The sequence below is a fragment of the Puma concolor genome, chromosome A1 (assembly GCF_028749965.1).
Source record: "Puma concolor isolate L17-30 chromosome A1, mPumCon1.1.hap2, whole genome shotgun sequence".
Taxonomy (NCBI): domain Eukaryota; kingdom Metazoa; phylum Chordata; class Mammalia; order Carnivora; family Felidae; genus Puma; species Puma concolor.
In genome coordinates, this window is record NC_141667.1 from 83190103 (window position 1) to 83262191 (window position 72089).

General features: G+C 38.5%; 1 long non-coding RNA gene across 1 annotated transcript; it reads right to left on the reverse strand.

Annotated features, from left to right (window-relative positions):
- Positions 1 to 719: 719 nt before the first annotated feature.
- On the reverse strand, positions 720 to 30718 carry LOC147584266 (uncharacterized). The gene is made up of 3 exons (XR_015255289.1): positions 30675 to 30718; positions 9133 to 9309; positions 720 to 1645 (listed from the first exon to the last, which is right to left on the reverse strand). It is a non-coding gene; the product is annotated as an uncharacterized LOC147584266 (long non-coding RNA).
- Positions 30719 to 72089: the final 41371 nt, after the last annotated feature.

Consider the following 72089-nt stretch of genomic DNA (forward strand, 5'->3'; position numbering starts at 1 on the left):
TGTTTTTATATTTTAAAAAGTAAGGTAAATCTTTTCTTGTGCAATTGTGGGTTTTTTCCCTCCTAGATTTCCTTACCAATGTCAGTTTTTGGATAAAATTTCAGCTATAATTTCATTTTCTAATGGCATGAACCAATTTTAAGGTTTGCTTAAGAAGTCACCCTAGAAATCACTGGAGCTTCCTAGCTGCAGACTGCTTTGAAGAGAGCAGGCTGAAAGTGGCTCTCCTTCCGAAATGCTTCCACAGACTGCACTTGACAGAGATGGATATGGGGTTTACAGTCAAGAATTCTCGTTGGGTTCCCGACTTGCCCAGTTTTCTGCATCTCTTAGAAAGTAGCAACAACAAAAGTTCTTGTCTGATCTATTATTGATTTGTGGAGAAGCAGGCAGGGAAGCACTTTCGGAGCAGAATGTTCAGCTGCAGGCTGAGAAAGCACTTTTCACTCCAAATCTCAGACTCTATTTCCATCAGTCAATAATCTCTTCTAGATTGTAGTTTGTTTTTATTTTTTAAGATGGACGAGAAAGTTATTTGATGTGACATAAAACTGGAAATTTTTTGAAGGGAGTTCACTAGGAGACTTTTAAAATTTTGCAAGAATTGAGGTCTCTGTAATTTTTTTTTTTGTATTTTAAATTCAACTTCCACATATGTACATACATATGTATAATTTTACATAAGTACATGAATGATATGTATTTTACGTGGTCTTTTTTCTTTCCATTTTTGCTTCCTCCCTCTTCCAGTCTTCTCGCCAATGTGAGCTACCTACCATGTAGCCTTAGTACTACCTTTATAACTTCAGGATATATCAAGTAAGCTAAAACATTCCTTTCCCACTCAGATTTTTGGGTGAATGTTACACTTCAAATGTTAGCCATGTTTGAAAGTACTATGGCAATGTCTTCTCATTAGTAGTTAGTTCATGCTAAAACTATACTGAGGGAAGTGTTATCTGATTTTATGTTAAGGATTTAAGATCTAAATGTTTTTTTCTGGCAAGTGAACAGATTCTTCTTTATGCTACTCCAATTTTAAAAATGTTCAAATAAATGTTCTATGGCTTAAAAAATAAAAAAAATATTTCCTGTGGCCATTTCTGGGGAAGGGCACAAGGGAACTTTCTGGAGTGATAGAAATGTTCTATAATCTTGACTGTGGTTGTGATTACAGAGGTGTGTAGCATTTGTCAAACTCTATTGAACTATATGTTTAAAATATGTCTGTTATGGGTAAACTCCACATAAATAAAGTTTATTAGACAAAAGCATTTCTATTCACTGAAGCTGTGGTTTTAGAACTTGCTTTGAAGACATCGTCATTTATCGCTACAGGCCTCCTCCCTCCCCCATCTGTGATGACATGTGAGTTTCAGATGATTAATTCTCTGTGGCCATTTTAGGACTGGGGCGTGATCGAGAAGCAGAAGTGGCTTTTCAGGTGACAGGGCACCACTCAAGGAAATGTCATCAGAGCTGTTTGCATCACAACCTCAGTCTGCCACAGAAACTGCTCTGCTCTGTCTTCTGCCAACAGAGTCTCCCAGGTGGTGGCGAAAGATGGAGAAGGAGGCAGTTCTTGATTTGGTGTCATGGAGACAGAGTCCAACTCTCTGTGTCAGTACTTCTTTCTCTTTCATTACTGCATCAAACACAGTTCAGGAAGAGTGATAGGTACAAGTTAATAAGACAAACAGTATTATTTCTGAGCCAAGCATCTCTCCAACTGCTTGTTGGAGTATCTCTTAAGGCAGTTTGGGGCTGAACTTAATTATACTTTTTATTCTATTGTTTACTTTAATCATGGTGATGACTAAACTCGACTATAAGAAATGGCTAAAATACCCTTGGTTAGAAAGAGTAAAATTTAGATTATGAAATGGGCAAAGCAGATTATTTCCTTACCACCACCACCCCCCCAGCAACATTTGGCCTTATAATGGACACTGTTCTTGAAGTTGTCTGTTGCTGGGGAGACCCAGCCTTCCATCTGCATCTTGCTTCATATTATACGCTACAGAGCTGGTGTTCATGTGCACTCTTCATTTGTATTACTAAATCCCACAGAGGGTCTATTCATTCTGGCTTCACCCTCAGCTGAGGCGGGCGCAGAGTAGTGTTCACTGGGGAGATCATATGGGGCTGGAAAAGGCAGAAGGTAGTGGAAGTGTGGCAGTGAGAGGGTCTGATGGGGAGCCAGCTGGGTAAGTCAGTGGGACGGAAGTGTCTGGGTGAACCTGTGACCTGTATGCGAAAGCACGCTCTCTACCAAAATGTCTCCAGTCACCTCTGTCTCTACCTTTAAACTGTGTTTCGTACTTACTTTTTGTATTCGCAAATTCAGTTTAAAAATGCAACTTTTAAGAAACAATGCAAATGTAATCTAATATTAGGTTTCTGACATTGAATAAGTGAACTTATGCAAATAACACTGAGTATAACTGGACTAAATTCAAATTTATTGTTTAGAATCTGGGATATCTTATGAGGGTTGAAGTTTTTGATAACTTTTTTTAGTAAACTCTTTTTAAAAAGCTCAAGAGTCTAAATGCTAATGGTATAAATAAAGTTGAAGAGGGAAACTGAAGATACTTATGAGGGAGAACCTCACTACTTTGAAGAAAGTCAGAAGAATGGATTTACGTAAGTATGTCTGGTATGTATGTATGTATGTACATGTATTTATTTGCTTATTTATTTTAAAATCTCTTCAAAAAGTCCTTGGGAATTCTACTGGATAATTCTTTGTTAGCCTAGTTTGTTTAAGTAATAAATAAATAATACATAAATACAAGTGTATTGAATTACGAATAAACCTACAAATTCAATAAGGTAGTTTGAATGTATTCGAATTGAAAGAAGGAGAACAAAAGATGTTCACATTATAACATTAACACGTGTAATAATGGAGTGCCTGGGTGGCTCGGGTGGTTAAGCATCCAACTCTTGGTTTTGGTCAGGATCCTCTGGTCAGGATCTCATGGTTGGTGAGTTAGAGCTCTGTGTCAGGCTCTGTGCTGACAGCATGAAGCCCCCTTGGGATTCAATCTCTCTCTTTCTCTCTCTCTCTCTGCCCCTCCCCCACTTGTGTGTGCACGCGCACTCTCTTTCAAAATATAAATAAATAAATAAATAAATAAATAAATGTGTAATAATGGAACTGAATAAATGATGAAAACTGCAGAAAGTCATCCAAATACCCAATAGGAGTTTGTCCTTAACATCTCTCGAGGTGGCACACGCAAGTGGAAGGACCTGGAGTCTGATCCCACACTTGGTGGGAGGAATAGGGGACAATATGGCCCCAGACTATGTTTCAGTCCCTGCACGGGCCCTTCCCCTATTAGCTGAGTGTGGTGAGTATGCCTCTAGGTAGAGCAAACCAGTTTTAAAGGGAAATGCCTCCATCATCTCCTGGGGAGCATGCCTACCAGTGCCCTGGCTTTGGACAGGAGAGGAAAAGCCAGTGAGGACTGGTTTGCTCCTGAGGGAGGAGAATCGCTGGGACGTGTGGGAGATTGAGAGAGTATCCAGGTGTGGACTATTTTGGGATTGGGGTGACCTCTCCTTTGTCTGCAAATCTTTAGCCCTTTCTGATTCTTTAAATGCTGGGTGAGAATGGTGTTTTTGGTTGTTTGTTTTTGGAAGCCAGTGATCAGTCAGGGATTTGTGACTGGTTTACACTAGTGTAACAGAAATCCAAGCACTAACACTGGAGCTGGAAGTGAGAAATAAGGCCTGCAGATTTCACTTGATCCAATTTGTGACAAAAAACAACCTTTGTTGGGGGTAATGAATCCAGTCTTATGATGAAGCAAAACCATGAAAAGTAGGGCAGACAATGAAAACATTAGATCCTGGATGACTTCACAGAGTGCTGTCAAGCCTCTTTTGAAAACTTCCCTATTTTAAACTTTCAAGTTTTTTGAAACAATACAATCCCTTTATTTTATAAATCAGCTGGAATAGGGTTTTCTGTTACTTAAAGTAGATACATCCTAACTAATATAAGTAATAAAAAGAGTATTACTACCTTATGTGTAGATCATACTCTTTAGGTCTTAGGTCAGGAAGCTGTGACTCAGCCAAATAGTTCTAGAAGGAACTGTATCAGACCAGAAGAATTTATCAACCCCACTGGTCACAAATAACAACTAGGTAGAAAGAACATAAGTATTCCTTTAATGAACTTGCCATCCATCCCAGGGGCCATTTGATTGTGCTGACTTTATGCCCAGACTCAAGGGAGATAAAGTCTCCAGGTGATTCCCCTTATTAGAATGACTTACTAATAAGTCATATTATTAGTAAGGAAATAATAAAGTAGGACATTCTGTGACCAAGACTTGAAGGACAAAAGGATAGAAAGAGGAGGCTCTGGGAACTGCTGGGAGGTGCTAAAAGGGAGGAGGGGGAGAGGAGAGGAGCCAGACTCCTCACTGGGTCTTTATCCTGGCTTCAGCTGCTTACTAGCTTCCTAGAGACAAGAGTGGGAATCACTAGAGAGGAGGTTCTGCTACCCTGACTCTGTGCTCCTATCAGGAAGGACTGCTGTCAAAGGTGCTTTAAGAACAGAGTAACCAATCCCAATTTGTCCAGGATTTTCCCAGCTTTTATCCTGAAAGTCCCGAATTTTGGAAAACCCCTCAGTGGTTGGTCACCCTAGAATCCTGTGGAATTTGAGGTGGGGCTAGAGGTTAGGGACCTTGCAGGAAGTGGTGCTCTCTTGGACTCAATATTAGTACCAGGGCAGGATAAAGTCAGAGCAGTGGAAGCCAGTTTGGAAAGTATGTTTCATATAAGAGATTTACTTTTTTCTCATTTCGATTTGGATTCCAGGATTCCTTGATCCAGAGAAAGGACAGAGCTGTTACTACTAAGGTTCCCAATCACACTTAGATATCAGGAGGCCAACAGACCTGAATTCTTGTTCAGGGAACAGGGATAAAGGGATTAGAAATATGAGGTGCAGGGGGTTGGCAATAGAGGAGTAGGTTTCTTCTACCCCCCACCTCTGCCACAGTAGGAAGCTGGCTGTTTACTTTCTTCTGACAGGAAGCAAAGCACATTCCTTATTTCCTGATGGAAGAAGCCATCACTTTTTGAAAACAAATATGGGAGAGGCAATTGAATTATGTTTACAAAAATTCCACTGATTTCAATTCAAAATATGTGTACACGAGGGAAAGACACCAGGGGAAAAGTCTAAAGAGATAAAGTAGTGCCATGGCACATGTTAGGAACAGCTACCTGTCCCTTTGCAGGAATTAGAAAATAAGGCAATTACACGCTTTCATGACAGAAAAGCCTTTCCAACACATGGGGTAAATATAGGCTGATGTAAATTCATAAAGAACAGAGCTGAAAGGGTAGAAGTATCTACAGAATTGTCAGTAAAACTGTGGAGGTAATGTTAGGACATAAAAGAAGAGACAATTGACCTTTGATGCTGCCTTGGTGGCTTCAAATTCTTCACTGGGACATTTAATAGTTTGGTTTTTTTTTGTTTTTTTGTTTTTTTTGTTTGTTTGTTTGTTTTTGTTTTTTTGTTTGTTTTTTTTTTTAGGAAGAGTTCATGGTCAGATAAGCTTTGGGAACCACCATTTGCCTCTCTACCCCTTCCCTTCTTCAGCAGGTAATTTAGCATGTTGAACGGCTCACCTTTGCTTAACCATTTCCAAAAGCTGTATAATTAATTAGGTAATCTTGTTTTATTTTAAACTGAGAAACAGTTATTATCATCCTAGGGTAATTGTGAATCACAGAACACACTTTCAGAAATACTGCGTCAGAAAGTTTGTTTTTGAGACTAGTCCCCATAAAAAGCTCAGGAAGGAATTTCCTTGAAATTCTTTTAGAGGTGAATGGTATCTTCCTTGGTAGACTTCCATAGTGGAGTCCCCTCCCCCAACAATGGTACAGAGTCAGTGTCACTACCAACTGCTCAGGAGATGGGTTCTTCCACTAAAACTCAAGGTCAGCATTGGAATACCTGGCCTTTCAGAAAAGAAGTTTTGTTTTATTTCATTTGGAGCTCTGCATGATTAAATCTCTGTGAATCTTCTCTTTGAACAGACATTTAAAATCCAAAAAAGACCAGACCTTTAGAAATGCTGCCAAAGAGTTAAAAAGGAAAGTGTGAAAATGTAAGTGGCCACTTGAAGATCAGAATATTTCAATTAAAAAATTTATCACTCGGGGCGCCTGGGTGGCGCAGTCGGTTAAGCGTCCGACTTCAGCCAGGTCACGATCTCGCGGTCCGTGAGTTCGAGCCCCGCGTCAGGCTCTGGGCTGATGGCTCAGAGCCTGGAGCCTGTTTCCGATTCTGTGTCTCCCTCTCTCTCTGACCCTCCCCCGTTCATGCTCTGTCTCTCTCTGTCCCCAAAAAAATAAATAAACGTTGAAAAAAAAAATTAAAAAAAAAAATTTATCACTCAACACAGGTGTTGAAATTCTTTCTAAAATTTAGATAGAATTAAAAATAAAGACTATGACTATGTTGAGTAAGGACCCAATTGGGAAAAGATTGTTATTTGTTTGGGAAAATTGTTGAACTGGTAAGATATGAATGTAGTTCCTACCCAAACATTATGCTTATAATCTCAAACCTGTTGAAAGGGCAAAACATAGGAAAATTACTTTATAAATATTTTATAACTAGAGAACATTTTAGCTGAGCAACCTAAACATAGCCTTTTAGGTTAGAAGCAATATACTCTCACTTTCATATGATATAAATAGGTCATCCATCATTATTAGAGAACATTGTTTTTGCACTGAGTTTAAAAAAAAAGACAGAATTTTATTCTGATGGGAGGAAACAACAGGCATTGATTAAGAAAGAAAAAGGGTGTATTATATTAGCTTTCAAGAATTCTTCTGAAGATTTGTTTTGATGAATTGTCCTTTCTATGATAAATGAAACACTGAAGAGGTTTATTATTACTTGACTGAAGTCTTTCTAGAAAAGTAACTTCTAAGAGTTATGGGACACAGAGAAGCAAGTGGATGTGTTAGCCTTGGGTGAACCTTTGTGCACTTTCTGGGGTTGCCACATCTGTACACGTACCATGTTTGGGAACATTGTGACTGGTCATTTTTACTTGGGGATTTCCACATTTCCTGAAATATTCCTCCTCCCCATCTTAGTATCTCCATAGGGGCCTGGTCTTTCAATTCTCCAGCTTGCAAGCGTCCCTTTGGTACGAATTGTGGCCTGCTTATGTAATGCACCTTTCCTGCATGTTACTGACATTTCATATCTTACTCTCTTTCCTATTCCTAGAGCAAAATGTTGGAAACAATGTAAATGTAAAAAATAAGAAAATGTAAAAAATAGATTCTAATGAGATACAAATCAATCATTAAAATGGTTTGTTTCCCTCTCTCTCTTTTTCACCCCCAATCCCTTATGTTCATCTGTTTTGTTTCTTAAATTCCATACATCCGTGACATCATACAATATTTGTCTTTCTCTGCCTGACCTACTTTGCTTAGCATAATACACTCTATCTCCATCCATGTCATTGCAAATGGCAAGATTTCATTCCTTTTGATGGCTGAGTAATATTACACACACACACACACACACACACACACACACACACACACACACACCACATCACACACCACATCTTTATCCATTCATCAGTTAATGGACACTTGGGGTCTTTCCATAGTTAGGCTATTGTTGATAATACTGCTATAAACATCAGGTACATGTACCCCTTTGAATCTGTACTTTTGTATCCTTTGGGTAAATACCTATTAGTGTAATTGTGGGGTTGTAGGGTAGATCTATTTTCAATTTTTTGAGGAACCTCCATAGTGTTCTCCAGAGTGGCTGCACCAGTTTGCATTCCCACCAACAGTGCAAGAAGGTTTCCCTTTCTCCTCATTCTCACCAACATCTGTTGTTTCTTGTGTTAATTTTACCCATTCTGACAGGTGTGAGGTGGTATCTTATCATGGCTTTGGTTTGTATTTCCCTGCTGATGAGTGATGTTAAGCATCTTTTCATGTGTCTGTTACCCATTTGTATTGTATGTTTTCTTTGAAAAAAATGTCTATTCATGTCTTCTGCCCATTTCTTAACAGGATTATTTGTTTTTTGGGTGTTGAGTTTGATAAGTTCTTTATAGATTTTGGATACTAACCCTTTGTTGGATATGTCATTTGCAAATATCTTCTCCCTTTCTGTAAGTTGCTTTTTAGTTGTGTTGATTGTTTCCTTTGCTGTGCAGAAGCTTTTTATCTTGATGAAGTCCCAATAGTTCATTTTTGCTTGTTTCCCTTGTCCCCCTTACCTTTTTTATTTCCCTTCCCTTTCATTGAAAACAATGAAAACATTATTCTGCTATATCTGTCTATCTATCTATCTATCTATCTATATACACACACATAATATATATATATAGTTGAGTATATGTATATATGTATATGTATATGTACATATATATGTGTATACAAAAACATTATTCTGCTATTTATACATATATATGTATTGGAATATATGTATATGTATATGTATATATATGCAGTGGAATATATGTATATATTATTCTACAAAATATTTTTGTGCACATATTTGCACATGTATGTGCACACACTAAAGCTTAAAAACACTTTTCTTGGTATTTTTTGTCTTTTTAGGAGTTTTATTAATTCCAGTTTCCCTACATGAATGTGTATTAGTTTCCCAATACAAAAAAACCTGCTTAGAAACAACTATTTTCACTATAGTCCATGTTTTTGAATCCCTGTTTTTCGCTAGAGGAACTGAATTTATTTGTGTAGTTGGTTAGTATTTGTTGCCCAGATCTTGAATTTGTATTAAGAAGTCTAAAGACTAGATCTTGCCCTCCACTGATCAGCTCTGTGATCTTGGACAAGTTCCTTGGCCTTTCTGAGCCTCAGTGTTTTCATCAACAAAAGAAGGGGTTTGGAGGAGAAAGATGCCTCAGGTACCTCTGGTGAGTTTGTGGCTGTGACTTCCCCAAGTAAGATATGATCACTTTAAGGGGTTTGTGCATTAATCGCAAGAAATACATTTTAATGATAAACACTTTTATAACATAACTGGCAGTCTTGTATAGGAATATTTGTGGGGTTTTCCAGGCCCTTACTTACTACTTTAGAACCACGGTTCTCAAACTTGAGCCTGCATCAGAATCACCTGGAGCCTTGTTAGAATATAGGCGGCTGGGCCCCAGCATGAGTTTCCGATTGGGTGCGTCTGGGCTGGGGCTGGAGAAATTGCATTTCTAATAAGTTGCAGGTGCTGCTGGTCATCTGGAAGAAACCTACCTAAAGAAAATATCCCAGTTAGGAGAAGGCATTTCCAATACCTGTAAGTGTTTTGAATTACTTTTTTCCCCCCTTTCCAAAATTCTTAGAAAAGTGTCCTGAAGGTCACTTGAAGGATACCTTCAAGTCACTTTTAATTTTAAAATACATTTATTTAAAAACAATGAAAACATTATTCCACCAGATGCTCTAAGTAGGAACAAATGAGGAGATTAATGGGAGGCTTGGGTCTAAGGGAAGGGAAAAGAAAGGGAAGAGAAAGTGTATTATTTCGGTTGACCAGAGTCTACTGCACGTAGCAACACGCATTTTCATTCATAAATTAGACAAGGTAGTGAGGTGGCTTCTCTGTGGAGTACATTTAACTTAAATACCAAGGTGATCTCAGGATGTCTGTTACTGGCTTGGTACGTGGGTAAGCCCTCACAGACATTTTCCCTTTCTTGTTACTTAGCTTATCAAATCCGTGGGAGCCAGTAGGTGTGTACATCAGACTGCAGCAAACCAGACAGAGGCACTGACCGGGCAGGCTGCCCTGCCTGTGGAACTAGTCTGCATTCCAGAAATAAATCCTGTATTGTCACTTCTTGTATCTTTTGCACACACCACTCTCTATGCCTAGAGTGCTTTAGACTAAGCTACTTCTTAGGGGGGGTTTTGTTGTTCCAATGGCCCTCTGGAAGTGACTCCACTCTCGGATTTACCACATCGTACTGTCATCGTGCATTAATGCTGCTTTCTCCGTGGAACTGGAAATATCTTGGGTACACAGTTGGCCTTGGGTTCGTCTCTGTATCTCCAGCACCGATCAGATCATTTGCCAAATGTTTCCTGTTGAAAACAGATCCATGGATATTCCCAGATAAATTTTTATCTTTAATATAAGTAAAAGGATCAATAAAATAAGATTGAACTTAAAAGAAGGCAAACAAAGTGTGAAAGATCAAATACCTTTGAATTTTCTTCATGTTCAACATAACAAACCAGCACACTTCCTTTGCTCTCCACGCACTCTCAGCTCCCAGCCTGTCATAGCCTCTGTCTGCTCCAGGAATCCACCTTGGATTCCACATTTACCTCCTGCTTTCTCCCTGGCAATCTCTGAAGGGGGTTTCTGTTTTGGTTTGTTTTTTCTCCCTTCTTAGCGATAAAACAGAGCCCCAGTATTTTCACAAACAAATAAAATGGAAGATAAAATACTCGGTGCTTTGAAAAAAAATGTGGAGGCATTTGATGCTATGTTAGATGTTATGCTTCCTTTTAAAAGAAAAGGTCTTACTCTCCATTTACCTATCTAGCTATTTAAGCTAGCAAGCTATCCTTATATTTCTATATATGTATGGAAAACTATTTTAAAAAGTATTTACATGGTATTTACGTGTTGTTAATCACCGATAGTTTAGATAGAAGATCTAGTCATTACTAAATCTTTTTTTTTGGGGGGGAGAGGGTACATTATTTACTGAAATTCAGTTTAGTTACATACCGTGTAGTATTGGTTTCAGGAGTAGAACCCAGTGATTCATCACTTACATATAACACCCAGTGCTCGTCCCAGTAAGTGCCCTCCCTAATGCCCATTACCCATTTAGCCCATACCCCCACCCACCACCCCTCCAGCAACCCTCAGTTTGTTTTCTGTATTTAAGAGTCTCTCAGGGTTTACCTCCCTCTCTGCTTTTATCTTATTTTTCTTTCCCTTCCCCTATGTTCTTGTGTTTTGTTTCTTAAATTCCACATGTGAATGAAATCACATGATATTTGTTTTTCTCTGATGGTCAGTACTGATTCTTAAAACAATGAGGATGTGTTGGGGCACCTGGGTGGCTCAGTTGGTTGGGTGACCGACTTCAGCTCAGGTCATGATGTCACAGTTCGTGAGTTCGAGCCCCATGTCAGGCTCTGTGCTAACAGCTAAGGGCCTGGAACCTGCTTCAGATTCTGTGTCTTCCTCTCTTTCTCTACCCCTTCCCTGCTCATGCTCTGTGTCTCTGTGTCTCTCAATAATAAATACACATTAAAAAATAAAGAAAAAACCAAAAAAACTATGAGGATGTATTATTTTTACAATCGCTATCCCAAAAAGTTCTGCCTCTCTAAGTATTGAGAAGATCCTATGCCTCTTCTAATGTCAACCATGGATTTATCTGTCTTGTTACTTAGAAGACACAATTGTAAAGGTTCGTTGACTCAAGTTATCACACCCCAGAGTAGATCGGTGATTTGTATTTATTTATAGCAGTTTTGACTCTTGAAATCTTGCTGAGCTGAATTGTGTGTCTTTTCAGTCTGCAGTACACCGAACACTCTTCAGGGAATGAATCGGACACTGTTACAGGTAGATCAAGGAGGGTGTTATTTCAGGCAGTCGAGGTGGTTCTGCCTTTGCTATAAGTTAAAGCAACACTGTTTGCCAAGTTTTCCTAAAAATGGCATGGAACCTCAGAGATGAGAAATAGAGCACAAGGTGGTCGTCATCCAATTGTTCTCCACGTAAGACATGATGAAGAGTAGGTGTTCTAAATATTCTCAGCAAAGAATCTTTTCATTTTTTATCCGGATGATTTTACGAGGTTTTCTAAAGGTGCTGTAGGCCAGCTAGAGCAGTCCTTGCCAAAACAGGAGATTAAAAGGGAAGTTTTGGAGGAACCCTCAGGTGATAGATAACAATATGATCTGTGAGACAGATTTCCAAGTTAAGTGTCTGAAATGTAGTTACACATACATCAGTTACAGGATTCTATACCTCATCCACCTCTAGGATAAAAAAGAGTTTTTTGGGGATCAAGGAAAATGTGTGAGAATATCCTTAGAGACCTACCCCCCAAGGGGAGAAAAGTTATATGTGCTTAGGTTCAAAAGAAAGGGGCTTCGGGGCACCTGGGTGGCTCAGTCAGTTAAGCTTCTGCCTTCGGCTCAGGTCATGATCTCAACATTGGTGGGTTCGAGCCCCGCATCAGGCTCTCTGCTATCATTGCAGAGCCTGCTTTGGATCCTCTGTCCCCTTCTCTCTCTGCCCCTCCCCCTCTTGCACTCTCTGTCTCTCTGAAAAAATAAACATGAAAAAAACTTAATAAACTAGACTGCTTCACTCTTAAAAAAAAGAGGGAGAAAGGGGTTTCACTTGGAGAATTTGCTATGTGTCCCCTTAAGTGAGAAGCACACAGTGGACAGGTGTGTGACTCCTACCTGGGAAATGTTCAGAGTGAGAGATGGGCTGACTATGTGCTGTGGTCCTACTGAGCCTATGGGATGGGATAAAAGGCACAGGCCAGGATGAGAGGCAGTGAAGATGACCGGAGGTACAGCTCTGCGAGCTCCCTTTGGATTAGTGGCCGAATGCACATACCTCAGGAAGTGAAATGCCAGAGAAAACATTTCGAGGCTCAAGGACAACAGTTACCCCAGTATTAGGATTTAGTCTAAGCGGTGGCCTGCTCCAAACCGGGAATGATGGGCCAAAGGCAGGATCAGAGAGCAGGTTAGTCAGGTCACTAGTTTTTAAGGCATGTTAAGATACAGTTGGGATAAGTCAGAATTATGGCACCAGTTACTTCGGGTTTCCATATGCAACGTCTTACCTACTGACAGACACATTAATTAGTCCCATTCCTGCTGCAGAAAGCAATGACCTCAAGTGGAAATTAAAACAGCAGCATTCATAACATGGAACCAAACAACAAATAAACAAAAACTGCCTGCTGCCAGATCACACATCATTAAATGTTGAACAAACGTAAGGAGTGTCAATTAGGAGGGGGGCCAGATGATTGGTTTGGCCTGTCACACCCACATCTACCTGTGGTGGCGTAGCCTTATTCCTGAGACCTGTTGACTCACATGGTTTGTTCCTAAGTGTATTCCTTCACCCTTGTGGAGTCTTGTCCCTAAAACTTTATCAAAGTCTACTAGCATCTACTTGCTTCATGGGGAAACACAAGATTGGGGCATTTCAAGTACAGACCTGTAAAATTAGATGATTATAATTCCTTACTTAAATCAGTTTTGGTTAAAAAGTATAACCGAATGTTATGGATTTCTAGTTCCAACTAGAAATTGTTTATAAAGAGCTGGGAAAGAAGGGAGTCTGTTGACCCATGAGATCTGAGATGACCAGACTTGAATCATCCATTCATTACATGGTAAATGGATAAGGTGAAGGTGACAAATATTTTCAAAACAGTGACTGTAAAATGTAAGTTACATATAAATTTATTCCATATCTTACCATAAAATTGTATATTTGTCTCTGTTTGCTATCAAGGACATTCAGCTTTACTAAAATATTGTAATGCTGATTTGAGTAGTTAAGGATTGTTAACTCGTAAATTCCAGACTAGACTACTAATGTACATAGAAACCCAATTTATTGTAATGTTTGTTGCAGAAAACTATGGGTTTTTTTTCCACTTAAAGTTGTAAACTAAGTTTTTATCAGAGATTGATTCACCATAGGAGGTTAAGTGTTGCTAAAAATTAACTGATGCTATAATTAATCTCGCTCAGTTTAACTCAATTAGCAAAAAAAGTTTAGATTTTCTTAAAATTAGGGACCTAGTTAAAGACACCAATTCTTCTTTTTGACATTTGTTTTCAAATAAAAGGAAAAGTCTAACATAGTTACTTTGAAACACTGAAAATCTCAATTTCTTTTCTATAGCTTAGGGTAACCTTTACTGCTTTTGACTCAACCAGGTCTCCCCCAAGAGTAGGGGCAGTAACAGATCTGACAGTGCAACCTAGACAATGTCATTGACTCATTTGGGCTTTGCCACTTGTCTGTTATTCAGAATTCTTTTTGTTGTAATTTCTAGATAATTCAACTCAAAATGACTCAAGCATTAAGAGTTCATTGGTTCCCACCACTGTGGTCTATGTAATATGTGAGGTAAGATCCAGTGTTCACAGAATGCCATTAGGATTGGTTCTCTTCCTTCTGGAAAGCCTTCCACGTTGGCTTCCTTCTCAGGCAGCTTCTCCCCTCAGTATAGCAGCAAGCCTTAGCAGATCTAGACTCACATCTTGGCAGTTTAGCATTCTCAGTGGAAAAAGAGCTTCTTTCCCAACAGTTCCAGTAAAAGTTCTGTATCTAAAGGATTTTGGGTTTAGATTGGTCCAGTTTGGGTTCCTCAAAGCAATCACTTTTTCAGAGGGTTTCACGGCTACAGCTGGTAAGTCCTGGGTCACATCTCCCTTCCCCACCAACAGATAGACCTAAAGTGCAAATGGGCAGATTTGGGGGTGGAGGGCGTGTTTGGAGTACAGACAAGCCCTCCTTCACATGTGGACAGCCTTCTCAGGTCTTTCCCTCTTTTATTCCTTTCTTCCTGGGTGAGGTTTGTCAGTGTGCACACATTGTGCCTTCACACTGTATGCTTAGCCCCTATCTTCTCCATTCCTTTCTCATCGAAACCCTCTAGCTTCACAATCGTAGCCCCACATTGGAAGTTACATGGAGCACTTTAACTTTAAAAAGTACTGGTGCCCAAGCCCCACCCCCAGAGATTTTGATCCACTTTGTCTAAAGTAGAACCCTTTCAATCATGTTTTGTAAAAGCTTCCTAGGTGATTTTAATGTGCAGGCAGGGTTGAAGGCTACTGCTCCAAACTAAACTTGATGCTGGGAAGAAACTGTCCATCCTCCACACAGAAGAAGAAGAAGTTTGAATGCTAACCTGCCCCAAGGGTGTTGCACTTTAGCCACATCCAGCTGTTATATTGAAAGAATGAAGCACTAATGGTGACATGTCAGTCATTTACCAGTACAAAGAAAGCATTTGGAGAAACATCAGCCCTTCTCATGACTCCTGATACAGTATTAGCTCTCTAGTTCCTCATTTTGCCCTGACATATGGTTTCATGGTCATGGTCATGGTGCCATGACATATACCCAGTTTATAATTAACCTGGATGAGATGAGCTACCAAATAGATGTCGGTCACTGATTTTTAGAATGAGAGATGTTTTAAAGTGCAGGCTCGTGTGTGTGTGTTGTGCGTGTGTTTCCTTCACCAAAAAATGATTCACTTAAAGAGGAAGAAATTGCCTTTACCATTGGGTTTTTATACTTATTGCTTTTGCATTTTCTCTGCCATAGGATTGAATTGTCATTGCTTGGCTCTCAAGAACAAAGTTGTATATTTTCTGCTACATGATTCATTATAAACAACAGCTTTGGGAAGGCACTCGAGGGCCAGTAATTATACTGATGAAACAGAAAGACTGTATTCCAAGTGAGGTTAATTTTAGCAGAAGTCAGATAAAAATGTTGTCAACTAACAGCAAACATGCTGACAATGGAGCCAGATTCATTGGTGGCAGTGACTGGTTGTCTGGTCTGAGTGGTTTCCAGGGTCACCACGGAAAGCAGACTAGACCTCTCGGCAGTCCCAGGTTGTTTAAATTTTGAAGTAGATATATGAAGCTAGTTATGTAATAAACCTTATAAATCACAAGTGGAAAGTAATCTTGACTTAGAAATGTTTCTAAGAATATGGAAGGCTGGAAATTTACAGTCGTGTGTGTGTGTGTGTGTGTGTGTGTGTTGGAGTGGGGAGAGGCGCATAGATCTGTGTAGCTGATAATTGATCCAAACTTAATACATTTATTTCTCCATGGAGTGAGCTAGTCTATGAAGAAGATCCCTACATGGCGAAAAATAGTATTGCATCTTATGATGAAAGCAATTTTAATGTTTCTACAAAAAAAAAAACACCCCACCAAAAAACCATACTTAAATGTTGTTTAGAATTGTGTTTTCTAAAAAGAATACATCTCTTTTAGGAAATGACTTAGGGCTCCTTATAGCCAGTATCTCCACTCATGCAGAAATGAGTGTTAGTGGATAATTAAACAAATGAGTCCTTCTGCAAAGAAAATTAAAGCTAAAAAAACAAAGGTAATTGGTAAAGAAGTCTGCTACTGAGGAGAACTTTAGCATAGGAGGAAAGTTGCTATTATATTTCCATTGGAAAGATGCTGTGTGTATCCTTTTCTTTTCCTTTCTTTCTCATGTGGAGAAAAGCAGCAGAAATTCTAACCACGAAAAGCTTGAATACAAAATAAGGTCTTCCCTATGATTAGTTTGATCTTTTAAGCCAGAGTAATATACTGACCAGGGGTTTTTGACCTAGAATTTAGAGATCAGTTTATAGATAAGCAATTAAATGAGCAAGGGGGAAAAAAAAACATTCAAACTTGCTTAACCAATAAGAGAATGAATTGAACCATGGTACTGAGATGTTTGTGGGTGGAGACACTATTTCAGAATCTACTTGGTAAGGGAAGTTGAAGGACATTTCTAGGGGTGTGGCCTTCCCCAGTCTCTCCCCTGCACCTGTCCATTCCTTGCTTCTGATTGTTCCAGACTGACTGGAGTCTGCTTTAATCTCTTTCCGTGTGTCAGGCAAGATGGACATTCACAGCAGTTTTGATAAACAACAGTGGTAGGGAGAGATGAATTTCTCAACATCCACATATCAACCTTTGAAAATTCTCTCATTGTCTCTGATTGGGCTGTGAGCTCATTCTTCAAAAATCTCTGTGGCCTAAGTATTCAAACTGACCCAAACTGACCCAATGTGGCAGGCTGAATTCCTGGAATTTATGAATGTGTTACCATATTAAGCAAAAGGGACTTTGCAGATGTGATTAAGGATTTTGAGCTGGGGAAATTACCCTGTGTTATTTTGATAGGCTCAGTGTAGTCACAGGGTTCCTTATAAAGGGGAGGTAAGAGGGGCAGAATCATAGAGAAGGAAATGGCAGAGTGGAATCCAAGGTCAGAGAGAGCCTGATTGGAAGAGGCTATGCTTCTGGCTTTGAAGGTGGAGGATGTGGCCATGGGGCAACGAGTTCAGGCTGCCTCTAGAAGTTAGAAAAAGCAGGGAAATGGATTTTTCCCCCGAAGCCTCTAGAAGGAATGCAGCCTGGTGACACCTTGACTTTAGAACTTTTGCTCTCTAGAACTGTAAGAGAATAAATGTGTATTGTTTGAGCCAGTAAATTTGTAATCATTTGTTATAGCAGCAATAGGAAACTAATATACCCAGTGTGTGCCCAACCCACTAGGGTTACAGGAACACAATGATTGATAGCCCAACTAGGAGCACATGAAGGGTGGGGGAGAGGTGACTTTTCCAGAGGGATACTGGAGGGCAAAAACAACATGTATATCACATTAATCAAGCGAAATTTGATGCTGAGCAATCTGGAAGTTGGAGAAAGACTTCCAGAAGTATAGTTGGTAGAAGAAAAAGGAACTGGGACCTTTTCAAATAAAATTAATAGAAAGCATTTCTAAAGCTCCTGCAGAGCTTGTTCTGTCTAGTCTTTGTCCATATTTTTCTCCTGTCTTCCTCTGGGAGGGAGGATCTTCTGGAATGGTTTGCATTATTTTAGTGGACTTCTTGGAGGAATCAGTAATACATACCCTTGCAAGAAAGTATCAGTTATACTATACTTCTAAGGCAAATCTCTATAAACTTATAGATTTAGCTATTCCTAAAGTATTCATTTCCTATGCAAAGTTTTTGCTGTCTGTATGTCTTGGAACGTTTATTTAAGGTAGTTTGAAAATGTAGCTGGCTTGAAGCTAGGAACTAAAATGAATAATTAATTTATATTTTGAATAAAGCCAGGAAAGGAGTCTCTCTCCCATTTCTTTATTTGCCAATGATCAATTTTTAAAATTCAGACTGTCAAACTGCAGTTATATGTGAAAGATATCAATGATTTTTGCCACATTAAGGCACCGACTTCTCTCTCATTAATGTTTTTCTTCAAATCAACTCATTTTTTTAACTTACCACAAAGAAATTTTTAGCACTTAATATATAATTGTGAAAATACAAAAGTCCATCACCTCAAATCACTTAATGTACCATCAGTTTTTCAGATTTAAGATTTTTGAGTACTCTTTTAGTTTACAGAACAGCTTTTTTTTTTTTTAATTTTTTTTTTCAACGTTTATTTATTTTTGGGACAGAGAGAGACAGAGCATGAACGGGGCAGGGGCAGAGAGAGAGGGAGACACAGAATCGGAAACAGGCTCCAGGCTCTGAGCCATCAGCCCAGAGCCTGACGCGGGGCTCGAACTCCCGGACCGCGAGATCGTGACCTGGCTGAAGTCGGACGCTTAACCGACTGCGCCACCCAGGAGCCCCCAGAACAGCTTTAATTAACTTTTACCATAGCTGTACTAGCAATCTAAAAGCATAGACATCAGCCTTTGGCTTCCAATAGAGACTGAAAGGATAATTTGGACTAATATTGCCATTAAGAACAACTAAAATGGGTGCAAAAATATGAAAATAACCTTTTTGAAAGTATCAGAGAACCACCAAGGCTGCAAAGAATTATGGGACTAAGATCCAGGATAGTAAATCCAGAGGGATGAGCTCAGAATTTTTGAGCTGTTTTTGCCACAGCTTTGCCTGCCATGTTCAGAAACATGGGTTGAGGACCTGGAAAGCTGAGCAATATTTTAACAAAATCATGTGACTGGGTGGCGGGGAGAATGAAAACAAGACGGTCCCTGACAAACTCCTAGGTACTGGGTTGGCACCCCGTAGATGCATCCATTACCCAAGTAAGAGTTATAGAAGTTAGACCAATGTTCTCAGGTACTAAAGCCCAGGTGATTCAAATAATTTTAATCCCTTTGTGTGTTAAGCAAATCCAAAATTGCAGTTTTCATGGTCCCTACCAGAAGTAAAATGAATTCTCTTGGGGAAAAAAGATTGTATTCTTATAGGGCTCAAGTTGCATCTATTATTTTTAATGTGCAATATCCGGCACTCAATAAAAAATAAAAGGTCTATCAGGAAACTAGACAGTATAATTAAAAACTACAAACAGAAACCGATTCACAGAGAATCTAGATAATAGAATTCAAAACTATGTGTATAATTTGATTAAAGAGATAAAAGACAAGATCAATAACTTTTGCAAAGAATGGGAAGTTCAATGAAAAGAAATGAGAAATATAGTATCTAAAATTAATGACACAAGGGTTTGACTTAGAAGATCATGTGCTACCCAGGAGAGAATTAATAAACAGAGCAGCAGGTAAGAGAAAACATCTAGAATGAAGGGACAAGAGGTTGGGAATTCTAAAACAAGAGAAAGATGTAAAAAAAGATATAGAAAAAAGTCACATATGTTTCATTGAAATCTCAGAAGAAGGAGAAAAATTGAAAGGGGCAGAAGAAATACTTCAAGAGATAATGGCTGAAAAAATTTCCCAAACTGATGAAAGACATCAAGCCATAGATTTGACAAGCAATACAAGCCTCAGGCAAGGTAAATTCAAAGAAAATCACAGCTAGACACATGACACTAAAACTGCTGAAAAGAAATGTCAAAGATAAAAATCTCTTACAAAGCAGAGTATTGCCTAATTTGTTGGCATATAATTTTTCATAATATTCTCTTACAATTTTTTGTATTTCTCAGATGTTGGTTGTAATCTCTCTCTCATTCATGATTTTATTTATTTGGGTTCTTTCTCTCTCTCTCTTTTTTTGATAGGTCTGGCTAGGGGTTTATAAATTTTATTAAACCAGCTCCTGGTTTTATTGCTATGTTCTACTGTTTTTGTTTGTTTCTGTATCATTTATTTCTGCTCTAATCCTTATTATTTCCCTTCTTCTGCTGCGCATTTAGGTTTCATTTGTTGTTCCTTTTCTAGCTCCTTCCAGTGTAAGGTTAGGTTGTGTTTTTTAAATTTGTCTTTCTTCACGGGGCGCCTGGGTGGCGCAGTCGGTTAGGCGTCCGACTTCAGCCAGGTCACGATCTCACAGTCCGTGAGTTCGAGCCCTGCGTCAGGCTCTGGGCTGATGGCTCGCAGCCTGGAGCCTGTTTCCGATTCTGTGTCTCCCTCTCTCTCTGCCCCTACCCCGTTCATGCTCTGTCTCTGTCTGTCCCATAAATAAATAAAAACGTTGAAAAAAAAATAAATTTGTCTTTCTTCTTGAGGTAGTCCTGTATTACTATATACTTCCCTCTTATGATCACTTTTGCTGCATTCCAAAGGTTTTTGGACCATCATGTTTTCATTTTCATTTGTTTCTATGTATTTTTAAAATTTCTTCTTTAATTTCATGGTTAGTTGACCATTCATTCTTTAATAGGGTATTCTTTAACCTCCATGTATATGGAAGAAATTGATTAATTTCTTTTTTTTTTAATTTTTTTTTTTTTATTTTTTTAAATTTTTTTTTTTTTTTCAACGTTTTTATTTTTGGGACAGAGAGAGACAGAGCATGAACAGGGGAGGGGCAGAGAGAGAGGGAGACACAGAATCGGAAACAGGCTCCAGGCTCTGAGCCATCAGCCCAGAGCCTGACGCGGGGCTCGAACTCACGGACCGCGAGATCGTGACCTGGCTGAAGTTGGACGCTTAACCGACTGCGCCACCCAGGCGCCCCTTGATTAATTTCTATAAACATAAACTACCAAAATGGAAATTGGAAGAAATCAAAAATTGAACAGACCCTTAACCAGCAAAGAAATTGAACCATTAATCAAAAATATCCCAACAAACAAAATTCCAGGAACAGACGGCTTCCCAAAGGAATTCTACCAGCCATTTAAAGAATTAATACCTATTCTTCTCAAACTGTTCCAGAAAACAGAAATGAAAGGAAAACTTCCAAACTCATTCTACAAGACCAGCATTACCTTGATTCCAAAACCAGACAAAGACCTGACTAAAAAAGAGAATTATAGACTAATATCCCTGATGAACATGGATGCAAAAATTCTCAACAAAATACTAGCCGATTGAATCCAACAGTCCATTAAAAGAGTCATTCGCCACCATTAAGTAGGATTTATTTTTGGGCTGCATGGGGGGTTAAATATTTACAAATCAACATGATACACCACATTAATAAAAAGAAAGGATTAGAACTGTATGATCCTTGCAATAGATGCACAAAAAGCATTTTACAAAGCATAGCACCCATTCTTGATAAAAACTCTCAACAAAGTAGGGATAGAAGGAACATACCTCAACTACATAAAGGCGATATATGAAAGACCCATAGCTAATATTCTTAATGGGGGAAAACTGAGAGATTTTCCTCTACAGTCAGGAACAAGAAAGGGGTGTCCAATTTCACCATTGTTATTTAACATAGTACTGGAAGTCCTAGCCTCAGTAATTGGATAACAAAATGAAATAAAAGGCATCCAAATTGGCAAGAAAGAAGTCACTTTCACTATTCACAGAGGACATGATACTCTAGAGAACCAGAACGATTACACCAAAAAATTGCTGGAACTGATACATGAATTCAGTAAAATCACAGGATAAAAAATCAACATGCAGAAGTCTGTTGCATTTCTATACATTAATAATGAAGCAGCAGAAAGAGAAATCAGGGAATCGATCCCATTTACAATTGCATCAAAATCCATAAGAAAGCTAGGAATAAACCTAACCAAAGAGGTAAAAATCTGTACTCTGAAAAACTGTAGAACACTTATGGAAGAAATTGAAGATGATGCTAAGAAATGGAAAAATCTTCCACGCTCATGGATTGGAAGAACAAATATTGTTAAAATGTTTGTGCTACCCAAAGCAATCTGCAGATTTAATACAATCCCTATCAAAATACCAGTTCTGTTTTCACAGAACTAGAACCAAAAATCCTAAAATTTGTATGGTTCCACAAAAGTCCCTGAATAGCCAAAGCAATCTTGGAAAAGAAAAGCAAGGCTGAAGGCATTACAATTCCAGACTTCAGACTTCAAGCTATGTTGCAAAGCTGTAGTCGTCAAGACAGTATGGTACTAGCACAAAAATAGACACATAGATCAATGTAACAGAATGCAAAACCCAGAAATGGACCCACAAGTATATGGCCAACTAATGTTTTACAAAGCAGTATAGAAAATCCAATTGAAAAAAGATGGTCTTTTCAACAAATGGTATTGGGAAAACTGGATGGTGACATGCAGAAGAATGAAACTGGATCACTTTCCTACACCATACACAAAAATAAACTCAAAATGGATGAGAGACCTAACTGTGAGACAGGAAACCATCAAAATTCTGTAGGAGATCACAGGCAGCAACCTCTTTGACTTTGGCTGTAGCAACTTCTTACCAGACACCTCTCTAGAGGCAAGGGAAACAAAAGCAAAAATGAACTACTGTGACCTCATCAAGATAAAAACCTCCTGCACAGCAAAGGAAACAATTAGCAAAACTAAAAGGCAACTTATGGAATGGGAGAAGATACTTGCAAATGACATATCAGAGAAAGGGTTAGTATCCAAAATCTATAAAGATCTTGCCAAACTCAACACCCAAAAAACAAATAATCCAGTCAAGAAATGGCAGAAGACATGAATAGACATTTTTTCAAAGAAGACATACAGATGGCTAACAGGTACATGAGAATATGCTTAACATCACTCATCAGGAGGGAAATATGAATCAAAACTACAATAAGATATCACCTCACATCTGTCAGAATAGTTAAAATTAACAACACAGGAAACAACAGATGATGGCATATTCATCCATATTTGGAATTTAAGAAACAAAACAGATGAACATGGGGGAAAAAGAGGCAAACCATAAAACAGACCCTTAGCTGAGAACAAACTGAGAGTTGCTAAGGGGGTGGTGGTTCTTGGGGCGATGGGTTAAATAGGTGACGGGGATTAAGGAGGGCACTTGTTGTGATGAGCACTGGGTGTTATAGGTAAGTGATGAATCACTAAATTCTACTCCTGAAATTAATATTATACTATATATTAAGTAATTGGAATTTAAATAAAAACTTGAAACTGCAAACAAAACAAAATAAAGTAAGCAGAGTAAAAAGACAAAGTTTAGAAAAACAATTGACTCTAGAACACAGTTGGGCAGTATTTTCCAAATTACTGAAATAAAATAATTTCCAGCCTAAAGAAAATGAAGATAAAATAAATGCTTTTTCAGGCAAATAAAAACTGGCAGAATTCATAACCAGAAGATCTGCACTAAAGGAAATACTAGGTTTTCAGGTAGAAAAACATCCCAGATGAAAGCTTAAAGGTGCAGGCAGAAATGACAAGCACTGAAAAAGGTAAATCTAAATGAATATTGATAGTATGAAACAATAATACTCTATAAACATATAAACAAAATACATATACTTTAAAGTTATATAAGACAACAATAGTATATATTTTTACAGAAGAAGTGAATGGGATCAAAACCTTTCATTATCTGAAAGGAGATAAAATATTCTTTTAAGTTAAACTTACGTAAGTTAAAGATGATTGTTGCAACCTCTGGTATAACCACTTTAAGAACATTAAAATACTGTAAAACTACCAAATTAGTGAGTGGGAGCAGAATTTAAAAAATCAATCTGAAATAAGAATGGAAATACAAAAATAGAAACGTAAACAATTCTATAATATCAACCCAATAGCTACAAGTAATTTTAGCTTTCAGATACTGATCTCTAAGTACCATTTCCAACTAAAGGCACAAGAATGTCTTAGAGAAATGTCCAGTCCAAGGAAACATTGAAGATTTGCTTTGTCACAACAAATAAGAGTGTTATCAAAGACCACTGGGATCATGTCAAATGAACTCAAAAACCAACTTGAACTGATTCTCACTAGGTTAAGGTTGTAAAATTTGATGAGAATAATAAAAGCAAACATATTTAAACCCATGTATTCAAAACCATTAATTAATAAATCTTCCAACAGACTCAGAGATTGCCTTTTGAGGACACAAGGTCACCAACTCATTATAAATAATGATACATATAGGGAAAAACTCAAGCAGTTCTTCTAATTTTCCTATAGAACCATACCACAAGTGACCAAGTGGTTGGCAAAGAGAAGTTCCTTCTTACATAAGTATTTTAAGTAAGCAAAATAAATGATAGAATTAAGAATTCATCATTTTACAGCCCTTAATGAATTAATGGATCTGTGAACCAACCATCAGTAGTTCTTAGCATCACTTAAAAAAGGCATTTGGATATCATGTACTTCCTTGTAGAAGTTTATAGCAACCTCAGAAAAGTGGCTTGCAAAAAAGGAAAAAAAAATTAAACTTGAATGTGATCAAGCTTCTAGATATTACTATCAGTTTAAAAGAGACAGAAGACCATAAGACAACCTAGTTTCTTTAGCAACAAATTTGCGAGGAAAAAAATAATTAGATATAGTAGGAACCTAAATTAAAGACTTAAGAGTCATATTAACTAAATGTAATTATGTTCTTTGGATTCAAATTCTGATAAAATAAACTTAAAAAAAATATAGGCTAGTTGTAGAAATATGAACACAGAATGAATATTTGATAATGTTAAGGAATTACTGTCAATTTGTTTGGGTTTAATGATGGAATTCTAGGTATAATTTTAAAGGAAAGTCTATTTTTTACTTCATAGTGAAATATTTATAAGTAAAATGGTCTGATGCTTAGGATTTACCTCAAAATAATCTGATGGGGGTGGGGAAGTGGGAAGAAGGTTAGAAGAAACAAGAAATTGCATGACAAATTTTGAAACTATGTGATGTGTCAATGGGGACAGAGAGAACATTCTGTCTACTTTAGTGTGTGTAATGACAAATCTGACTCCGTATTTTGATGTTTGACTGCCAACCACTTTTAAGTGTCACCTTCCCCCTTCCCATTGTGCCCTACATCTGCACTAGTTGAGAAGAAAGTCCTGTGTTTCCTCCTTTGACATTTGCAGGAGATTCAATCCCCTAACTGCAATAAAAACCCATGCCAATTTTCTTTCTTTACTCTCTCAAGCCACTGCTTGAGAGGCCTGTCCTTCTCTCCCACAGAGAACTCACGACCATCTCACTTGGTCAAAAGTGTGGGTGGCCTGGGGACTCCACTTACAGCTGGTATTTGAAGTGTCTTTTTGGGTACTGGGCTCTTTAATCTGTGGGATCTGTGCTAATTCTGGGTGGTTACTGTCAGAATTGTACCCCAGTCCACAGCACACCAGTTGGTGTCAGAATAATTCCTCATTCACTTCTCCCACAGAGACATCATAATATCCATCTCTTACTTTTCTAAATACACCTCATAGAATGACTGGGATGTTTTCTTTATACAAGGAAAATCTGGAAATTTGGGTAGATCAGAAATCATAAAAGCAATGACGTCATACTAGAAAGCAAGCTATCTCTGGGGAAATAAGAGACCATTTCTCAGATGAGAAGAGAACTCTATGACACTAACTCAACTCAGGCACGATTACTCTTACAGGTTCTTGCTTTCTCTCTGACAAGTCGAAAGCTATTTCATGCACTAAAGATTTCAATTATTAAAAGAATTTGAAGCTGAAAGCAAAACAACAACAACAAAAACCCAACAACGCATAAATTAATCCATCTATGCAGGATATATTCATTAAGTGTCTACTATGCCAGACATATTCCAGGCACTGGAGATCCATGTGACTAAGACTGAATAGCACCTTTGCCCTTATGCAGCTTACAGCCTAAAATGGGTTGGGTGGGCAGGAGCTAAACCCAAAAAAATTAAGCTAATTATTTAACATCTAAAATTGTGACAAGTGCTCTAAAGAAAAAAAAAAAAAAACTGAGAAAGAATAACTAGAAATAATGACATCAGTGATGATGAGCCAACTATGTAAAGAGCAGAAGAAACACGGGACCAGTTTTTGTGAGCGTAAGTCCTATGCATTTGCTTAGGTCCCCATGCTTAGAAGGGTCCCATACTTAATGTAAAGCTCTGCTGTCACCATCTTGAAATTCTTAATGAAATTTGAATAAGAATGCCTGTTTTTTTTAACTTAGCTGTGGGCCCTGCAAAGAGTGTAGCTGATCTGGGGAAAAGCATTCAAATTAGAAAAGACTGCATGTGCTAAGAATTAAGTCAGGGAAGAGCAAGTTGTATGAGAAGAACTGAAAGAAAGCCAAGAAGGAGTAAGGAGCTGAATGGCCGGAAGTGAGGTCAGGGAGAGGCAGAATCTCTGGCAGTGACTCCACCACTGCCATAAACTCAAGTGTTTCCACTGGCCCAGGGACCACTCTGTTGAGAAGTTATCCTGGAGGGTGACTTTCAAATAACCCATCACCAAACTGGGGCTAAAGCCTTGGGACAGAGGCCAACAAGGGGTTACAAGGTGTTGGAAGACAGCCAACTATTCAAGGCTTCCCGTTGCTGTTCTCATTTCCAGGCCTAAGGCAGCTGGATCCAGAGGTAGAGCTCACTGTTGCCATTGCTGAGATCTAGCCTTCAGAAGCCTATCATCAAGGCTTCAAGAAGGTGTGTACATCGAGTAGAGGGATGTTCAAAATGCCTAGGAAATGTTTTTCTCTCTGTTCTTGCTTTAAAGTAATATTTCAAGTCCTGTATTATTTTGTTGTAGAAAATCTGGCATTTTAACAGAATCTACTTTGATGGGAAGAGTAAGAGGCATTTATAAAATTGGCTGACTGTTACTAAGTTACAAACAGCAAATAACGCCATCAGGTGATGAGTACCTGAAATCATTTGTAAGTTTCAAGTGTTTGTAGTGTTTTCTTGGCAGGACATTCTGGGCTTTTTTATTGTATTAGAAGCAGGTATTTTTTTTTTTTTCTCTATAACTTTGAGGTCACCGAGTACCCAGGGGACAGAGGTTTAACAGAGCTGTCTTAGAATTGGTAGGGGAAGTGAAATTGCTGCCAGTTACTCTTTTTCCCACATGGGAATCCAAAAAAGACCAAAATACCTTTGGAAAGAAAGCACAGGACAGTAGATAGATCATGTTGGAATCACCTCCCTTAAGAATGAGGGTGCCTAGGGGGCGCCTGGGTGGCTCAGTCGGTTAAGGGGCCGAGTTCGGCTCAGGTCATGATCTCGCGGTCCGTGAGTTCGAGCCCCGCGGTCCGTGAGTCCGTGAGTTCGAGCCCCGCGGTCCGTGAGTTCGAGCCCCTTGTCGGGCTCTGTGCTGACAGCTCAGAGCCTGGAGCCTGTTTCAGATTTTGTGTCTCCCTCTCTCTGACCGTCCCCCGTTCATGCTCTGTCTCTCTCTGTCTCAAAAATAAATAAACGTTAAAAAAAATAAAAAAATAAAAAAGAGTGAGGGTCCCTAGGTCAATGGTCTTCCTGAGGTCCCTACATAGATAAGGGGAATAAATTGGATCTTGTACCATCTTGATGGTACAAGATAGCCTTGGTAGGTTGCTTATCTTATATGCCTTCAGTACCTGCCGCATCTCTATGGATTGGGAATTGCTTAGGAGGTGTTTCTCTACTCACCCGAAGAATGGAATTTATTGTTAAGACTAATAAAGATGATATCTGCTACTGTTGAACACCTACTGTGTGCCACAGAGTTTACTTACGCCACGTAAGTATTTGTGTGCTACATATACTTTATTATGCCACATAAGAATGTGTGGCACAGTCTCATACTTAATTCTCACAATGAATCAAGTGCGTAGTTATCATACTTCTTTTACAGTTACTAAAAGTGAAGCTTGGAGAGGTCAGGTCAGTCACCTAGGAACTGAGGTCTTAATGCCAGTGAATGGTAGCCTAGAATTTGTACGTAAGTCTTCCAGGCATCAAAGTCCATCCTCTCAATGATTACCCCATTCCTTGCCAAGGAAGCTCTTCTCCCACTTGCCAGAGAACTGGAGCAGGACTGGGGAAGCAGTCAGCATTTTGTTATCTTCAGACTGACTGATTTCTGATTGGCCCAGTGCTTACAGGAAGCAGATGGAGCAGACACCAGGATCCTGCTGAGCTCAAAAGGGACAATCAAGCCCTGCTCCTTCCATTTTTACATGACATTTTGTTAGTTTGAAATGTGATTAAAACCAAGGCACTCAAAGGCAAAGATTAGCATAGTCTAATTCAATGTGTGTATGCGTTTAAAGCCTAGATTAGTTGTATTATATTTAAAACATCCTGGCCAGTTCTACACAATGGGTTTTAGTTTTCAATACCAGCTGGCTGCAAATACCCAGCCAGATTCTCTGAGGGTATACAGGATTTCTTGGCAGTGAACTGGACATTTTGGGAGGTCTATTAACTCTTCCTGACCACTGGAATGGTAGCTGATGCTTTTTAATATACTGGCTCTCAGAAGGCTTCTCTATTGTTAAAGACAGATTCATTCAGAGAATTCCAAAGACCCAAATGCATAAGAAAAACACAGTCATAATTACAGTGAAGAAGTCAGTTACTTAACATGAAACTAAAATGGTGCATTAAGTGAAAACAAGAAATAATGTCTCTGAACTGGGCATATGTGTGATTATAGAGATGAGTGAAAATAGCAATCTAACCACAGTGGCCTCCTTTCTAACTCCTGACTTTGAGGAACTTTTTCCAGCCTCCAGGCTTTTGCATTTGTGTTCCTTCTGCCTGGAAGTTTGTCCTGATCCAACCCCATAACATGAATGTCTTTTTCTCATCCCCCAGTCTCAGCTCAGATGCTATGTCCTGAGAGAGAACTTCCTTGTGTTCTCCTCAGGCACTCTCTACCTTTTGACTCAGTTTTTCTTACAATATGACATGTGTTGTTTGTATTTATTACCTGCTTCTTCTTGGGAATATAATTTCCATGAGGACAGGTGCTAGTATTTGGTTCAGTGCTGTGTCCTCAGCTTCTAGTCCATATTGACTGGCACATTCAAGGAATCAATAAATATTTGTTAAAAGAATAAAAGACTGGATACCCCTTGATGTTTGACAAAACTTTAAAAGTATTAAATATCTTTTAAAAAAATCTCTAAATTTTAGCCATACATTTGCTTTTCATCTTAATAATTGTGAATGTTTCCAAAATTTCCAGTATTTCAAAAACAGAAGTTGACCTCACATGTTATGATACCTTAGAAACAGCGAGTAACTATGTGGGGCTATAGATTTTTTTCCTTTTGTTGAGGGAAAAAAATGAAAGTACAGTGGTACATGTTGATTCAGGGCAGAACCACCCTTGAAGTAATAAAGGCAAAAGTTGGCCTTCACATTTGCCCCAGAGACATGAGTATGGATAGAAAGAACAGAAACAAATTTACTGCTATGTTAAGAATTCATACTGAAGGACTCTTGACTAAATTGATGACAACAGAGATGAAAAAAAAATCATGGAATGGAGAGTAATATTGTAGTTTTTATCTGCCCTAGGTTTGAAAATTCTTCATTGTCTGACTATTTCTGGAGCTATATGCTGGGCTACATTTTATAAGACTATGCTAGATTGTTGAAAAATAGGAACATAAATCCAGCATTCGTGGATAATTAGAAGAAAAGAAACCAAAATGACAGCACAGGTCTTTCAAAGGATTTGGAGAGATATTAAATTAGAAAGGACTTGTACTGAAAGCCTGAAACTTTGTACTAATCTGGGTAAAGTAAATGCACATTTGATGATACTAAGAATCACCAACTTAAGGAGGGAGGGCACTAGATTGAGGAAGGAAAGAAATTATGTGGCCTTGATAATACTAATTGCTGGATGTCTTTATTTTTAGTCTTTTCTCACAGATGGAATGATACTAATAGCATATAAAAATATGATAGCTGGAAAAACCAAGTTTTTAATTATCCCAAATTTATCTTATTTGTTCTTATACTCCAAATGAAAAACAAAACTCTCATTTTAAATTAATGAGCCTGCCTAAGTCTAAGAATTTGGCATCTACATCTATCTTCACATGGACAATAACCCATTTTTTTGGAAATCTGTATCTCCTTGATTATTATTCATTTTCCCTTTGATCTTCAAAGTGCTTCTTCGTAAACACACTTTGGGAAATACCGCCCCAAACTGACAACTCCTGGCCTAATGTGGTTCAGGTTTTCCATTCTCCATACCTCCACTCACACTGTTTCTCCCACCTGGGATGTCCTCACCTCTTCATTCCATTATCCAAGTTCTCTGGTGCCCAATAGTATGTCTTCCTTCATAAAACCTTTCCAGTTCCCTAAGACCACAGCAACTTCCTCCTTTAGGGGCCCATAGCATCTACTGTTCTCATGCATTTGACTTTTATGGCACGCTGCACTGTTTTACTTTCAACATTCTTGTCTGGGGTTATTATTTACATTTTCAGTGTCCTATATCATGTACAGTTCTATATCCTTAAGCATGTTTTCAAGATTAAACACATAATGAGCTGCAAAAGCATGATGGATATAGTAAATGAAGTCAAAAGAAAGGGAAGGTACTGAAAAGGCAGGGAGTCTGAGAACTGAAATAGGAAATACCAACCGAACTCCAGCCTGTTTTAGTATCTTAGGACTCCAAAAGCATTCTAAAAATGGTCCTAGAAATAGAGAGCAGAAGGATAGTAGGTTGTAGGTAAAGGGAAATCACTTTAATCATAGAAGAATGGAAAAGTTAATAAAGTCAAATTACTTTGTCTGTCCTCCCAACTACTTGCGTTATTGAGTTTGTAGTTCCTGGAACATTTCCTTCCTCATTGGCGCTTCAATCAGGAAATTTCATTTTGCTGCTGGAAAGTGGCTGTAAAGGTCAGGTGGGAAAGGAGGCTGAATTCACATGATGACGTGGCTCAGGCTTTGCAGGAAGAGAGTTCACCTTGTTCCCTTTGGGGAGGGAGGTACAGAGATGTTTGAGCTTGTTCTCTCATTGCCAATGTCCTTGAGTTTGCGTTGGGTTTGAAATGGGCTTTTGTTTTGCTTTTTTTCTTTTTGCCAAAGAGTCAGAATCTGCCGAAAGATACAGTGTTCTATTTCGTTTTCTGCAACTGATGCCATAGGCAAATATGGATTTTTTTTAAACTGACAGATTTACTGTTTTATTTAAATAATTGAATATTTGCAATTATTGGAGGGAAAATTAGTAAAGGGTTAAAATTTATACATTTAGTTTTAAAATAATTTAGGTGGAGAGGAGTGGGGAGTGAAAGCTAAGAGTTTTTGAGCACTTACTTTATGCCAGATATTGTGATTCATCCATCCATCCATCCATATATCCATTCAACTTTATCATATAGGTGGTAAACTTTGTTGGTTCCAAATTTGAAATGTCAAGAAGGGTACACAGGGTGCCTCCAACCTCTCTCCTCCCTCCTCAAAGTGATACCATCCTTGTGTGTCCTCAGAGAAATATTTCATGGATACTAAGCTTATATTTTTTCTATTTTTTTTTTTTAAAGCACAAATTGTGGTATATTACCTACTTTTCCCTTTGTGACTTGGTTTTCCCTGAACAAGTTCTCCTGAAGGTCATTCCATATAAGTATACAAAGAACTTCCTCAGGTTTTTTAATAGTTTTATAAGTTCCTATTGTATGGATGGGTTTTATTCTTGTGTATTTAGATGATTCCTAAACCTCTGTTATAATCCTATAATAAGCGCCCCTGCATGTATTGTCATTTCATAGTTGTGTGAGACTGTGCGATAGGCTTGTTGAATTGGGAGTGCTTGTTCAAAGGCTATGTCAACTTGATGAGGTGGATGTTGCCATGTATCTCTCTTCAGATGCTGTACCAGTTTCCGTTTCCACTGGATGAGTAGTAGGATTTACTGTTATATTTTAGATAATCTTTTCAACAATCCCTTAAGGCTATTATTTTTTTTTTAAGTTTATTTATTTATTTTGAGAGAGAGGAGTGAGCACAAGAAGGGGAGGGGCAGAGAGAGAGGGAGACAGAGAATCCCAAGCAGGCTCGTGCTGTCCATGCAGAGCCGAACTTGGTGCTCGGTCTCAGGAACCATGAGATCATGACCTGAGCTGAATTCAAGAGTCAGATGCTTAACTGGCTGAGCCACCAAGGTGCCCCCCCATAAGGCTAGTGTTATTATCCCACTTTACAGGTGGAGAAATAGAGGTTCAAAAGAATAAATGTACTTGATAAAGATGACACAGCTAATAATAAACACAGCCATGGTTTGAACCAAAGCTTCTCTGATTGTAAATCTACCTTCTTTTGGCCCCACTATGCTCTTTTTATCTTTTTATTTGTGTTGAATTACAGGCAACACATTTCTTTATAAATGTTTATTAAATTCATATATTTGTAATAAGAATACGTATAATAGTATTCAACTTTAATAAACCACTTAACTTTTCAAAATGCTTTCATATTTGTAATTATATTTGATAGACCCAGGGAGATAGGTTATATATGTGGGCATTTTGACAGCGATAAAGTTTTTTAAAAACCCACAGAATATTTAATTACTTACATAAATTCACACCCTGAGCTAAGGGTAGAACTTGGTCTACAAACCTGTCTTTCGACTATTTAACACTATGTTAAACACAAGGTATGTCAGGGACTGACCCTGCCTTGAGCTCCAGTAGCAGGAAACAGGTAAGAAAGAAAAAAGTGCATTATTGCTTTTCTCATTAGACAGTGATGATTTGGGGCCTTTGAACTCAGGATAGGGAAGCACATGTGAATTTATGATGCTTTTTAATTAAGGATTTTTTTAAATGTGGGTTCGTGTAGTTTTTTTTTTCCCCTAAAATATGGCGACAGACTTTTAAATATGGGGTGGCGGGGTTGAGAGAGGCTATGGTTATGATGTAAGATATGAGAAACAGTCAAGCTCTGGAGACTATACAAGACTATAAGCTCCTTAAAATAGGAATTGGTTGTTCTTTTTAAAAATGAGTATTTGATACAGCGAAAGAACATAAGTAAAGCATATATATATATATATATATATATATATATATATATATGTATATATGCACACCTGAGGACCCACCACCTATTCCAGAACTCCAACACACCCATACCCTTGGGGACTACCTGTATATTCCTCACCCTTCCCATCTCTTTATCTCCCCTGGAGGCGGTACTATTCTGAATTTTGTGGGTTTTAAAATCCATTTAATCACATGTATATGTATATTCCTAAACAATACATGATTTAGCTTTTGAGAGAGTTTCATAATTCCTGAGGCATTGTATAAACATAATAAACACTTGTTGAAAGAATGAATTAATGGCAAACAAGGAAGCTCAATCCATTCTCTTTCACCAGCCATTGAAATTACCAAAGGTATGGTTCATCACATCTTTGTCCGAACAATGTTATTTGATATTTTTTATGTATATTTTTGTCAATCGTAATAAAAGGGTCTCCTGTTGTTAACCATAAAGAGTAGGAGCATGGGACTCTTCAGACCAATGCAAGACCAGATCTTTTTCATGATTTGTAGGCATGAAGAAGGATGTTGTTTAGGATTGTGACCTCTTAGGGGATCCCAGGACTTAGTAAAAATAAAAGGACTTTATGTTTTAGGTGTGTAAAAAAACTTCTGTCTTGTGAAAATATAGATTATTTAAGTCACATATTGCAAACACTTATTACACTTTTCAAATAAAATGCCTAGATGTCCTGTAAACACACTAAATATATCAAATGCAGTATACTTCAGAAAGAATTAAGAGTTCAGAAACTGCCAGAATCTGTAATGGGTATCAGGTCTTTGGCAAGTGTGGCTAATTTTATCCCATTGTCATGGCTGAGTCCTAGGGCGACAGGCTAATCAGTGAATGCACTTTCACTGGGTTTTATCAAGAGCTGAAATGACTGTGTTTATTTCAAGGTCTTGGTTTAAAATGCAAACTCATCAACCAGCAGCTCTGTAATTAAGTCCTCAAGAAGTAGCAAAGTTCTTTTTAAAAAATGGTGTTCCCACGGCTTGTTCCAGCAAGTTAGGAACAAGCAAGATGAGTTACATGTTCAAAGCTAGAAACAAAACACTCTAAGAAGGTTTTCAGGCAATTCATAACTTCGAGGGTATTAATCTTTTAGTAGGTATTTGTCTTGTGCTGTTTAAGTGGATATACGATAAAGGTATTTGAAGTATGGTTCTTGGGTAAAATCTTGGGATAAAAATCAAAGAGAAGGGTAAATTCAAAGCACCAATGAAATAACAATAGCCACATTTAACATTGAGCACTTACTGTGTGTCATTATTCAAAATAGTTTATATATTATCTCATCTCATTTCATCCTCAAGCAGATAGTATTATTAGTCTTATTTACAGATAAACAGGAATAGAAAAATTAAGTAATGTTCCTTAAGTCCACAGGCGGTAAATGACAGTCAGGATGTGAATCATGTAGTCACTATTAATTTTCTACTGCTGCCATTCACAAATTGTCACAAATTTAGCAGCTTAAACGGCACAAGTTTATTACCTTACATTTCTATAGGTCACGAGTCTGGTGAAGGTCTCACTGGACTAAAATGAAGGTGTCAGTGGGGCTGAGCTCCTTTCTAGAGGATCTAGGGGAGAATGTTTCCTGTGCTTTCTCCAGCTTCTAGAGGCTTCCTGCCTTCCTTGGCTCCTGGCCACCTTTCTCCAACTTCAAAGCCAGTAAAGGTGTTGAGTCGTCACACTGCGTCACTCTCCCCTGCTCCTTTGCTTCTCTCAGATACTTTAACAGCCTTTGATAACATTGCTTCCCTGCATAAACCAGGATACTCTCCCCATTTTAAGGCCATCCAATTAGCAATCTCAATTCTACCTGCAACTTTAATTTCCCCTTGCTACGTAAGATAAGATCGTCACAGTTTCCAGCATTAAGATGCAGACTTTTGTTTTGATGTATGTCTGTGGGTGTGCGTGTACTCTTCTGTATATCACAGTCTGATTCCCAAGAGCATGCTCTTAACAGTTTCACCCTCCTAGTAGAATGCGAAAGTGTTGGCATTTATTATTTTTGGAAAGTAGGTTTGCAGATTTTTAGTTATATATAGTCCAAAGGGAATATATCTTCAGGGAAAAAATAATTTGAAAGAATTAATTTGGTTATTTCACCTCAATGTTACTTTATTTAGAAGTGTTGATTTGTTAAAAAAAAAAAAAAAGAAATGTTGATTTATTGTAGGCATCTGTTAACTGTTTTCTTTTTTAAAAAAATTTTAATGTTTATTTATTTTGAAACAGAGAGAAAACAAGTGGGGAAGGGGCAGAGAGAGAGAGGGAGAGGGAGAGAAAATCCTAAGCAGGCTCTGTGCTGCCAGCATAGAGCCCAACACGGGGCTTGATCTCACAGACTGTGAGACCATGACCTGAACCAAAATCAAGAGTCAGATGCTTAACCTACTGAGCTACTGGGGCACCCCAATTATTTTCTGAGTATCGTCCATTAAGTATAGGGTTGGAGCCCTCACCACCAAACAGAAAAGTCTGGGCAGGCAAGTTCATCTGTAAGGGAGGGGCCTGGTTGTCCCCCCCAGCAAGAGCAACCATGCACAGCTGGATAATAGAGGCTCCAACCCTGCACCTTCTCCTGGTTTGGCTGGACAGAGTCCCCTCCCTACGTCTTCCCTGGGACTTGCACCCAGCCTGCACGGTGCATTTAACCCCACAGACTGGTCCTCTTCCTGACTCTGCCACTACTTGCCACCAACCCATCTACCCTTAGTGGTCTTGGCATCTAGATTCTGTTTAAATAATAGACCTCCTGCCCCACTCCCAGGTACATTTTGTTTTCCAATAAACCCTTTTAGGTCCTTCAGCTGGTTTAGCTCACTACCTGGCTGAACATTGAACGTGGACATGACATGTGCAGACTCTTTTCAAAAAGATCAAACCGAAAAAGGAGATAGGGAAACCACTTGAAGCTATAATTAAAGGGATTGGGGTCAGCCTGGGTGTGTGTACCACCTGAAGAAAGGAGCCAGTGGAGACTGACAGTGACGGAGTATGCAGAAAGTTTGAAACTTAGAGATGCAGGAAGGGCTTAAAGCAGAAGGGTAATTCTAAGAAAGACCAGAAGATTGATATGGCTACAGATAGGGTAGGGGAGATTAGGGTTGAAAATAGGGAAAATATGTTGGAAGGACCAGAATTTCTTTGAAATAAAGGGGAAGATCATCTGTAGAGAGGGATAGGTAAAGGAAAGGGGGAAGAAGTTGACTAATGGCAAGCGGAAATTATTTTTGTTTCAGTTAGTTATTGCTTGGTAACGAACCACCCAAAACTTAGTGGCTTACTAAACAGCCATTTATTATTTATGATTCTGAAATCTGGGCTAGGCATAGGTGGGCAGTTCTTCCCGTGGTGTCAGCTGCACTATCCAGGATGGTTTCTGCACTCACATGTCGTGTCTCAGCTGGGATGCTTGGAACAGCTTGGGCTTCCCCACTGCATAATGGTCTCAGGACGGTCAGACTTCCTCCATGGTGGCTGGTCACCCAGAGGGGGAAAGCAAGAAGCTGCTGAAAGCAGCTGGCACAGAGTTACTTCTATCTGGCTCTATTGGTCAAAGCAAGTGATGAAGCCAGCCCAGATTTAAGAGGAAGGCAAATATGGCACCTGTTGAAGTAACGTGCAGCGTGCGCAGGCAGGGAAGGGAGGAACTGAAAACAGTAGTCTTTGAAGTCTCTCCCCTAGAATTTCTGAGAGTTTGAAGACTCATGGGAGGTTGCAAACTGTAGCAGTTTTCTACTGCCACTGGGACTTATGAATACAAACTTTGGTGGCTTAACATAACACAATGTATATTTATTTTGAAATAATGTATTCATTTCTGATCACAAAATACAGAAAAGCGGCAGGGGCAATGCCTGTAACGTGGGTTGCACATCTTCCAGGTCTGCAACTATGAATGCCTTTGTGCAAGTCCAGGCTCACACTGCCCCACTAGCACTCTGATGCTGATGGCTACAGGGTATAGTACGCGACACGCAGCAAATTTAAACAGATGCCTCATTCATGATGCCTTGTTCTGATTAGTTTTCCAGCTTACTTGTACAAATATCGAAAGAAATATGTAACTGGTTGTCCCTACTGTCAGTTTTCTAAAATTCTCTAGGAACTCGTAAATTATAGACAAATTTTGTTACGTAACTGTTAGAGCTGTTTAAAACATATTTTTAGAAGACATTCTTTTTACTTTTTGTTTTTTGAGAGAGAGACAGAGTGCAAGCCGGGGAGGGGCAGGGAGAGAGAGCGAGACACAGAATTAGAAGCTGGCTCCAGACTCTGAGCTGTCAGCACAGAGGGATTGGTAGACTAGGATTAAGGTATAAGGACAAGGAGGTAAGTGAATGAAAGAAGCTGGTAGATGTTATTGAGTTGATTGATCAAGGGGCCTGGTAGGGAGGGAAGGAAACCCGGAGGGGATTTGGTAGCTTGAGAGGAATGAGATTTTTCTTTAACTTAACTCTACTTCCTTTTTGATATGGCTTTTATGTTTCATTCTCTTCCCCTTTGAAGTTTCTAAAAGGCTGCAGTAAAGGGACTTTGACTTCCATTACTGACTCTTTGCCCCTTTGTTGATAACATCCCAAAATTGTATTCAGGTTATAATGGCCAGCGTGTGAACTCTTGGGTAATTTCTGTGGCAGATCTTGTAGGATAAAACTTTGTGCTCTGCTAGTACCGACCACACTGTGTCCTGAGAACACTAGGGGGCATCACACAGGGGAACCCAAGTTTTACTGCTGGACGTTAATTCACAATCTTTTTCCTGAATGAATAAAATTGTGACCACTCTGATGAGGAAATCCGGTGAAACCAGAACACTTTGGCACATGTTTTCTGAATTGTAAAAAAAATCAGTTTGCTGTCATTATCTCACAGTTCTTGAACAAGATGGCTTTTTTTTTTTTTTTTTTTTGATGTGTATTTTTGAGAGAGAGACACACACACAGAAAGAGAGAGAGAGAGAGAGGGAATGGGGAAGGGACAGAGACAGAGGGAGGCAGAGGATCTGAAACAGTACAAGCTCACAAGCCCTGAGATCATGACCTGAGCCACCCAGGCACCGCAACCAAAACGGCTTTAAAGTACCCTTTAGCTTGACTAACTTTAGACAGGGTTCTCCTGACTCTAAGACCCTGACCTCCCTTTTCCTAGAGCATTTTTTAGAAAATGTTAGAAAACATTTAGAAACTGTTAGGGGCACCTGGGTGGCTCAGTCGGTTAAGCGTCTGACTTCGGCTCAGGTCATGATCTCACAGTCTGTGAGTTCAAGCCCTGCATTGGGCTCTGTGCTGACAGCTCAGAGCCTGGAGCCTGCTTCAGATTCTGTGTCTCCGTCTCTTTCTGTCCCTCCCTCACTTGTGCTCGGACTCTCTCTATCAAAAATAAATAAAATGTAAAAAAAAAAAAAATTTAGAAACTAAAACCTGTTTTTGTATATCCTTTATTCTGCTCCTTTGAGATGTAAACATCTTTTAAAATGTTTATTTATTTTTGAGAAAGTGAAAGCGAGCAAGTGAGAGAATGAGAGGGAGACACAGAATCTGAAGCAGTCTCCAGGCTCTGAGCTGTCAGCACAGAGCCCAACACAGGGCTCGAACTCAGGAGCCATGAGATCATGACCTGAGCCAAAGTCAGACACTTAACTGATTGAGTCACCCAGGCGTTCCGAGATGTAAATCTTTGAGTCAACCTCTTGCCAGTTTTGCCACCTAGAAATGTCTTTCTCAAGGACCTGAAAGCCACCCTTTGAAATACAATTATTTAAGGAGATAGCGCTCCTGTCTTCCAGTTCTTGGAAAGGGAGGAGCCTCACTTCCTCTGCCTCCTCGCTCCAAGTTGTAAAACTACTTTTGTCCCAAAGATATGAGAAAGTTTACTTTTCCTATGGATGAGGCCAATTAGCAAACATAGGTGGCCTATGATCTACCATGCTATCTCTTTAATAAGTCTCTCCAGCCCTTTTCTCTGTGGGGCTAGGTATCTCGACTTGGTCTGTGCTTTCTCCCCTATTGCTGGCAGTAGTATCAAAATAAAAACAAGGCTGCTCCTCTTGTGCAGTTTTCTTTCACAATCTCCAGGCAGGTCAGTTCAACAGCTATAAGAGAAGAGAGTATGAAGAGCGCAGGCAGTTGATTAGTTGTAAGTAATGACCAGGTTATAAAGAGCTATGATTGCTAATAGCTGTTTTCACCATCGCCCCTTACAATTGACTTTCGCAATCACCAACCCATTGTAATCTTCAGAGCGACATGGTGAAGTAGGTAGGACAGATTATCATTCCCATTTTACAGACAGAGATCAAGAGGGACCAAGTTTAAGGGACTCACTCCTTCAACTAGAAAGAAGCAGAGAAGAGGTTTCAATTTAAATCTTCTAGCTTCAAAAGTCATTGCTATCTCTCCCATGCAATATATGCTCTATCTTCACTAGCCCCAGGACGTCAGATAATAATATATGAATCAATAAATTTGAAAGGTCCTGGAGTCAGAACTGCTATTCAAAAGCAATAGCTGTAAGAAGAAAAGGCGGAAGAGTGCCAGATATTAAATTGTACAGTGTTTTTTTCCTGGCAACTCTGTTCCAACTGATTGTAATGACTCCAGGAATAATATCGTATTTCCTAATAAATGGCTAAAGTTGAAATTACTGCAAATTTTATGTAAAGCATTGCCCCAAATGGTAGGAGGAATGCACATTTTCTCCTTCAATGGTATTTGTCCATTTAAGTTGTCTGGAAGGAAGGTGCATTTTTATAGAAACTAACGGCTGTATTAGGTTTGATACACTGAACAATTTTTCTAGTTGGTTACCAGTCCTGAAAGGTGAGGATTTACCAAGGCTGTCCTTCCCTTTGGGTTTGCATAGATTGCAAAGTGTTTTTCAGTCTTTACCGCTGATTAATAGATTAACAGATAATTGGTGCCAATGGATGAATGCCTGAAATGCAAGTTTTAGTGGTTAGATTGGGCTCCAGATTCTCTGTCAGGGAGCGTCTCAGGAATATAGATACAAAAATTTAAAAATCCTTTTTGCTATTTCTCAGGGATGATTATTTTTGGAATTGACTTGAATCCAGTATGCCTTGACCAACTTGATAAACTTCTCAAAATATTAATACTATCCAGTTCATATCCACATACTGTGTCAGTCATCATGCCTAGAGCTTTAATAACAAAAAAAAGGGGCCCAGTTCTTTCACTTTGACCTCTGATTTAAGGTACATTTTTGTTTTTAACAATTCCAAATAAACATTTATTGCATTAGAATTGGAATCTCACTTCTCCTTAAGGCAAGCATCCTTGAGTATGAGTTATTGAATAAATGTGATAGAACAGTTTTTATGCCAATTCTATAGACTTTGTACTTTTTATTTGATAAAATGCACATAACAAAATTGATTATTTTAACTATTTTAAAGTTTAAAATTCAGTGGCATTTAGTACATTTACAGTATGCAACTATCAGCACTATCTAGTTCCAGAACATTATTGTCACCCGAAAAAGAAACTCCATCCCCATTAAGCAGTCACTCTCCAATTCCCCTCATCCCAGCCCTTGGCAACCTCTACTTCTCTATTGTCTCCATGGATTTCCCTATTCTGGATATTTCATATAGATGAAATCATACAATATGTGGCCTGTATATCTGGCCACTTCGCCGAACATAATGATTTCGAAGTCCATCTATGATGTAACATATTTCCAAATTTAATTCCTTGTTAAAGCTGAATAATATTCCATTGTATACACACACACACACGCACACACACACATGCACACACACACCACATTTTGCTTATGCACACATCTATTGATGAACATTTAGATTGTTTCTACCTTTTGGCTATTGTGAATAATGCTGCCATGAACATTGATGCACACATACCTGTTCAAGTCCTTTCTTTCATTTTTTGGTATATATACCTAGGCATGGAATTACTGGATAATATGGCAGATCTATGTTTAACTGTTTCAGAAACCACCAAACTGTTTCCACAGTAGCTGTACCATTTTACATTCCCTAGCAATGCATGAGGGTTCCAATTTTTCCACATCGTCATCAATACTTGCTATTTTCTACTTTTTTGATTATAGCTGTCCTATATAACCAATCCCATAGTAAGTATGAAGTGGTATCTCTTTGTGGTAAGTTTCTGTTATTTCTTATTTCAGAGGAATTTACTCTCAACTTCTACCCTGAACTAGGGCATTTTGCACTGTAGAACAAAGGGTCAAGGCATATGAGTGGGACCTTGAGTGGTTTCACTTGACAGGAGGGACATCTAAATGTCAGGGCCAATGAAAGATGAAGCTGAAACATTACATTAGAGTCAGGAAGAACAGGGCCTTGAACACTAAATAGAGGCACATCAGAAGGTGAAAGGTAGTTTTTAAGGAAAGAAATGCCTTAATGGGAGCTGGGAAACAGAACAGTAGATTGTATCATGACATAGGCTTTACTGGGAAGAACAAAGGCTGGGAATGAGTACTCCATTGTCAAGGTGGTTCTAAGACTCTAACTATATTAATCACCCATGTATTATGAGACAGCACCTGGCACTTTATGAGATTAGCTAGAAATGGTGGACTATTCCTGAATCCCACAGGAATGCCTCACTGTCACCAGTTGGGTGGAGATAAACATATTTGGAAATATTTTAGGCTATGAGCCTAAATGTTCTTTTGAGCTAAGACTTCTAGAATTCTTTGAGTCTAAGTAGAAATCATCTGATGGAAGCCACATAGCAGAGGCCTGACACACAGCTGTTGTACAGGCCATGTACCACAAAAAGCCAAAGATACTCGGGCTCCACCTCCTTTTTAGATGAGTGCTTGAGTTACAGCTCTGGGAAAGATCTGTAGGAATAGGAAGCATCATCTTGGAAATGTAAAAAGGATAAGAGACAGGGGGTGAGGGTCTCTTTCCTCAGGGAAAGCCTTGGGTCATTTTGATTTGAAGGAACCTGGGAACAAGATGCAGGCTGGTGGGAACTGATTCAAGTCTCCCCCCTGGTATTCACCTTAAACTTGGCTCCTTTTTCATTGACATTAACTCATTTCATTGACATTAACTGACATTAACTCATCTGTCAGTTTAAATGATTTGCAGATTATCTATAGACCAACTTTGATCTCATTGGGAAATTAAATCCCTGTAAAACTGTGCGTGCAGTTTATTCTCAGAGCAGATATATGATGGCAGGCAATGGATCGCAGAAGCGTGTAGCACATAGCTGGGCCTCTGTCCAGCTCTGTTCTCCTCTCTGAGAGAAAGACGTAAACAACATAAGCAAGATAGAACACCATCCCTTGCTGTTGGGGGGTAGTGGTGATATATTTAGCACTTGGGTATGATGATTTGCCTAATATTTCTAACTATGTATTTGCCAAAAATGTAGGATGAAAGGCATCAGGAAATGTCGTCCCTGGTGCCAGAGGGTGACACCCTCAGCTTGAGCTTGAGCCTGGCACATGAGCTACTGGCTGTGGGTATTAGCTAATATTACCCAAGTGATGCCATTATTAATTATACTTTCCAGTGGTAATTCCTCATGGTTATCAGTTACCTTTTGGAAAGTGTTATGCTAGGCTTTTACATTTAATCTTGGTAACAACCGTATGAAGTGGATGAGTAAACTGAGGCTTAGGTAAAGGACTAATTGGCTCACACACATTCATGCAGCCATGGTCATGGACAGGAAAAAATGCAATTCAAAAAGATGACTAGAGACACTGATTACCATTATAAGATAGCAATAAAGTTAGTTTCAGGGGAGAAGAGCTTGTTTGGGTTATGTGAAGGAACCAACAATCAGTCTAGAGTGGAGTTTGAGAAATGAAATGGCTCTGCATAATAAAGTAACAGAAGTTTTTAGACTATACACTAGTGCTCTGAGAGGAGGGCAGGATTTCTGGAAGACAGAGGAATGAACAGAATGGAGAGTACATGGAGACCTAGTATGGCCAGTCATCTAGTAAGTAGCAACCTATAACTGTGAAAGAAAAAGGCCATCTGACTGGAAATGGTGGATGTATTTTGGGGGATAGTGAGATCTGCATTGAATTCAAAGCTTCCCTCCTCCCCCCCCCCCCACCTCCGCACTGTGTGCAATTACTCTCAGTTCTAGTCAAAGCTTAGTAAAACTTTGTTACACGTTGGAGTCTTGCTTTGATAGCATTTTGGTTGTGTGGCTCACATGTAGGGTGAAGTGAGGAGGAGAAAGGAAAGTAGTTTACAAGAGAGAAGATATGAGTGGGGGTGAGAGTCAAACTTGGAGCAAGAAGGAATGGAAACATGAAGGTCTCTCCTAAAATCTTCAGAAATATTGGGGGGGGGTGGTGGTGGTGGCTGAACCTGTATCAGAGTGTGAATCATTTTGTTTAGATAATAAAAAGAAGGAGAATCCCAGACAGTAGGAGTCTTGGGGCTCTTTGATCATATTAGTAGGTGATGGAGAAGAATCTTGAGCGTAAAGCCCAGTTCCTTCCTAGTTGATCACTGTCCTGCCCTGTGTGGACAGCATCAGCACAGGATGAAGTGCAGGCGATTCAGTTGCACAGTCTCGTACGTTGTCCTGAAGTCCACGCTGGACTGGACCTACTACCGGGGCTTCTCTTTTTCCTCTCAGCTCATGAGAGTTCTTGTTTTTTCACCCACCACTCCAATGCCAATTTTAATTAGAACAACTTTCTGGTGTCAAGGGGTATCTATTAGACGGCAATGAAAAACAAAGAAATAGTCATAGCTTAACAAGCCACAAAGTTCTGAGGTTAGCTAAAGTAGATTTCTTGGCTAAATGAGGATTTACTGTCTGTGAGAAAGGCCTCCTTTATTTATTTACTTATTTATTTATAACATTTATTTATTAGAGACAGAGGGAGACAGAGCATGAGCATGGGAGGGGCAGAGAGAGGGAGACACAGAATCTGAAGCAGGCTCCAGGCTCCGAGCTGTCAGCCCTGAGCCTGACACGGGGCTCGAACTCACGAACCACGAGATCATGACCTGAGCCGAAGTCAGATGCTTCACTGACTGAGCCACCCCGGTGCTCCAGAAAGGCCTCCTTCAAAGCTGAGTTTGTTCCATTATACTTCTGCAGAATCTGTATATCTCAGTTAAATATGAAGTGACACTGGCAATATGCATGGATGGGCCAAGAGGATAAGGATAACCTGGTGATGGTATTGTAAGGAAACAAATAATTTTGCGAGAGCAGTATTGACGACAAATATGGGATGGACATTATGAATTAATGGAATATTTTTATAAGATTTTACAAAAAAATCTTGGTAAAAATGTTAGTCATTCTCTCTATAAAGGAGTATTATATAGCAATGTCTCTATAGCAATGTCCTTTCAAAAATCGAATAAATTTTGGGGAACCTGGGTGGCTCAGTTGGTTAAGCAACCAACTCTTGTTTTAGCTCAGGTTGTGATCTCATCATTCACGAGATCGAGTCCTCCATCAGGCTCTGCACTGACAGTGAGGATCCTGCTTGGTATTCTCTCTCTCCCTCTCTATTCCTCTCTGCTCACTCTCTCTCTCTCAAAACAAATCAAAATTAACAAAATTGAATAGATATCTTTTAAATTACATATTCTCCAAGTAGATCTTAGTGATGGTCCAAAGGAAAACACAAATACATGTTGGCTGAGTGAATAAATGCATGAATAAGGATATATGTGCACTTATTTTAAAGAGAGTTTTAATAAGCTTGCATATTGATTTTCCTAGTCAGAAGGAAATGAGAAGCACTTTGGAAGGAACTGAAAGAATTAGAAAACTAGGATTGTTTGGGACAGGTGTACGGAGAGCTCAACAAAAAAGATGGGGGGAGGGATGACAGCTGAGTTCCCTGAATACTGATAGTGGTCCTTCTCTGTCACTGACAGTGGGTTTGATACGGCGATACTGAAGGACGACAAAATGAAGACACAAGAACAAAGCAAGGCACAGCTACGTGAGATCACCACTAAGTATACGATACATATTTCTCAAAGTGTGGTCTCTGGACCAGCATCAGGATCGCTTGGAAGTTTAGAAAGCAAATACTCCGATCCCACCCCAGACCTACCCAGTCAGAAACTTTGAGAGTGGAGCTCAGCAATCTAACAGATCCTCCAGTAATTCTGGTGTCCAGTACGGTGTGAAGTCCACTGCACAGAGCTCTCTAAATCCAGAGGGCACCACTGCATGAACACTGCATGAGTGTTCATGACTTGGATCATAGTGTAAAGTTTTTTTATATAGAATACCTCACCCAAGAAGATATGATAGTTACCAAGGGTGACCATACATCTGGTTTTCCTGGAACAGTCCTGGTATAAATATATCATCAAGTTAAAATAGTATTTCCTTTATTCTTGAAAGTATCCCCATTTGGTTGATAAATTATATAGTACTCTATTAATAGCTTGGAAAGATTACAGCCAAAATTGTGAAAATCAAGGGGTTCCTGGGTGGCTCAGTGAGATAAGCATCTGACTCTTGACTTCGGCTCAGGTCATGATCCCATGGTTCATGAGATGGAGTCCCTTATTGGGTTGTGTGCTGACAGTGCTGAGCCTGTTTGGGATTCTCTCCATCTCTCTTTATCCTCCCCCCTGCTTACATGCACAAGCGCTCTGTCTCACTCTCTCTCTCCCAAAATAAATAATATAAACTTTAAAAAAATGTTAAAATCATGAGATGTATTGGAATTTAAATGAGAGTTGAGTTATTTGGTAAACTCCCACCCCTTATCCGTTGATAATGGCAGATAATAAGATTTTCGTTTGTCAATACTTTTCTTGCTCAGACTCATTACCAACTTTCTTTGCTTAAATGTAGATTCCCACCATTCTCCAATCTGGGTTTTAAGCTGTTCTTATCCTTGCTACACAGGACCTAGGGAGCACCATGGCACCCTTGCAGATTTGTTGTAAACTGAAAGTCTGGGTTCCCAGCCAGTTTGCCTTTGCATTCTACATTCTTGGTTACTCACTTTTTAACCCCTGATGGTGCAGTACTCTCTCCTTTTTTATCTTTTCTCATCAAAATCTTATCTGGGGAAAGAGTCTAAAAATTTATGTGCAGTGAAGAAAAAACTGAATATAGTCTCACATTGGGATGTTTACGTTTGGACAGGAAAGATTGTATTAAGTTATTGAAACAACCTGCAACCATTGTTCAGTGAATGTAACAGTGGCAAGACTCAGGAAATGATGCAGTGGCTGAGGGGACAAGACCGGGGCCTCCTAGACTGAAGCTTTATGCCTAACCTTCTAACCTAAAGCATCTAAAGCATCATGAGGCCAGTGATGGTATCTAAACTTGGTCAGTGTCCCAGCATTCAAACCCACTATCAGTGATAGAGAAGGACCACTAATCAGTGCATCTTGTCCATCTCGACTAGTTCTAGAGCCCAGTATTAACATACTTGCTTGAGGGTCAACATATTCACTGAAATCATCTTCTCTCTTAGGTCTCCAGTCTCATACTCTCTCCCCCAACGCTGATCAGGTAAATTCTTCCTAACATCAAAACCAGAGAATGACTTGACTGAATCTGCAAATGGGGTTGTTTCACTGAACTGGCTCTCAAAAATTATTTTTGTTTCAGAGCTATGGATTTTTACAGCTACAGGGGAGGCGCTTAAAGATCAAGTCCAATGCTCTCATTTTGCAGAGGTGGAAACTGAGGCACAGAGAAGTCAAGCGACTTGCCCATAAACACACAGTTGGTTGTTTTGAGGATTAAGGTGAAGACCCAGGTTTTCTGATAGAATTTCCTCTCTTTTTGCTCTTACTTGAATCCTCAAAGAGGGGGTAGGGATCATTTCACAGTTACTTCAATTTTGATTTAGACCTTAAAATGAGGAGTAAAATATTGAAAGCAAAAGCTGTGGGACTGCTTTTAAGAGTGAAAATTTGAGAATGTTTTTCTGAAGCCTCTTCTGGGGATGATAAAAGTAGAAACCATTGTACAGAATCTCATTAAAATAAAAAACAGCTGAACACACCCTGTAGTTCAGTAGACCTTCATGTTCGAGTGAAATAATGAAGTCAGTTTATTTACACACATATCTCCATCTCCCTCTGTAATAACAGAGATTCTATTCTGCTAATGCTTTTTTTTCCCCCCAGATGAGTGACATCCTCCCACTCCAGGTGAAATGGGAGACTGCCCATTTCACAGTCATTGCTGTGAGCAGGATGATTTGGTCCTTGTGATAGTGATACCAAATGGCTCTATTCTTTAGTTCCTCCGCCTCCTCCCAGGGCTAGGGGGAAGGCCAACTCTTCCTGGAGACAGTAACCCCTTTGGGTGCTTCTCTGTCCAATAAGATGTACTGGACGAGGTATCATTCTGCACTAACAGGGAAAAGAGAACCAGGAGCAAGGATGACGACAAACACATATCCAAGGTGCAGTTTTATATAGCAAAATTTTCTGAGTTGTTACAGATACAGATATGTGGTTGAAGTTTAATGTTTTATAACATCTGAACCCTCATTAATGGTCAAAAGTGTTGTTATTATTATTAAAACACTCATACATCTTTAAATTTTAAAATGTCAGGTCTAAAAAAAGTTTACTTTTTCAAATGTTTATTTATTTATATTGAGAGAGATTTAGAGTGCGAGTGGGGTTGGGGCAGTGAGAGAGGGAGAGAGAGAATCCCAAGCAGGCTTCGTGCTGTCCACACAGAGCCTAACATGGGGCTTGAGCTCACAAACCATGAGATCATGACCTGAGCTGAAATCAAGAGCCAGATGCTTAACCAACTGAGTCACCCAGGTGCCCCTGAAAAAAGTATATTTAAATACCATCTAATATTGAAGGGACAGGAATGTTTCTTTTAAGGAAGTACATTTTACACTTGGCTTTTTTTTTTTTTCCAGAAAAAAGAATGGTCACTTACTAAAGTGGATTTTGTTGTATTACTCTGTGCTGCTTCTTCTAATTCCTTTTAAGAGCCACAGTAGTATCAATGGTTGTATTTTTTTTAGCATGTGTTCATCTGAGGACAAATTTTGTATCTGCAGGGAAACTTACAACTCATTTATTCAACCTCTTCTTACAGAAACAAAACAGAACACAGTAAAGAAAATCAAGGCCCAGGAAGGTTGAGATTTATGTGCTCAACCTTGGAGAGATCAAGACAGAATGGGGATCCGTGCTAGGACTGTGACACCCAAATAAGACATAAGACATACTTAGATTTTGGTGTAGGTGCGATTGCTAGAGTCCCTTTTATCCTATCATTATTTCCTCCAGAAAATTGAAAGTAAGAATTTATTGAAACTTAACGCATGTTCTCTAAGTTCTGCATAAAATATGATATAGAGAAGAATATAAAAACAAGATTAACAACAACAGGAAAGATCATGAAAAGCCAGGAGAACCAAATGCCTTGTGATCTAGTGTGCTGGCAACAATATTAACAAATTTGTTCTTCCTGTCATGAAAATACTTTAATTTTTCAAATGTAGAGGAGATAGTGACAACTATTCCTTATTACTACATATGTTGAAGTGACTCAGAAAACATTAGAAAAAAAAAATCAGAAAATAGCTAGAAAGAGGCCAGGACACTGTGAGCACAAGGACAAAGGAACCAGCCCTCCTGACCAAATCTAGTAAGAAAAAGGCCAAAGAACGAGGAATTTTCTCACCATCACCCATAAGATCATTTGTCATAGAAGTGAATTAAAAAAAAAAAAAAAGGAAAAAGAAAACCATAAGATGCAATATTTTAAGATGTAAAAATACTCTAAAATGTGAATTCAATTTTACTCAAGAGGAGAAACTCAACTTTAACAGAGGAAACACTTAAAATAGTCCCAAAGAAATAGAAAATTACTCAAAGTAAAAATAAGAACTCATGAATCAGTGTCTTGAGTATAAACTTTATCTTTCTGACACATCATGCATTATGCAACCAAAGAAAATAGTGAAACAATAACCAGGGAAGAATATCGCAGGTCAATGTTTTGTACTTCCTCAATTTAATAAAGATAAATGAAAAGAGAATTGAACTATATGTACCAAAAGCCAATATGAAGCAGACTTGAAAATATTTGAGGTATATCTGCAATATCAACTTAGTTTATTTGCAACAAAGGAGATCAAGTAGCTCTGTTCAAATCCTTTAAAATGCTTAGTTACTAGCCAATATGTCATGGGTATTTATTACATTTATTAAACATTTTTTATATATTTGTCACAGGAATTGTGATAAATGTTTTGTATAGATTATTGCATTCAATATATTCAACCTATCTTTGAAATAGATATTATTATCATTATTATTCCAATTTATCGATGAGATAGCTAAGCCCAAGAGACCTGATCTAGCTTCTCCAAAGATTGCGTAGCTCATAAAGTTAGTATTTGAACCAGGCAGGCTTACTCAAGAATCTAAATGTGGAACCACCGTTCTATGACCATGCTGATGTCTATACCATGGTCCCTTCTCTCCCAGAGCTTGAAGTCTAACAGTTTTTTATGGGTTTTTTTTTTTGTTTTGTTTTTTAAACTGTAAAAATCAGGGGCGCCTGGGTGGCGCAGTCGGTTAAGCATCAGACTTCAACCAGGTCACGATCTCACCGTCCGTGAGTTCGAGCCCCGCGTCGGGCTGTGGGCTGATGGCTCAGAGCCTGGAGCCTGTTTCCGATTCTGTGTCTCCCTCTCTCTGCCCCTCGCCCGTTCATGCTCTGTCTCTCTCTGTCCCAAAAATAAATAAACGTTGAAAAAAAAAATTTAAGATAAACTGTAAAAATCAGAGCAATAATACTGAATGTGACCTCCCCTTTAAGACAGACTAGAAATTAAACCATGAATTTCTTGCAAGCATTTTTCATATTAAGTACAGTGGAGCTGTATATTTTGTATTTCGAAGGATGTATGTTAACCCCGATGTCAAAGGACCAACAAAACCACTCAAAATTCAAGGAAAAATAAAAATAAAAAAGGAATATTCAGCAATTGAAAAAGGCCAGGGAATTCAAGCAGGTATATCTAGTGAACATGTGTGTATTCAGGGAGCTACCTGGAGTTCCCCTGCAGTGTGTGCGTGATCGAGAAACGAATCACAAGGGATGCTGCCTGGGGATTGTGTCATCAGGCACATTGTACCACCTTAAGTGAGACCACTTGACCTCTGGCTGAATGGGACCAAACCTATCCTGTCTCTCCTGCTGGAATCCTGTCTGAAGTCTTTGTTTTGATCCTCAGCCACTGCTTTCTCTCCTTTTCTGTTGCTTCCCTGCTGTCAGAATTCAGACAGAGGTATATGGGAAGATGCGGAACTTTCTCACAGGACTTTGTCCTCTCAGGTTTCCCACATGCCAAACTGTCTTCTTCAAAGCAAAATGATGCTAATTTATTAAAGGCAAGAAACACACCCAGGGGCACTTAGTGATCTTGTACACAGTTAAATATATTAGAAGCTTTGAGTCATTTTCCTCTCATACTTAATTTGACGAAAATGTAATTAGTATAGAATAAATGCCAAGATTGTGGTGATGTGTTTTAGTCTCCCTTCTCTGGAACCCTTTCATTGTGTTAAAATACTTTTCTGAGGTATTGAGAATCCTAGTTCTTAAGAGCTAGCAACGTTTATTTCCCCGTTAGTTGTTTTAGATTAGTCAGATAAATGTAGCACGCAATGAGATTTGCTCAGGTGATTGTAATTGACCTCTAAATGTGCTGTGCTTTGTTGGAATCAGGAAAAGCTTGTTTCAGCAAAGGGGGAATAATTACCCTCAAAGTGTGAAGCAGACATTAATCATTACTAACGACTTTTTTTTACAGAGAAGAAGACTGAAACAGGGTCTTATATATAATGGGCTCTCATGTTTGTTGACTTAGATTAGTGGAATTTACATTCCAAAAGAAGGAACTAGAAGCCAAAGAATTAGACCAAGGTCCTTAATATTCTAATGTTCAGATAATATACCCTAGGAACACTAGTCTTATAAACTCAGAACCTGTCTTCTGTCTCAGTGAGACAACTTCCTTCATGAAGTTGTTTTGGGCATTTTCCATGATCTGTGGCTGAAAAATATTTTATTATGCACTTGACTCTACAGAAAAAACAATTCATGGAACATAAAACTTTATATTTCACTAAATTATCTTCAGGATTTTATTCGTTTTGATATAAATGTTCACATAGTTGTACTTTATATCTTTTTACTTTTTAAAATTTTCTTCTAATTTTTATCATCTTGTTGTGTGCCATAAGCCTTCAAAGTGACCAAATATTTTTTGAATAAGGCAGTTTAAATAAATAAACTGTAATAATTTTAAACAGTATGCACATTGTATTTTGTAGTTACTTTTAAAATGAACACCATTTTACATACATGTTTGTATTTATAATATTATAAATATTGTAATACATTTAAATGAACACCATTTTACATACATGTTTATATTTGTGATATTAACATAGTTTACCTATTTGTAATTTTAATGAAAATACTATATTGTACTGGTAGATGTATCATAATTTGTTTAAACCATATTTCGGGGCGCCTGGGTGGCTCAGTCGGTTAAGCGTCCGACTTCAGCTCAGGGCACGATCTCGCGGTCAGTGAGTTCGAGTCCCGCGTCAGGCTCTGGGCTGTTGGCTCAGAGCCTGGAGCCTGCTTCCGATTCTGTGTCTCCCTCTCTCTCTGCCCCTCCCCCGTTCATGTTCTGTCTCTCTCTGTCTCAAAAATAAATAAACGTTAAAAAAAAAAATTAAACCATATTTCTTTATCTCCTTGTAAAGCATGGCTGTAGTACACACGTTTAATGAAGAGAATGATCATCACCGTTAAACATATTATCTGGCACATTTAATCTCGAATCATGTGCTAAAAGACTTTTTTCATGATGTCCTAGAAGCAAAGTCACCGTGTATAGATCTTCAGCAAGGGAAAATAAAGTGCTTGTATGTGCTCCTATGTTTCAAATGATAAAACTTGGACATAAAGTAGCGTAATAGTATTGCAGGGAAAAAAGTGAAAGATAAAAGTAAAATAAGACTCTTGGGACTGTTTCCCAAGGGGAACTACAGACACTTGTCACATTGAACCAGAAAACCTGAACGTTTCTGAGTTAGTGTTTGTGGAACGTATACACCCTTCAGAGACGGACGATTTTTGTTTTTAACTTCCCTGGAATTTATTTCAAATGTCTTGATGATCTATGGTAAATACACACAGGAAATGTGTTTTTTTTAATTTTTTTTTTTTAACGTTTATTTATTTTTTTGGGACAGAGAGAGACAGAGCATGAACGGGGGAGGGGCAGAGAGAGAGGGAGACACAGAATCAGAAACAGGCTCCAGGCTCTGAGCCATCAGCCCAGAGCCCGACGCGGGGCTCGAACTCACGGACCGCGAGATCGTGACCTGGCTGAAGTCGGACGCTTAACCGACTGCGCCACTCAGGCGCCCCGTCACACAGGAAATGTTTTAAAGGAGATGAAAATTATTTGAAAAAAAAATTTAACTTTTTATTTAAATTCTAGTTAGTTAACACACAGTGCAATATCAGTGTCAAGCGTACAGCATAACAACTCACCACCTCCATACAACACCCAGTGCTCATCGCAACAATCCCCACCACTTATTTAACCCATCCCCACACCCATCTCCCCTCAGGTAACCATGACTTTGTTCTGTGTAAGAGTCTGTGACTTGGTTTGCCTCCTTTCTCTCTCTTTTCCCCCTCTTGCTCATTTGTTTTGTTTCTTAAATTCTACGAGTGAAATCATATGGTATTTGTCTTTCTCTAATTGGCTGATTTCAATTAGCATAATACTCTCTAGCTCCATCCACATCTTTGCAAATGGCAAGATTTCATTATCTTTTTTTTATGGCTAAGTTATACTACATCGTGTATATGTGTGTATGTGTGTGTGTATACACATATAGACACACCAACTCTTCTTTATCCATTTCTCTATTGATGGACACTTGCACTGCTTCCATAATTTGGCTATTATAATGTAGCTATAAACATTGAGGTGCATGTATCTCTTTGAATTAGTATTTTTGTATCCTTTGGGTAAATACCTAGCTGTGCAGTTGCTAGATTGTAATATAGTTTTATTTTAAACTTTTTGAGGAACCTCTGTACTGTTTTCCAGAGTGGCCCCACCAGTTTGCATTTCCACCAACAGTGAGAAGGTTCCCCTTTCTTCTCATCCTTGCCAACACCTGTTGTTTTTTGTGTTAATTTTAGCCATTCTGACAGGTGTGAGATGATATCTCATCATGGTTTTGATTTGTATTTCTCTGATGATGAGTGATCCTGAGCATTTTATGTGTCTGTTGGCTGTCTATATGTCTTCTTTGGAAAAATGTCTATTCATGTATTCTGCCAATTTTTAAATGGATTATTCATTTTTTAGGTGTTGAGTTTGACAGGTTCTTTATGGGTTTTAGATACTAACCCTTATTAGATATGTTATTTGCAAATATTTTCTCTCATTTCATAGGTTGCCTTTTAGTTTTATTGATTGTTTCCTTTGCTGTGCAGAAGCTTTTTATTTTTATCATTGAGAAATACTTCATTGCAAGGGAGTATGGATTTACTTTTTAAATTACACATGGATTTGTTTCATTAACTGTTTTTATTTTAGCAACCATCTATGGTATCTTTGTGTTGCTATGGAGAACTATGACATTATTCCAGGTTAATTGTGGGAAATGTACTATCCCACACTTAAACAAATGATAACCCTTAATGGCAGAAAGGGGATTTTTGTGGGAAAATAGCAATTATTTCCAGGGCAAGTCTCAGCTGTGTGAAATCAGTGAAGGACCAGGATGGCTAAGATCCTATTCAAGTAAGGTATTGGGCATCCTATGAATCAAAACACTGAGATGCAATCACAGGGAGACTTGGGAGGATTACCTTTGTGGCCAGTAGGAGAGAATTATGTGCTTGTTTCCATACTGATCATCAGTTTTCATGCCTAGTGGTTTTGGTATCAAGGATGAGAAAGTCTAACATTTTGGTATAAAAATATTCCATATCCCATTATATTAATGTGTTCTCAATGTTCAAGCATCTATTCCAATTTCAAACTAATAAAATGATCAGTGATGTTATTTGTTCACTTTCTGATCAAATTCTTTGCAGTTAGGTAAAGAGCTTCTAGAACTTTCTTGACTGTTTGGAGGAAAGACCATCCCTCCTCAGTAGGCATCAGGAGTGAGACCCAGATGTCAGAATAAGCCCACCCCTTCCTATACCTCCAGGCCTCCGTCAGCAGGAATGAAGAAGGGGCCTCACCTTCTTTCTACCACCCTTTCTACCCTTCTTTTTATTTTTCTTTTTTCTTAAATGTTTATTTTTTTTTTAGAGAGAGAGAGACAGAGGGAGAGCAGGGTAGGAGCAGAGAGAGAGACACACACAGACTCTGAAGCAGACTCCAGGCTCTGAGCTATCAGTACAGAGCCTGACGTGGGGATGGAACTCAAGAGCCGTGAGATCATGACCTGAGTCTGACACTTAACCGACTGAGCCACCCAGGCACCCCTCTACCCTTCTTTTCATATCTCCTCAGTACTCCCAATCTTGCCACTTTCTGCAGGTAGACTGTACAACAGAATTACCTAGGGGGCTTATACCAAATGTAGATCCCAGGTCCCGGTAAGAGCACTGACTGGGAATTTCTGGGGTGGGGTCCCTGGATTCTACAATTTTACTAAGCTCCCCAAGTGATTCTATATACACTGAAGTATGAGAACCGCTGTTTCAAGAGTCTTAAACAGAGAGCCTGTAGGTATTTTCTTCAAACATATGGTACATTCAAGTTTGCAAAGCACTTTTATACAGTCACTCTTTAGATCCCTCGAAGAATCAAATGAGATAAACAAGGCAGGTATTGATATTTTAATTTTACAAGTGGGGACAATGGGTATTTGTCATGCCCAATGTCTTGGTCAAACCATAGCAGAGCTGAAAAACTCTTAACACAGCATGCTGCCCTGTGAATAATATTGGCTTGGAATGGTGAGATTTATAGTTTACTCCTTCTCTTACATCATTTCATTTATTCTCCCCATCAACCTGTGATGTAGATAAGGCAAATATTATTAAATCTATTTGGCAGAGGAGCAAACTGAGACTCAGAGGGTTGAAGTAATTTGCCCAAAGTCATAAGCTAGAAAGTGGCAGAAGCAGGACTCAAACTCTTGTTTTTCAAGTCCAAGTGCTGCCTGCTGTCTAAGTTTTACTACTACTCAAGTGACCAACAGATGAAGAAGTGCCAATGAAGTATGAATAACTTTTGGTTTTTGATTGCTTAACATTTAATAATTAATGCTTATATCATAAAATGTTTCTTATATATGTTTGGCTTTCTCACTAGTGTAACAAAATCTTTTCTTGATTCCACTGTCCTATTTTTGTAACTGAGCATCATAAAACTTCTTATGAAATAGTTGTTTTAATAACTGTTGTTTTGAAGCTCATAGTAACTTTTAAAGTTAATTTATTTTTGACAGAGAGAGAGAGAGAGAGAGAGACAGAGCATGAGTGGTGGAGGGGCAGAGAGAGGGAGACACAGAATCCAAAGCAGGCTCCAGGCTCTGAGCTGTCAGCACAGAGCCCGATGCAGGGCTCGAACTCACAGAATGCGAGATCACTACCTGAGCCAAAGTCGGACACTCAACTGACTGAGCCACCCAGGCGCCCCTGAAGCTCATAGTAACTTTTGAAGTATAGTTACTAAATCCAGTTACCATTTCCCCATCCTTGTCCCCTTCTCTCCACAACACTTCACACCGTTGAACATCCCCTTTCTTCTGGAAAATTTCTTTCTATGAAGTGGCATGTGCGTGATTCTGAGCTCTCCATCTATGCTTCACTGGCTCTTTATCCTTCTACACTCAAGATTTGTGTGTAATTGCCTTTCCTTTGGCTTCATGGATTTCTGCTTGGAAATATATACACTTCCACAATTTCAGTTATTAGAATTGTTCTGATGTCTCTCAAATGTATCTCTAACTTTTCCCCTGAGCTCCAGATCAGTTTCAGAATATTGAACACAGTAAAGACTCACTAAATAGTACTTGAATTAAATTTCCATTTGCTAACCATCTCATTTATTCAAGAAACATTTACTGGTGCCTACTAGGTAGCAGGTAATATTCTAGATGCTTGGGACATATCAGTGAATAAAACAAAGTTACCCTCCCTCATGGTGCTTACTTTTTAGTGGCAGAAGACAGACAAGAAACCTTAAGCATAAAAAATATAAAAAGTAGATTGTATGTGAGAAGCATTATGAAAAAGAAGAGAAAAAAAACAGGATAAAGAGAATCAGGAGTGTAGTTAGCAGGTGTGGTGATAGGAGTATTGGTTGTGCTCTTCTATAGGGTGGTCAGCACTGCCCTGGCTCAGACGAAAACATTTGTAAATGTCTCAAAGAAAGTGAGGGAGTTAAGTTTGAAAATATTCAGGGGTAATGCATTTTAGGCAAAGGAATAGCCATTGCAAAGCACAAATGTGTCTGGTATATTCAAAGAATAGTGGTGGTAGGAGGGAAGGTCAGAGAGAAAATGAGAAGGTTTAGGGTCTTGGCAGGCCTTGTAAGGAATTTGGCTTTTATCCTTTGTGAAATGAGAAACTATTGGAGAGTTTTGATCAGAGGAATGACATGAGGTATTTTACAGGTTTAATGGATTATTCTAGCTACTGTACTTAGAACAAAGTGTAGCGTAGTAAGGGTAGCTCTGAGAGACCAATTATACCGCTGTTTTCTAATCTGGGCACAGTGTTATAGTGTACCACATTGGAAGTAGAGTCGATGGGAGACGGAAAGCTTGTGGATATATTTTGAATTAAGAGCCATTAGAATTTCCTGATGTATTAGATTTGTTTAGCCTGAAAAACTAGAAGAATGGAGTTGTGATCAATTGAGATTGGAAAGTTGGCAGGTAAAACAGGTTTGATGGGGAGGATCAGGAGATCACATTTGGACATGATAAATTTGAGGCATCCATTTGACGTTCACGTGGAGATGTTGGACAGGATGTTGGATTATAGGATTCTGGGATTCTGGAGTGACATTGGGCTGGAAATATGAACGTGACTGTTGGTGCCAGATAGATGGTATTTAAAGTCATGGCCGGATGAGACCACCACAAGGATAAGCATGGAAGGAAAAGACGAAAGGACCAAGAACTGATCCCCAAGACACTATGACATTATAAGTTTGAGAAGAGAAGAGCCAAAGAAAGAGACTAATAGGTTTATCTGAGAGGTAGAAGGAAAAGCAGGAGAACACAAGGAGTTAGAGACAAAGTGAAAAAAAGTTATCAGGGAGAAGAGAGAGCACAGTTGTATTAAATGCTGTTGTTAATTTATGAGGACAGTAGAGAATTGGCCATTGGATTTAACAATGAGGCAGTTGTTTGTGTGCCTCACATGAGCAGTTTTGGTGAAACGGTAGGGATGAAAGCCTGATCTGAGTGAGTGAACAAGAGAGAGGGGGGTGGCAGGAATTAGAAACAGTGCCTATTGATAGCACCTTTAAATTGATTCAAACTCAAAGTATCTAAAACTTGACTCTTATCCCCCTCCTTCCTAATCTAATCTATTCGTTCTCTAGGATATATATATATATATTTTTTTTATTGGTGGCAACTTCATACTCTTAGTCACTCATGGTCAAAGCCAAAGAGTCATCCTTTACTCATTTCTCTTTCTCGCATTCCCACATTAATCAACTAGCAAGTAAATTTTATAGAAAAATACACTAGAAAAACTATGCCTTTTCAAATTGGGCACATCTAGTTAGCAAGTTATTTGATCTCTTAGCCTCAGTTAAGCAAGGAGGATAATATTATTAACACTTAGGATTCTTGTGGTGATTACATACACACACACACAGTCATATATAAATATTTTATTTATTTATTTGAGGGATAGTGAGAGCACACGAGCAGGACAGTGGCAGAGAGGGAGAGAGAGAATCCCAAGGAGCTCCCACGCTGTCAGCACAGAGCCCAATGTGGGGCTCCATCTCACAAACCAAGAGATCAAGAACTAAGCTGAAATCAAAAGTCAGATACTTAACTGACTGAGCCACCCAGCCACCCCTGCTCATATATAAAAAATATATATGCTCATATAGAAAGCATCTAGAATGAAATAAGAGCTCAATATGTATTGTTTCCCTCCTATGTGTCATTCATTGGGTTTTAAGATTTCTTCCTTTTTGCCACAACCCTAGTCCCAAACTCCAAGGCCATTATTACTTACCCTTCTGTCAATGCAGTCTATAATGGTTCCTCCAGCTTCCTTTTGTGCCCTTATCCAATACATTGTCAGTGTAATCCCTTCAAACCACAGCTTAAACTATGTCACTTTTATACAAAAAAAAAAAAAAAAAAAAAAAAAAAATAGTGACTTTACTTAGAATAAAGTCCAACATACTATATAAATGATGGCAATATTTTGCTCCTGCATAATATGTAGAGATCCCACCCTAGAATTTGTCAGAGTGAACTGGGCAAACCAGAACATTTGCTCATTCTTGTGCATGATCTTACACTGTGCTTATGCTTATGCTCTTCCATTTGGCATTCCTGCTCCTCATCTCCACCTGTCAAATAAACCTTATCCATTTTTCAAGGCTTAGCTCAAATGCCATGTTGCTCATGGAAACTTCCTGACCCTATCACCTATCCCATCTGCCACCCAAAAAATATCTCTCTCCTCTATCACTAAACCATCTTTTATTTCTCTTAAAGAACAGAAATCATTCTTTACTGTCTAATAATCATTTATGAATGTGTCATAGCTCCCTTTCTAGAATATATGCTCTGCAAGGACAAAGATTGGGCATGCTTCATCTTTATGTTAAGTTAGCACCTAGGACAAACTCTGTACTTTGGAAGTGCTCATAATGTGTATGTTGAATTGAATTATTGGGTCCTTTTATTGCATTTTTGGCTTTAACATTGAAGTTATTGTCTTAAAAGTTACTTACGTCACTCGATCTTCTTAGTTGTTTATTTTACTACCAGGGAGAATAAATCTCAAGAATAATCCCAAACTATAAAAAACAAAAATGCTTTTGCTGAAACTAATGCAATCTCCCTTATTGCCTACTATAGTAAAATAGCAGATTTTACTTTAATTCAAGTCAACCAAGTAACTTCAAAGTTGAAATGGCTTTTCAGTCATTGTTTATAAAATTATAATATTGGTATGAAAGCAATTAATCTCTATTGTTCTCGGTGGGTTTAACATAAGTATTATCTATTCCTTTTTACCCTTTACCTCCTTATTATTGGTTCCATCCCTTTTCACTGCCAACTTAATTTAGTTGAGCAAACAAACAAACAAAAAAGTTGCTCCAAAATGGTTTGCAACTGTATCGTAAACAAAAATTGTTGAAAATACATTTAAAATAAATATTTCCAAAGTCAGATTAGTCAATAATTTGAAAAAAATTATGTAATACCAATCCTATCATCTTTCCTTTACAGATGTAAGCTGGGAATGTCAGGATGTGAGTTTGGCAATAACTAGCAAATCCAAACATATCCCAAGAGCTTTTTCTGTGATGACATTAATTAGTCTGACATATCAAATCTATTCTTTGTTCATAAGATCACTGACAAATTTGTTCAGATGAAATATTTACCTATCTTGGCTTATTCTGAGGAGGGAGCAATAGCCTCTTATGCAATGAGTATATAAGTATTGGTATCTGTATGGATTGGATGTTTGTGCCCTTCCCCACATTGATACCTTGAAACTGTAACATCTACTGCAATGGTACTTACTGGTGGGCCTTTGCCAGCGATTAAGTTTGGGTAAGTCTTCATTGTGAAGCCCTCATGATGGGATTAGTGTCCTTATAAGAAGAGGAAGCAAGACCAGAGCTCTTTCTCTACCATGAGGGGAACAGCAAAGAGGTGATCATCTGCAAATCAGGAAGAGAGCTCTTGTCAGAGACAGAATTTCCTGGGTGCCTGGGTGGCTCGGTCGGTTGAGCATCCAACTCTTGATCTTGGCTCAGGTCTTGATCTCATGGTTTGTGAGTTCGGGCCCTCACGTCTGTCAGTGCAGAGCCAGCTTGGAATTTTCTCTCTCCCTCTCTCTCTCATGTTCTCTCTCTAAATAAATAAACTGAAAGAAAGAAAGAAAGAAAGAAAGAAAGAAAGAAAGAAAGAAAGAAAGAAAGAAAGAAAGAAAGAAAGAAAGAAAAAGAACAGAATCCCCAGGCACTTGGATCTCAGACTTCCTAGCCTCCAGTACTATGAGAAATAAATGTCTGTTATTTAACCTACCCAGTTTATGATATTTTGTTAGAGCAGCCTGCAGATAGCATCTATCTATCATTTGTCTTCTAAACAAAGTTACTTTTGTTGTCTTTTTTATTTTCTCTGAAAACTCAGGCTAGTGAAGTCAACTGTTACTGCATAAACTTTACATTCAGCAAATATTTTCTGAGTGCTTATTATGTTCCAGGCACTAGCTAGATACTTTCAATGCATGAACTCATTTGATTGTCACAGTAACCTGGGAAGTGGGCATTGCTACTCCCATTTTACAGATGGGAAAACTGCATTCCAGATAAGTTAAATGATATAACTAGTAGTTGTGGGCTCCATAAAGGAAAGGTCTCTTCTGTTTTGCTAATTGCTAGAATTCTAATAGCTAGCACACAGGTACTAGTATCTCAGTAAATATGGGTTTGATAAATTATTGATAGTAAGTAAGGGATAAAGCTGAATTCAAACACAGATTTTCTCATTCCAAGACATCTAATGCCCACTACATTATGTCCTATAATAATATAGTTGATATTAATTAATGTGATATTAATTAATGTTAATTTATTATAATGTCCTATATTAAATTCATTCTTTATTTTAGAAATGTTAAGGCTTTCCTATGTCTTAAAAGTTTAACCAGTTATTAGAAAGTTTTTATTATAAAGTCAACATATGGTTATAAAGATCTGACAGTTCAAAATTGTGCAATGTGAGAAATGTGAGATGTATTCCCTTCCAGATGCCCTAAGTGCACACATGAGGTATATATTAACCTACCTCTACACTTTTAAAGGTTAAAAAAAAAGCATTCTTGCATTGTTCTGTGAGTTTCCTTTAAATTTAAATATGTATTATAGTTATTTTTCATATCTTACAGTTTACTTTAATGACTTTGTGGTATTCCCTTGTTTTTATGCATTGCTATTTAACCAGACCCCTACCGATGAATATTTAGATTGTTTTAAAATTTCACTGTTTAAACATGCTGTAATTATTACACATCTTTGAACATTTGTGACAGTATATCTGTCAGGTAAATTATTAGAAAAACTTACTGTTGAAAAAGGCCATAGAGAGGATGTGACTGCTGGTTGACCAGAGATCTGGTCTGTCTTTAGAATGTATGTTTTGCCTACTATTGTATGACTGCTCCCTTGTCCCTAAAATGTATGTTCTGCCTACGATTCCCATACTAGCGGCCATTTCAAGGATGAAGCCTTGAGAGAGCAAGGTGTTGTTGAGACCAAGTAGATTGAATATGGGTCTGAACCCAGTTAAGGCCGCTATATAAACTTTTAGGATTCTGGTGAGTGAGTGTGGAGATTGATTAGTCTCATGGCCACCTAAGACAAGCCTCATAAGTTCCTTTGCTTATTAAACACTTGTAGGGGGACCAGATAAATAATAAAAAAATAATATAAATATATAATATAAAGACAAATAATAAAAAAATTGAATAATGAGTTTCACCTGGGGAACTCCCCAGAGTAGTTGACCAGCACTTACTGGGTCAAATGGTAAATATTTTCAGCATTTTGATATATATTGCTAAATTTCCTTAACAAATGTGTTCCATTTTGTATTTCCACTAATAGTGCACGAGAGTTCCTTTTTTTAAAAAAAGCAACACATGTGAATAATGGATATAATCCATTTAATTTATCTTTTCCAATATTACTGGTTAGAAAATGTGGCATTTAAAAAATTTACATTTATTTACATAATGATGAAGTTATTGATGACCACATGTATTCCTTTCTCTGTGCATAGCTTATTTATCCACTAATTTCTGTTAAGTTTTGTATTGGGTTGTTGTTTTAATATTAATTAGTAAATTCTTTTTGAATGTTAAAAAGGTCTCTTTTGCCACTCATGTGTTTCTTTTTTTTTTTTTAATGTTAATTTATTTTTGAAAGAGACAGAGAGAGAGAAAGCTAGCAGGGGAGGGGCAGAGAGAGGGAGACACAGTATCTAAAGCAGGCTCCAGGCTCTGAGCTGTCAGCACAGAGCCTGTCGCAGGGCTCAAACCCACGAACCGTGAGATCATGACCTAAGCTGAAGTTGGACACTTAACCCACTGAGCCACTCAGGCACCCTGCCACTCATGTGTTTTTTTTATATGTGGGAATTTCGTTGAGTGGACAAATTTAATTTTCATTTGATTGAGCTTATCAATCTTTATTTCCCCCAGTGGTTTCTGGATTTCCTATTACAATGAGATTCAAAGATTTTTTAAAAATCATCTATATTTTCTTTGATAGTTATTATCTTTATTAATTTTTTGGCCTGTAATTCATGCATTCATCAAACAAATATTTATTGTATGACAACTGTGTGTCAGGCATCTTCCATTAGTGAAGAAAACAGACAAAAATATCTGCATTCATGAATGATGTTCGATTCACTTAGATATTCTTTTAATATACTCAATTCAATCTGCTATGATATTATTAATTATCTTAGCATTGGATTAGTAGTTGAGCTATATGAAATTTACTTTGCTAAAAGGTATGAGGTAGGAATACATTTTGTTTTATTTTTCTTTATAAGATTAGCTATTTATCTCAACTAAACGTTTTATCTTTTACTATTGATTTTCAAATAGCACCCTTATGAAAAACTGAATACCTGTAGGTACTTAGGTTTATTTCTAAACTCCATTCTGAACATTAATCAGTTGTGTCTGTTTCTGAACCAGTATTATAATTTTAAAATTACTGTAGTTTATAATGAATTTTGATTTCTGAAGGGACTAATTTCTTCCTTGAAACTCTTCTTTTACAGATTTGTTTTTCTGACTCTTCATTACAAACATAGTTTTCCAAATGAACTTTATTAACTATTTAGTCATGTTTTAAAAATTCTTAGTGTTTTGATTAAGATCACATTGACTTTATGGATTCATTTAAATATAAATGATCACTATTCAGTAGTGAATCTCCTCAGCTAGATGTTTTTTAACTATTCAAGTCTTTCATGTCCCACAATAACGTTTTAAAGCCTTCCTCATATAGCTCTTGTTTTTATATTGTTTTGTTCGCTTGGTTTTTATATTTTGGTTACTATTTTAACGATATTATTTTTTCTGTTTTATTTTATAATCTCTGTAGAAAGGAAAACTATTGTTTTTTGAGATTAATTTTGTAACTTACTCCACTGTTTTTTCTTCGTTTTTTTTCTTTAGTTTTTCAAGTACACAATGATTATCATCTCTAAATAATGAAAATATTGCCTCATTCTTCAAATATTTACACGTCTTATTTTATTTTCTTACTTAAATGCATTGGCTCACTGCTGCAGAACACTTAGCAGTAGCTGGGCCATTATTTGGGACCCTTGCCTGGTTCTTATACAGGATTGCCTTTACTATTACTTTGCTATGAACATTATTGCTGGCTTTGGAATTTACACGTATATTATAATATCATGTTAGGAAATTATCCATCTCTTTCTATTTTCCTAGGATTTTTAAATTAGTAAAGAATGTCAAATTTTGTTTTATGCTTTGTAAGTATTATTTGATCTCATTTGACCAATTAATAGGACATGCTATTTTTGTAAATTCCCTAATATTACACTATTATTTCCCTGTGGAGATGAATCTAAATATGTTGTGGTGTATTCTTTTTTAATGTACCACTAATTTCTATTTGTGAACTTGTTTATTTACTTATAAATGTAAATATGCTATTATAACATAAATATTTATTTATAACTTGCTTTTTTTGACTCAGCAATGTTTTGGTAATCTTTCTTATGTAGACATATTGATTTTTCCTTTCTCTTTGTCTGTTGCTTAAAATTTCATAGCACAAATAAATCATCACTGATATAATCATTCCTGTGTTGAAGGACATTCAAATTTTCCTTTTGTTTTTTTTATTTGGCTATTACTAACCATTATTGCTATTTCTAACAATGCTGCAATACAATCCTTACATGTATATTTTAATTTACGTGCAGAGTTTGGAGGTGTGGGTGAGGATGATGCCTAGGAGTAGAATTCCTGAGTCATGAATTATGTGCATTTAAATAGGTATTGCCAAATTGACTTCTTAAGTGGCTATAACAGTTCACACAGTCATTAGTAATAACTGATATCCATTCCCCACACCCATAACAAAGCTGATACCCTCAAGCAATTTTATATTTTATTAATCTCTGTAATAAAATTGGAAAATATCTTCATGAGGTTTAAATCTGCATTTTTTTTTCTTTGTGCTATGTTGTGAATTTCCCGTTCATGTTCTTTGCCCATTTTTGTATTAGGTTGTTTGTCTTTTTTGTATCAGTTTGAGGAGTTCCTTATAACTTCTGTATTTTTATCTCTTTCCTGTTATATATTTTGCAGTTCTTTCCCCTTCCCCATTTTGTATTTTACCTTTTATGTTGTTTATGATGTCCTTTCTTATAAATATTACATGCTGTGTAGTCTTTGGGAAACTGCTGTACACTTGTGGGAGACTGACTATGAAAAAGACACATGACATCTTGGAATTACTGGGAAAATAGCTTTGGCCTAAAAGGATCTCAGGTCTCCAAATCAAATTCTGAGAACCACTGCTCTAAACCTTGACACAGCTTTGAAAATAATTACATATATTAAATTTATATAGAAATTTCCTTATTTTTAAAAATATTTATTTATTTTTTTAAGACAGCAAGCAGGGGAGGGGCAGGGAGAGGGAGACAGAGGATCCAAAGCCAGCTCTGTGCTGACAGCAGAGAGCCCAATGCAGGGCTCAAACATACAAACTGTGAGATCATGACATGAGCCGAAGTCTGATGCTTAACTGACTGAACTACACAGGCACCCCTCAAAATTTCCTTATTTGAATGTGCTATTTCCTGCAGTAACCCTGAACGATAAACCTATCCTGTCTGGATACCAAAGGATAGTCTGAGGGTATGGAGGGAAGGCAGGAGAGTTAGGGATAGGAATAGGGAGGGAAGGATGAGGATAGGGATAGGGATAGAGATAGGAGGTAGGAAGGAAGGGAGGAAAGAGAGAGAGAGAGAGAGAGAGAGAGAGAGAGAGAGAAGTTCTATTTACACCCAGAGGCCAGAGCTGTTGCAAACCAATTTAGGATGCAGCCACATTAACAAAGACTAGGTTACGCTCTATAGTAGGCCAGAGGTGGCCCTGACATTCAGCTCTGAGTCCGACTCATTTCCTGTGTTATGGAGTCAAATGCCAGTAGGCTGAGGTGGCCTCATGGTAGAAGCTTAATTTGAATAATTGGGTCCAGGATGGGAAAGAGAAATGACAGATACATGTTAGGGACCCTAGCCAGGAGCCAAGGAGACATTGAGTCATCTGGGGGCTTCTTTGGGCTCTGATTAGGATATGAGTGCATACTTGCTCACAATCTTAGCAGGCAAAGCAGGTAGACAAAGGACATCTCTCCCAGAGCCGAAGAGGTAGATGACACTACCTTTGATGAATATGTAAAAGATGCATCCTTTCCCCAGTAACCCAGATACCTTCTTAGGAAGAGTAACAAGGGGAGAGAAACCTACCTAAGAGACAAACATTTTGCCCCAAGAAGACTGTAGGCATTTCCTAAAGAGACTGTCTAAATGATGGAATCTTAGTGATTGTTAAAATTGGGTTGGATATTTCATTATTTTTTTCACCATTTACTTTTGGTTGGATAGCATTACTCTAGAAGAAAACCAGATTAGTTACAGGAAACCTAAAGGAGCTATATTTTTCTGCCCATCTGCACAGAAGTTAACAGGACTGATTTTTTATTCCAATACACTATTTGCAATGTCAAATTCTCCTTATAGTCCCTAGCCCTCTTGCCATATATCCAATCTCATTAGAGCACAGAAGTTGTATTTATAGATAGATGACAGCGTCCATAAATGGTGAGTGCCATTTTGTTTATTTATGGCAGCAATTTCTCTGCCTCAAATTCATTTCTTAACCCAAGGCTGGGGAAAATGTGCAGAGTTCCCAGGTGTTGCCATCCAGCCTGAGCCAAGGCTTTGCAATGCCAGACTTGATGTCTTTGGAGTTGAGGCTATTGTGTGATGTATCCTGACAAAGACAAACATTTCTTGATCTTGGAGTGGTTAAATTGTGCTTGGATCCAATCCGCTGAATCATATAATGGAATGAGAAATAGTTCCATGTACACTGGGAATGGTGGGGAGGAAGGGTGGTTCAAACCCTAAAAGATGTTGCCGTTTGTAATTATCTCACTGATCCCACCACTGATTTTATATGAGATCTGGGCCAAGTCCCCTCATACCTTAGTTTCTTAGGTGTTCTGTCAAAGGGGGAAAATAATACCTGTACTATCTGTGTAATTACATGGCCAGAATTTAGAGGTTTAACTGTGAATGGTAGCAGACATCAAGATTAAGAATAAACGAGGGCACCTGGGTGTCTCAGTTGGTTAAATGTCTGACTCTTGGTTTCAGCTCAGGTCATGATCTCACGGTTTGTGGGTTTGAGGCCTGCATTGGGCTCCGCACTGTCAATGAGGGATTCTCTCTCTCTCTCTCCCTCTTTCTCTCTGCCCCTCTCCTGCTCTTGCTCTCTCTCTCTCTCCCTCAAAATAAATAAAGAAACCTAAAAAAAAAGATTACAAATAAGCCTGGGGGATGGACTTACCGGCTACAAATCAGGATCTGAGAAATCTATTTTAGCCAAGGTAGTTTCACTGAAAGATTTTCTTCGTAAAATACATTATACTTGATTTTATTATTCCAAGGATGATTATACACATTTAGCTACTCCATCTTTCCTTCCGTTTTCCTACCTCCCCTGTGGGATTCAGACAGAAGGTCACCTCAGAATAAAACTCTACAAAAGTTTTTTCTAACTAGTTCTTTCTCTTGTATTCCCAATGCAGGCATTTTTAAAACAAAGCTTGCCAGAAAGGCTGCTGAAGTTTTAGGCACTGGTTTGAAATCAATAATGTGTATTTTTTAAATAACCACTTTATCTCAGAGAAAAATGTGTGAGTTAGGGGATTGGATTTGAAACAAACCAAAAACTGATTGCAACCTGGGAAAGCATCATGTTAGGGGAAAATAGGGGAGCATTGTGATTGTAATTAGCAAAATGGCCAGATTTGAAATAACACAGCAAAGAGTAAAGATCTGCACTGTTTAGCATCCTGTCAGTGTTCTTATTTTTTTAAAAAAAATTTTATTGTTTATTTTTGAGAGAGAGAGAGAAAGAGAGAGAGCACATGCACGGGTGGGGGCGGGGCAGAGAGCGTGGGGGACACAGAAATCTGAAGCAGGCTCCAGGCTCTGAGCTGTCAGCACAGAGCCAAAACAGGGCTTGAACTCACAAACCAGGAGATCATGGCCTGAGCTGAAGTTGAACACTCAACTGAGGGAGCCACCTAGGCACCCCTCAGTGTTCTTATTATTAGTGAATATCAATGTGTCTTAATTCTGCTACTTCGTAACACTGAGCCAGTTCCTCTGGGTCTAATGCCCTACTGTTAATGAGGCATTCTGGGGAGATGTATTTGTTCTTCTGGTCTACAATGAGGATGTGTCAATCAGGACACACTGGGTTCTAGGAAACTTGTGGTAACTAGAAATCTAAAGATGTCTGCCCAGAGGTTCTTGTCCTTTTGTTATTCAATCAGATGCCAGTATTGGTATAAGTGTAAAGGGACTTTGTAGGTGTAATTAAATTTTCCACTGTGATCACCTGAGCTCTTGATACAACAAACCAGCAGAAGAGTCAATAAGAGAGATTAGGCAGAAGTGGAGGTGGTTGAGATCTGAAATGTGAGAAGGACCTAGTCTGTCATTGTTGGCTTTGAAGATGAAAAGGGCCCTGAGCCAAGGAATGCAGGTAGTCTCTAGAAGCTAAGTATGACTCCTCACCCCTGTTCCTGTGGACAGCCAGCAAGAAAACAGGGATCTCAGCCCTACAAGGGCATAGAACTTAATTCAGTTCTATGTGAATGAGCTTAAAAGCAAATTCTTTACCAGGGCCTTCATAAAGGAGCGCTTTATGTATTTTGGTCAACACTTGGATTTCCGTCTTGTGAGACCTGAAGCAGAGGAACTGTGAAGCGATGCTTTGACCAGATATCCGAATGACAAACACTGTGAGATCATAAATGGATATTTGTCTTGTTTTAGTTTAGTTTTTTTTCTTTTCAAATTTTTATTTAAATTCTCGTTAGTTAATAGTGGTTTCAGGAGTAGAATTTCAAAATTCCTCACTCATGTATAATACCCAGCGCTCATCATGACAAGTACTCTCCTTAATACCCATCATCCATCCAACCCATCCTCCACCACCTCCCCCTATCACCCCTCAATTTGTTATCTATCATTAAGAGTCTCTTATGGTTTGTTTTCTCTCTCTCTTTCCCCCTCTCATATGTTCATCTGTTTTGTTTCTTAAACTCCACATATGAATTAAATCATATGGTATTTGTCTTTCTCTGACTTATTTCACTTAGCATACTACCCTCTAGCTCTATCCACATCATTGCAAATGGCAAGATTCCATTTTTTTAAATGGCTGAGTAATATTCCAATGTGTGGATACCATATCTTTTTTATCCATTCATCAGTTGATGGACATTTAGGCTCTTTCCATAGCTTGGCTATTGTTGATAATGTTTCTATAAACATCAGGGTACGTGTACCCCTCCAAATCTGTATTTTGTATCCTTTGGGTAAATATCTAGTAGTGTAATTGCTGGATCATAGGACAGCTCTATTTTTAACTTTTTGAGGAATCTCCATACTGTTTTCCAGAGTGGCTGCAACAGTTTACATTTCCACCAGCAATGCAAGAGGGCTCCCTTTCTCCACGTCCTTGCTGACAACTGTTGTTTCTTGTGTTGTTAATTTTAGCCATTCTGACAGGTGTGAGGTGGTTTCTCATCGTGGTTTTGATTAGTATTTTCCTGATGATGAGTGATGTTGAGCATCTTTTCATGTGTCTGTTAGCCATCTGGATGTCTTCTTTGGAAAAGTGTCTACTCATGTCTTCTGCCCTTTTCTCAACTGGATTATTTGTTTTGGGATACTAACCCTTCATCAGATATGTCATTTGTAAATATCTTCTCCCTAAATGGGTATTTGTTTTAAGCAGTTAAATTTGTTATGACAGCAACAAAAAACCTAAAGCTCAGCTAAAACTGGCTAAAAATCTAGACAAATTAATTTACTACTTAATAATTATAGATGGATAACTACATAATAATAGGATCAGAATAAGGAAGGCCTCAAGGACTGACTGATTCTGTAGCACAATGACATCCAGAACTGAGGTCGGTTCTTCTCTGCCAACAGTGGTGTTCCCTTCTTCCTCGGGTTCCTAGGGAGATGGGCAGCACTTCCACACATCTCACCAAACACGAAAACATGTGGATAAAGAAAAGAGAGCAGTTAGTTTGTGCCTCCTCTTTATGAGTGAAGAAGCCCCTCAAATGACCACTCCTCCATGTCATACTCTGCTTGTTGTCACCCCAATTTCCACCTTCCCCCTCTTCTTCAATAATGAAACCCCAGATTTCTCAGCTGGACACATGACTGCCTAGAATCAAGATTTTGTGGTGAAGCATGGCCACATACCTGAGTTCTAAGCCCTGGGATATAAGAAGAGTTGGTAAGGAACTTTAAAGGTGGGGGCATACTCTACCCTTTTCTCCTATTTACCTGCAGGTGAATGTAATGACTGGAGCCCCACTGCTTATGATGAAGTGTGAGTGACTTTGGGAATGTAGTCATATGTGGTGGAGCAACGAGGTAGGAATGCCAAACTCAATCTGAGTGACGGCTTTCAGACTTTTTTATTTTCCCAAATTTTTATTTAAAATCCAGTTAGTTAATATACAGTGTAATATTAATTTCAGGTACAGAATTTAGTGATTCAACATTTATATACAACACCAGGTACTCATCACAAGTGCCCTCTTAATCCCCATCATCTATTTAACGCATCCCCCTGCCTACCTCCCCTTGGGTAAACATTAGTTGGTTCTCTATAGTTAAGACAGCCTTCTTGAACATGTTGAAGTTTTTTTTGTGTGTGTGTTACTTGCAGTGGAATCCAGTCCCAGGTAATATACCCTTAGAGTTTCCAGGATTGGTTACAGATCTGACAAAAGGGATGAAATGACCATGATCAGCTGAGACTAATCTTCTAGAATGTAATGGATGCTGAGGAGCCCACCCTATTGAATACTCTAGAAGGTAAATCATAGGTGAAAACTCTGATTCTCAAGGGATCTCACTTTTAGGGGATTGATTGTAGGTTGGGGGATAAACTTTGTCTTTATAGCCCCCTATAAGAGAATTAATTGTATGGCCCAAAGGAATCTTGCTAGAGAACATTATTTTTATTCTCATTGAGTAGTCAAATTGGGAATTTCATTAGTGAAAGATTGAAATGTGCACACAATGTGTTTTAGTTTGGGTTCTGCCAGAAGCCAACTTAGTGACAAAGATTCAAACACAAGCAGTTTATTTGTGTGGTGGAGGGAGCAGTGTTAGGAGAGGAGGCATGTGAGACAGGAAGGAAAGGCAGCTGAGAAAGGGTATGTTATCAACCCAAATGGCACCAAAGGCACCGAAACTGGGGAAAAGATAGAATCCCTGCCTCTGAGTTATCCTACCTGATAGGATAGGATAGGGAGCTCAAAATATCTATACATCATCTCCTTGAATTCATTGGTTAAGAGCTATTCCAGGCACCGGGGGACGGTGTGGCAGAGAGATCAGATGCCCACCCTGAAGTGCTGACACCTGAGAGATAGGAGTAGGGCCCTAAAAGCTTCTGTGACATCCTTTATGTTCAAAGGGGGCTATTTACATGCCTGTCCAGTAGTATCTGCCTTTGTGTATACCACTGAAAGTAGGACATCAGACCAGGAATGAGTAGATGGATTATATCCTACACTGGAGAATTGTTACAGAACCTTACATAATTTTTAAGCTGAAAGGGACCTTCAAGGGAAACCAATTCTATCTCTTCTTTTGCTAATGAAAACACTTAGGCTCTATGGGCTGCCTGTGGTTACAGAGCACTTAGGTGCAACACCAGGCAAATGCCCACGTTCTGACTTTGTGCCATATAGAACTGGCAATGGGAAGTGGGCAGGGAAGGTTTTTCTCTCTCCAAATCTCCAGTTAACCCCTTCTTCTCTTCTTTTATAAGGACAATTGATGTAAAAAAAAAATTATGTTAAAGGCAGCTTCAGTACCCCCCTCATCCATTCAAGCCACATGACACTCTTCCAACATAGCAATTCCAGAGCATCTCTTGGCCTAGGACCCTAGAATTTTTTACCACTCTGGTATGGAAGAAAATAGGAAGCGACTTAGGTTAAACAAAGGTAACAGAAATAGCTTCTCTGAAGGTACTTCAACATTAAACTGCATTTGAGAACTGTCCAGAAAACTTTCAGGGAAGAAAAAGGCAAAAACTAGTTGACACCTGAACAGGGGTTTGGTCCATTGAGCTGACTGGATAGTCAGAAGGCATCTCAATAGGTGGAACTGTGATGACTGGGTTCTTGGTTTTCAAAGGTTTAAAATGCTTCTCTCCACACCGGCAGGGTTTTTCCATGTAAGTTGGAACAAGTCAGTCTCATAGCTTTTCTTGTTTTTGATTACAAAGTGATGATAACGTCTCTCTCGTAGACAGGCTTTACTCATCAAAAATGCTGCCTGCATTGGCTTTCAATTGGGTCCTTGTGTGATGGGTCAGGCCAATAGATATTATTATCCCCATTTTAGAGACTGATAGAAGACATGAGGGCATGAAGGCATCTGGCCCAATGCTGGGAGCTGGGACAGCAGCCAGGGCTCCACTGACAAGAGGGCTACTTAAGTGCCATTTAG